Below are 72,089 nucleotides of genomic sequence, written 5' to 3' on the forward strand. Positions count from 1 at the left end.
TATTCTTCAAAAATCTCCTCTCCTCAGTATAAAAATGCACAGATGAGATGTGGCCCTAAAGTTCCACTCCATAGAGAGGTGCCTGGGCCCTGAGTCCCAATATAGTGGGTAAAACTGCCTTGCTCCCATATCTATGTTCAAGCAATAAAGTTGCCTCCACTTGATATTTGAACACAGAATGCATAGTTGTGAGGTAATTCTTCCAGGCACCATTAGCTGAAAGTCTTAATCCCTGGTAGTCAAACTGGGAAACTTTATGAATTACAGTCCAGGTGAGTTTAAGATGCACCTGCACTGGTTTGGATTGGTGGCAAGGCATCTAAACTGTTTTGCCTAAATTGACAATAAGTAGGCGAGCTGCACAAAATAGTTGAAGGACTTCTACCTTCTTCTTTTGGCCCCCTAACAATTTAGAAATTAAAACACCATAGAGGAGCATCCATATTTTTGAGCCCCCAAGCATTAGTTCCTCACATGTTGTTACTTCGACAGCCAAGGCAAGATCATTAATATATAATGGAAAAAGTAACACAGCAAGCACTCATCCGTGCTGTACGCCTGCAGTTGCCTGGAAGGCTTTAGTGCATTCACCTCCTGGACCATTACGGACAAAAGCATGGTTATTGCCATATAGTAACCAGACCATGGACAGGAGGAAACAAGGGTTGTTCATTTTCTTTGAGACCTCCCACAATCTCGGGTCTTAACATTTTGGGCCTCATTACGAGGTTGGAGGTAGTCATGGCACTATTAGCGCCATGACTACCTCCAATATCGGTACAGTGTCCGGTCCCGTTCAATGGCGACTTACCGGTCTATTCCGACCTTTGCGGGACCGGTAACTCCCCATTGAAAAATCCATTCCCCATTCCCATTGCGGTAAATTGCGGTACCGTTATTAGCTCTGAAGTCCCTTAGCGTGTCCCTTCCCTAACGCCTGGTAAAATCAGGCGTTAGGGGAGGGACCCGCTAAGGGACCTCGTAGGTGGGCGATAAGGGATTACCGGCAACGGTGCCGGTAATCCCTTACCGGCCACCTCGTAATGAGGCCCTTTGTCAAAGGCTGTTTTAAAGTCAACAAAACGTTTTTTAAAAAAAATCCTATGCACTTCAAATGTCTGAATAATGGTAGGAACTAAAACACATTGATCAATCATATTCCTGTTCTTTGTAAATCCGTCCAGAAATTGTGAAATTAAATTATTATTTTCTACCAAATTCTCAAGTCTACACAGAAAGACTTTTCTGAAGACTTTATCTAAGCCATCTATTAATGAAATCTAAGTTAATTGGAAACGTATTAGCCCCTTTTTAAAAGTTGGTACTTCTTCTGCAAAGGTCCTGGTTTTTGCATAATGTTCAGATGATAAATATAATTCACCACAAACAACCACTGTTGGTTCTGTAAGGTTGAAACAACCCTGGAAACTCTATTTCACCTGGTGATGGAATGCCAGTCACTTTCAAGCCAAAGCAAATAATTTGGGGCCTTCTTTGAACTCTCATCACAGCAAATGGACACAGAAGAACAGAAGAAAGATGAGCCGCCTACTCAGTGGGCAAAACAACAAATACACATACACAATCACTCTCTTTGTCAGCACCATACTAGAACTCAGCAAAAGAACTCCCTGAGACACACTTCACTCATTACCCTATCATACTCTAACACACAGATGAAAAACTAAACCATCTATAAAATAAAAAAATAAAACATATATATGTATATATGATTAAAAATTGAGATTAAAATAGGTAAACATACAGTAGGTTCACATCTAAACAGGTCAATTGATACTTTGATAGTCCCATAAGCCTTCCCGCGTTTCTGTGAAGCCAACACAACATCAACCTCCTTTTTTTCTACGAATTAGATTTAGCCCCTAATGCTATGACCAAATTAGAATAATTGCTTCCTGATTAAAGCAACCCTGTGTGGGGATGGCTACTTTAAATTTGACGGCAGCCAAACTTGGTTTCCAAGTCAATACACGTGAAGCTCTGCTCATCATTAACCCTTGTTGCTTTCATTAATGCCTTACACAATTGGTCTTGGGCATTGATTCTTTTTCTTTTTATCAACACTTTATAATGCAACCTCAATTTATTTATGCATTCACAAGTATGTCCATTAAACTCCCTTTAAATTCAGTTAGAAGAAGTCTTCAGCCATCCTGCATTCCTCATCAAAGCACTTGTTACAGTGCTCTTCAAAGTGGTAACAGAAGCAATAATGCCTTCAGATAAAGATGGAAATAGCTGCTCTATGTCCACCCAATTGCAGTTCCAGTTCAGAATATATGACTTTAATACTGGGAATTGCCAACATCTTGTGTATCCCTTTTACCTCCTTCTAACAATGGATACCAACTGATCATTATTGGAACTGCAAGAAGAGGGATGCCAATCAAATTGATTTCCATGGATGGGCAAAGAGTTTCATAATTGCTAGCTAGCAACCCAGTTTCTGGTCGCTTGCTGTTATCTTTCATTTATTTCAAAGTGGTTGGTTGAAGAGCCAAGTCTTGAGCTGTTTCCTGAATGTGATGTGGTTCACCTCCAGGTAGAGATGTTTAGGTAGGATGTTCCAGGGCTTTGTGGTCATACTGAGAAGGAGAATCCTCCTTGTCATTTTATGTTGAATTTAGAAACTAGCAATGGTGCAGCATTGCTGCACTCAAGTGTTCTGGAGGGAGTGTAGTGTTGAAACTTATTTGTTAAGAAGGAAGCTGCACTTCCATCATATGGACAATGGGCAATGCACTTGGTGTCAAAAATTACCCTTTTTCATGGAAAGCCTATAGAGAAGACATAATGCTAGCGTGACATTTTTCAAATCGCTCCATTTTCAAATGCAGTCTTGATGCTACATTTTGGACTATCGGAAGTTTCCTCATTAGATAATTTGAGAGTCTGAGATAGAGGCTGTTTGTGTAGTCTAGTTTGGATAGTATTATAGAAATTCTGGCCATGGCCCTGTTAGTGAATATTACGTATGTCCTAAAGGATGCATGCTCATTTTGCACCAGGTTAAATAATCAGCAAGCTACGTTATTAGGATTGTATCCTTCAACCCTCTGGTTACACAAAGGTTCCTCCATTAGACACCTAAACTCCTAGACATATAGCAGGACTACGATCTGTGACAAAAGGATTACACTCAGGTCTCTACAACAGTCACAATAACTCACCAAACTAGCACTAACAATGGCAAGAGGAAGTCATGTGTGAGAGTATAGTCCATGTGTTTGTACAATTTAGATCCATAAGCACACAGAATGGTGGCATGAAAAAGTGTTAGGGCAGGGGTAGCCACACTCACATGCCTAATGTCAATGTATTGTTTCTAGCTAGATGCAAGGTCATGTGGTTGGTGCATTAGGTTGGCCTCTTTCTCAGACATATTCACATTTCAAGGGCACTAATGGAATATCTCTATTTTACAAAACTCTCTTCAATTATACTTCATTATGATATTTTATGATATTTTATTTATATTGCGCCCATACACAAGTGTTTCAGAGCGCGATGAGGCAAGGGAGGAAAACAAGGGAGGACAAAACAACGATCTTAGTAGATCCAGTGGCAATGAGAACACGCAAGTGTAGGGGTGAAGAAAGGGGGAAAGTGCAAGGGACAGGGGAGAAATAGAAAGTGCTGAACATGTGATCAAAACAACAACAGGTAGTCCGGCCAGCAGGTGGTAAGTGCAAGAATAAGGCGCAGAAAACGTGCAAGTTGTGCAAATTAGTTGACCTGTATTATGGCTTCCACTTTCAGACAATTAAATATCTCTAAATAAATAATGGAACCTTCCCAGTGGCACCAAAATAGAGATCTCTAAATAGAGAAAGTCTCTTTCTGACATATCTCATAAGTGACTGATTCTGAGAGAGCTTTGGTCACCTTTCACAATCGATGGTATGTATTGAAACCAGTTGCTATTTTAAGGCCTGCCAACCTTCACAATGTCCATTCTATTTCCGACTGAAGAATGATAAACGGATTGGTCTGGTATGTATTCCATTGATCACGTTCTGGCCTCTACCCCAGCTCAATCAGCCTCTAGAATGCCTTTAAAGAGAAAGAATGAGTTTGCCGACCGCAGAGGTACTCACTGCATCAGTGTCAGACAGATAAAAGGCTGAGGCAGTTATGCTTTTCCCCACATATATTCACCTTGCATGGCAACTGGTCTGTAGATAACTCTCCACATTGTTCCCCCCAACCGAAAAGAACTCATCTTATTCACCTTCAAATGATAAAAGTCTGACTTATCAATAAAAAAAAGGAATTATGATAGCAAGGCAGCCTTCTTTTTTGTTAAAGGGGGGCTTGACTCAAAAAGGCGTTTTGACATGAAAAGGAACAGAAGAGTCAACAGCTACCCCTTGTCAACCGCGTAAGGGAAGTACGCTTAAAGGAGGCAGGTAGCTAGTTTATACACATCCTAGCTATTGAGGGTCACAAACTGGTTAGGAAGGAGTTTTATAATGATTCAATTTATTTGTAAATTCAGACACACATCTAAAATCTGTAGGTCCACAACAGGAAAAACAAAAGAACCTTAAAAGATCACATATGAGCCCTATTGGGCTTTACAAGAAAAAGTTGTAAACTGTTGTTATATCACAGTTGGGTAAGTGAGGGTTAGTAACATAAATATATAGTGTGAATTTCAAATAGTACTGTTAGACTGGTAGTATGTTATTGTGGTTGACACATGTTTATGTTTCTGGTTAGGGGTGTAGTCAGCTTTCACTGGGATGAAATTGTTTGCAGATGAAGGGTCCAAACTTTCATCAGGACGTAGTTCAGGGTGGTTAGTTGTATCAGCAGTTGAACAGGAAGTTATTTTGTGACTGCACCAGTGAATGGCACGGAGTCCGCAGCAATAGTCTTATGGTGTTGGTATGTTCAGTCCAGCGTATTATGTAATTGCCATATTTCAAGATGTGGCTTTAAGATTACACAAAGAACTTTGAAGAGGTAGCATTAACCCACTGAGCTATTTAACATCACATCTTACTGCACGTTTTCATTAGATGTGTGTATCTTCCACATGGACATTCCCTCACGCTTATCCCACACGCACTTATCACCCCATCCCTCCACCACAATTTCTATTGCTCCTGCCAGCCTGTTATTTGTTTCTTCACTCATTTCAGTCGATAATTCTCACACTGCCTTTAATGTTAGGGGTTGTGAACATGATTCTGCATTATCACCAATAATGAGAATGAGTCAGGTTTATACTTATTCCTGAGAGCCCACATGTTACTCGCATTTTAAACTTGGTTGCAACTCCATAACTAACATGTAGTGGTGTCGTACAGAAGACAGCCTCCAGGTAAGGTACCTTTAAGGTGTAGCTTTCTTGCTAGTTAGTTCGCCAGCACATAACCTCAATTTCCCCATACACTTCCTATACAGAAATTCACACAACCACTCCTCTGCACAGCAATCTGCCCCAACAACAGACAAACAACACATAACCCCGACCATCAGCACATGGGGACTTGCACTGACCCGATAACTGCACTTAAGCAAGCGAACGGTGCAAACCGAACTGAACCTGCCAACAGGATATCACAGCTCTCACTCTCCTATTTCCTCTACACCCTACTAGCCCCCCATCCCCTCCTTTTTCAGATCCGCAGTGGGCCTGGGGACAACTCCGGTGGTGAATGTGTGTGCTCCAAATACCATTAACATTAACATAAAGAATGGGCATGCAAATGACACCAACCAGAGTAGAAAACAAGGGACAGGGAACATAGCACTGGTAACCCCCACACCCTTAAGCCAGCAGATCTCCACCCAGCTCAACTCCAAATGCCAGACTGGCCGTTTCCTCAGAACACCACAAACTCTCACACTTCACCAGCATTCCAGCTGTGATGTCACTAAATTTGACATCATCTACACTGACAGGGCCACCGCAACAAGAAGATCACTACTAAACACTTCACTTAGCTCTTTCGTTCATCAAAAAATGACTATGTGCGTAGATGCATTTATTCCCAGAAATGTATTGTCATACATGATATGAAATGTTAACCGTTGGGTAAATATCTGCCCCATATTTATAGAGGCCAATCCGCACCAATACTCATTGGCTCAGCACTTGGGAAGCATGTGTCCCCAGGCTCTTTCATTGGATGAAACTGAGCGCAAACAGAAAAGCTAATACTTCTAGTCAATCAAGTGCACAAAGGTGTTGGCCAATCAGAAGGCTTTATTGTTCAATACACTCTGATTGGCAGCTGAAGACATGCAAGATTTCACCGGCTTCTCTGATTTTCTGAAAGCCCATCAGTCCAGACACTCAGAGCCCATTTATGCTGGTGTACATAGCTGCATACCAGGAATTCAGTGCAAGAGATATTTTTAGGTCATAGTGGGAAGTGATGCCAGGTGTCAACAAAAGAAAGGTAGGTTGATCTTTTCACACTGCATATGTGGATGCTTATGGCCTGATTCACAGAAGCGTTTTAAAATGGCACAATTGCATTGAAAAACGCTCTGTGAATCAGGTGCTTCGTGTCTTAGTTATCTCCAGAAGTGGAATGACACATTAGCTCAATCATGAGCTATATCTCAATTAAATGCAGACAGGCTTTGAGAAACCATAATATGTCAGGGAAGCTCATATGCCCATGTTCAGCCTCAATTAATCCATGTCACATGCCTGCACGCTGCCTCAAATACTGGGAGCAGTTTCACATGCCCAAGTTCAACTTCAGAAGCACATCTACACAGTCACAGGCACAGGGAACCAGCGTCTGACTAGGGCATACAATTGTCTTGGGCACCAACGAAAAAGTGGCCCACAATTGCAAATGGGAATTCATTTCTCTTGTGACGCTGTTTGAATAGTACCCAAGGGTAAGATTTTTGAATAAATGTGATGCAAATTGTACATTTTGGAGAATATTTATTCATCAACACCGGTCAAAACTATTAGCCACATAGTGAAGTAACTCCTCAAACTGGCCCACATTGGTCAAAAAAGCACCCCACTTTGACCCAAGAAACTGTCCCACACAAACATTTTGCGTTATTGGTTCGGCCATTGGTCTATTGTCCTATAAGCCAGACCGAGCCTGCAGGCAACCATGCCCATGCCCATGTTCAGGCATGCATTATGAACAAAGTTTCATGCGGCATGCACGTGAGGCATTGTCAGCAGTCACTGCAGATCATGTTGGATTGTGGAGGATAGAAACCAGGTAAAAACGGGTACCCGTGGGGAAACACACCCACAAAAGTGACAGAGACATGAGACAAGAGATATGGAATAGCACCAGTGCCAGAGACTTGAAGTCTGACCCGAGTTAACTACAGCACCATTAGGAGCTAACCTTGGGTACCTGAGGGCACAGTCAATGAAACGACGAAGAAGGAGGTCATGCTGTATTTCTATTTACTCCTTCTATAGCACTCGTTGCTTGCCTGAGTTCACAGGTCCTCTTGACTGTCAAGTGTTGTGGTCACTGCCTGACTTATACCCGACTGGAGTTTTTCTTCTTTATTAAGTAAGGGTTGTAATTGTGGTTTTGTTTCACCTGGAGCAGAGTGATTTGGAACACCTTTATACAAGTGCAAAGGAGTCAAGGAATAAACTTGTAAAAAACGAGAAACAGCCTTCTCAAGAAACAGAAAACTTGAAGAGTGCGTCCTTGAGTAAAAATATATTTATGAAGAGGGACTACAATTTCTCAAATGCTATTAAATCGAGCAGTGAGGCACTGGAGCTGCCACCTACATGGTGAGAAACGCAGCCTGCTTTGGTAAAGCAGTCAATATTTCCACAACAGCAACCTTATTGATTCACTTGATGCAATTACTAACTCACTCATGTAAGGTCTTAACTAAAGCGGACGGAAGTGGGACAGAAGTGGTCTGCCGTGGTTGAGAGAGGAGGAGAGTCTTTTTTCATTGTCCATAGCACCTTGGAGGTGTGCCTTACCAGGAAGAAACTGCGCAGAGCACAGCACAGATAGAAGTGGGATAGAAGTGGTCTGTCATGGTTGAGAGAGAAAGAGAGTCTTTTTTCATTGTCCCTAGCACCTTGGAGGCGTGCCATGCCAGGAAGAAACTGTTCAAAGCCTCATTCGCTGAGCGGAGTGAGGAACGGACGGAAGTGGGACATAAGTGGTTTGTCATGGTCTGTCGCGGGTGAGGAACTGCACCCACCTCTGTGCTAAAGGTATTTTCCAGTGTACCTCAGGGGACTTGCATGCTTTGCAGACCACCCCTAAGCACTGAAATTAAACAGATATAGCAAGGTCCATGCAGTGACTGTTGGGGTCATACCCTTTGAGCCATAGCTTCTGCCTTCTCCTCTCCTCTCGTCTCCTCTTTTCCTCCTCTCTCCTCCTCCCCCTCGTTCTTCACCGACTCACACCCATGCACAAAAATGTGTCTCAAATGTGTCTCTTTATTCCTGCTATTATACAAAGGTTGTGCAAGAAATACTGTTCACATACTTTCCTACTCCTCTTGCATCCTGTGCCATCAATCCCAATCTGACTATGGTCGATAGCGAGAGTTTCGGAGTCAGCCAGCTGAAGATGAGGTTATGCATGGCTCTTCGGAGAGCAGCCAGTCTGGAAACCTAGGAGAAGACCAATAGTTGCCTCACTGATGACAAATTTGGGTGTGACCGACCAGAAAGCAAAAGGCTGAAATCAATATACAAGTAATTTATGAAGTTACAAGCCAACAGCTCCTCCCCGCACCCACAAACCTGCCCAATTGCGGGCCAAACCATCAAAGACTATTTCAAAGTTTCAAACCCGAATACCATAATAAAACCGAGACGTATAATTTCTTTGGCACCCCTTGATAGTTCGCATATTTACGACTTCAAGGAAGGCAATTGCATTAATGATCTTAGTCTAATCGAACACACCAACTCCTTTGCCTTTGAAGTAAGGCATCATCGGGGGGAGAGTGTGATACGTCTGACCTGCGATCCCTCTGTATATGGATCTCCAACCGACCTATCAAACTTTATCTATAGGGAGAGGCTGACAAATCTTGACCCTGGCTCAGGATTACAGAACACTGGCTCTGAAGAAAATACCATCCACCATACCCTGAGAGAAGTAGATGAGCTTATTCGTCTGACATCACCAACCTTATCCGCTCGAAATATGGTACAGAGCTCATTTGTTACCCTCTATGACAACATTTGGGATGAGGTGAGGGCACATAAAAATATGTTAGTGGATCTAAATCTAACAATAGAGGACTTGGCATTTACAAAGTGTTTGAGAAATGGGGGAGGTCCACCAAGAACCCCTGTTGAAGGACAAAAGGGTAAAGTAACCCTTCATCTGCCTATTGTAATCGTAAATGACTGAGAGGGGGACATACGATACCCAGAAATTCAAGAGATAAGTGAAATCCCCACATCTAACACATTAAATACAGTTGCCACAATCCAAAATTCTTATGGTCACCATGACTCACTACAGTTGAAGAGAATAAGAAACCACTCCAGTAGTGACCAGATTCTGTGCCCTCAATGAGGACATAAATACTAGTGGAGAAACAAGGAACAGCACAGAATTGTACGATCGGACCGGAAAAAAGGTCAGACCGTACAAAAAGTCTGAAAAATGCTACCACCAAAGGTTCGAACACCAAAAGTTCGAACCTTTGGTGGTAGCATTGTAGGTAAGTATTAAAAAAAGACTGCAGGGGCTGCGGGGGTGTCCCACGCAACACCTCGCTCACTATACTGTGTGGCATAGTGAGCGTGGTGCTGCGGCGGACACCACTGCAGCACACCTGAAAAACCCCCAAAAAAAAGAAACAGGGGCTGTGTGGCTGTCCCCCGCAACACCCCGCTCATTATACTGTGTTCTATAGTGAGCGGAGGCTGCGGGGGACATCCCGCAGTTCCCGAAAAAAAAAAGGAAAAGGGCACTGCGGCACTGGTTCCCGATCACGGAAGTGAAAGGGAACTGGCGCTGCAGGAACTCAGTGTGTAATAAAGGTAAGTAGGGTTTGTTTATGTTGGGGGTGTGGGTGGGGGCGTGTTGAGGGTGTGGGCTTGGGAGTATTGTGGATATGTTGTGCGCGTGGGTGGGGGTGTGGTATGTAGGGGTTTTAAATGCGTGTTCACATGGGAAAAGTGCAAACCTTTTGTGGTTCGCACATTTCTCATGCAAAGGTTTCCATCGCGGACCTTTCTGCGATGGAAAAATCACGCAGATCCAACAGCACAAGCTGAGAACACAGAGCAACATAATTTCCCCATCATGGGACTCCCTGGCTGCTGTTGCCATAAATCTGGGATTACACTACCCCCCCAATGATACAACAGATGCAATGACCACTTCAAATTTGACTTACAGAACACACATGTTGAAGCCCCTACTGTTGTTAGTAGTATCGTGCCAAAAGGAAGGTGAACTTACAAGGAGAATGCTCCGGGACCACTGAATCCCAAATTAAAAGTAAAGCCATAAGAGAGCAATTAACGGTCCAGAATGTACACAATCAAAACAAATGCTGTGCACATATGGCAACAGACACAAACAAAACACTATCTAGTTTGATGATAGTGGTTGGTGCCCAGCTCTTGAATGCTTGTGAGAAACCAAAGGGAGCCTTTCTGCTGGAGCTAGTTCCCTATGAAGCAGCAAATCCCACTACCAGGAAGGTTATTTTGGGAGACTTGCTAAAAAATGTTAAAACCACACACAGATGGGCACAGGGGAAAGTTTATCACTGGGTGTCAAGAATAACATTGAGGAATGATAACAGCAAAAGTTCTCCTCCACCTCACGGCACACATAACTTCAGGATTAATGGTTGGATTAATGGGGATCAGGAAAAGAAAGCACCCCAGGGACAGTCAAAACATGATCTGACTCATTGCACAAGTTATGGGTGAAAAATGATGCTTACACACTCCCTGGGCCAAGACTATACACTCTGTCTCAATAGAATGAATGTTATTCTAATTCTTAATGAAATACCCAACCTAAAAGCACTAGTATCTGCCGATATATATAGATTGGAATTTCCATACAAAAGCGACAAAAATTGCTGTATACTACTTTAGCTCAAAAATTGTGTTTGAACTTAACCTGCTGAAGAGAAGGAATCTGTGTGATCTAGTCTTTATCATAGGCCCCATAGATGAAGTAGATGTGACGGAAGCTAGGAATAGAAGTACAACAGCAAAAGAAGTATCAATGCACATGAATGATCGAGAACATTCTGTTCCTAAAAAGGTTCTGACCAATACAGATTTTGCAGCCGTTATCTCCACCTTGTAGTGAAAATAATGTTGTTAATTGGGAAAATTGAGAAACCAACACTGATGCAGAAAATCTTAGTACCCAGAGACTGTGTTGCCTGCTACTCCTGGTGTCATCACACAACCAATTGACAATTCTAAGCGTATTGTGGGTTCTTGGAATATAAGATGCTTTGGTAAACTATCAGGAAAACATGTTATTAACAATGCTAAAGGCTTAGCCCATTTTGTGTTTTCAAGAGACCTGTGTCCTGGACAATCTTCTATGGGATGGGCATGTGATCTTTCAACAGGCAGCAACTAAGGACAATGATGGGCGACCCTCAGGTGGTTTATGTACTTTGATTAAGAATGGCCATGGAATAATTGTGAGTGTATTTGCAGATGAATGCAAAGGAGTACTAACAGAAAATTAGAATTACATCTAGAGAAAACAGTATCTCATATTCTCCTGGTGAAATTTTACTGGCACCCTGCTGACTGTGAACTCACAACTATGATCAGTTAGAGAAGATCCTTGAGCGTTACAGAAACACCTTCCTAGTCTGTGGCATGATTATGGTAGGAGACTTGAACGCACATGCTTCCCTGAGGACACAGAGCTAGGGAAACAGGTAGATTTTACCAACCCACATACCACACTATTGACTGAATATGGTTCTCAATGGAGAGACTTTTGGGAAGGTTGGGGACTGCTAGTTTCTAATGGACAAATAGCTGGAGACATCACCCGACCCCACTTGGCATAGAGATAGCCAAAGCTCTTGGCTTGATTATATTTCCACCTGCTTGAAGTCATACATCTCTCCTACAGCGAACATGATCTAGTGACACTCCACTTAAATTTAATGCTCAGGGCACCCAAAATAAAATGTAAAAACAATATCACTGATCAGAAAAAAACAGACTCACCTGGAATGAGAAAAGTCTTGCTAACTTTAACTGACCAGTTGAGAATTTCTGGCGTACCACAACCAACGGCTAAAAAGTAAAAGATATGTCACTTGAACATGAACATGAACATTTCTGTCCACTTGTGAAGGCAAAGGCCAGCACCCTTACAGGTAATAATGTCATTATGAAGGGATCCAATCACCTATATGTTTATACTAAAGAAGTTCAAGAAAGGAAATCACTTATGCGCAAAGAGATTACAAATTTAAGACTTAGTTCCCGTAATAAAGAGGAGACACATGAACAGATTCAGAAACAGAGACAGTCCTATTGAAACTCAATTAAGAACCATAGGTTCCTTCTTAAACAAAGAGATAGGGAAAGGATGCTGTCTGCGGTTGTGCAGAAAAATAGTAGACATTTTTGGGATATTATAAACTCGCAAACAGGTTCCAAATCCCTTAGAAATATGAATCACATTCCAGCAGAAACATGGTGCAAGCATTTTGGGGGAACTGTATAAAAATGTGGGTAATACAATGCCAAATCCAAATCTCACTGATACCTTGGATCCTAAATATTTCTATTGAACATCTAGCAGAAATCATAAAGTCTGGCTCGAATTCACAATGGACTTTGGAATCTTGTGTTGAAAACACATCCAGAAATGTGGGCCGGAGTATTGCATATGCTGTTTCAGGACATCTTGCTTAGTAAGGCTTTCTCCTCATCTTGGCATGCCTCGGTAATCGTGGCAATATTTAAGAAAGGTGATTGTATGAATCTGGTGAGCTACCGCCCTATTGCTCTCCTCGATCTAGAGAGCAAAATATTTGCACCATGTGTTCTGAGCTGTTTAAAGGAATAGATCTCCTCCCTAAATAGATTATCAACATTTTAAAGGGGCTTTAGGAGGGGAATGGGAACTGATGCAAGTGGTCTGCTTGTCCAGACTATGATTGATCAAGCATTTAAAGAAAGAAATCCCCCTCTGCATGTGGCCAGCATTGATCTAAGTCTCGTCTTTGATAAGGTCGACAGAACAAGGCTATGGTCGAAGCTACGGGCCTGGGGAATTCCAACACATCTACTGGACATTTTGATACTATTACATAGCAAAATAGTGGTGAGAGTGCAACTTGGAGCCAATGGAGAGGTGGCTAAACCAATAGAAACTGACCGAAGTGCGAGACAAGGGTGTAGGCCGCATGTCTCTTCAACTTGTATTTGTCTGATGTCGGAAAGTGTCTTGGCGAAGCCTCTTTTATTTTCCCATGGGTAGGTTGTGAGAGTTGCTTTTGGGTTGCATATGCTGATGACCTGTTGCTCCAAGACAGAACTCCTATAGGCATGCAAAGGCTACTTAAATGTTTCACAGACTACATTACAATAAGTCTTTCAATAAACCCAACTAAGTCCAGCATTTCATGCTTTAATTCAAGGACATTAAAATTAACAGAATTTAGATGACATCTTAGCTCCATACCAGTTAGTGTAACCCTGCATGTAAAATACCTGGGGTTTACCTTATTAAGACCAAAGGAGCACAAGATAGGAAAAACAGCATTGTGGGCACAAGGTAATCAACATGTCGGCAAATTAAATATATCCCAAAACATCCTGTCTTTTTACACTTACCCCGTTGGTTTCATTCTGTACAGGCAAAGTTATACCTTCACTTATTTATCTAGTCAATGGGAAAAAGATGAATTGAACAAACTTGAAGGAATGATATAGAGGAAGTTACTACTTATTCCAACGTGTGTACCACTCTCTATTCTTCATTTTGAGTTGGGAGTTAATTTCTTGTCCTCGTTAGTCCAGCTGAAGATGCTGTTACCACTTCAGAAAATAATGATATGTTCTCAGGACTCATTGGGTCACATTACGAGTTTGGAGGTAGCCATGCCCTTAATAAGGGCATGGCTATCCCCAATCTCGGGTCTGGCACCGGGTCCTGTGAAAGGGGAATTACCAGGCCATTCCGACCTTTGCGGGTCCGGTAATTTCCCTTGCGCGGGACCTGGAGCCGGTACGTCCCCATTCCCATTTGAGCCCCCATAGGGCTCAATGGGAATGGGGAGGATGGTAGCAGCGGTACTGTTCATACCGGTACCGTTACTACCATCCTGTTCAGTTCGCTGGTGCCGCTCTGCATGCCTGGTCAGACCAGGCATGCAGAGCGGCACCTGCGAGCAGAACTCGTAATGTGGCGGCAAGGTAACAACGGCGCCGGTAGCACTACAGGCTTACTGTCACTGATGTAATGGGATGTAATGAGAACTGTTCTGGACCAATTCAAGAAGATCCAATACAAATCAAAGAACCAAGGAAACTTTACAGCTATGGATCGACAAACCCTGAAAAGACTCCTAGATAATAAAGACATTATCTTCAAACCAGCCGACAAGGGAGGGGCTCTAGTTCTAATGGATAAAATCAAATACATCAGGGAAGTGGAGCGACAACTTGCGGATCAGGACACCTACAAAGAAATAAATCACAATCCAACGGAGGAATTGATGAAGATAATCAAACAAGTACTTGATGAGGCAGAAGACAGAGAGGTTATCTCTGAAAAAACTCGCAAATTTCTGGAAAAAACACACCCCATCACACCAGTGATATATATTCTTCCCAAGATTCACAAGAGATTACTAGACCCACCGGGGAGACCGATTATAGCAGCCACAGACAGTCTACTGGAACCATTGGCTAAATATCTGGACAAGATTTTGCAACCTCTTGTACAAGAAACTCCGACGTACATTAAGGACACCACACACTTCCTCCAGAAACTTAAGGAAGTACTCTTTGTTGATGGAAGAGATACCCTGTTTACGATGGATGTCACCTCGCTCTATACCAATATAGTACATGAGGCGGGACTTGAGGCAGTCGAATGGCTCCTTCTGAGGTCGGACGACTGCCAAGGGGACAAGATCTTTGTCCTAACACTGCTGAAATTAGTTCTTATGAATAACTTTTTCAGATTTGAAGATAGGTACTACTTACAACTCTCAGGTACCAGCATGGGGGCGGCTATGGCCCCTGCTTATGCCAATACATATATGTATTATCTGGAAAATGAACATGTTCTCACTTCAGCAAGATGGCTGCGCCACCTCACCATCTTCGTAAGGTATATTGACGATGTGTTTGGCATATGGTCTGGCCCGGAGGACGAACTGGTGGAGTTCTTCCATATGATGAACAACATGCACCCACGTATTCAATTCACCACCCAAACCAGTAAATTCAAGATCAACTTCCTGGACGTGGAAATCTATGTGAAAAATGCTAAACTCGAAACCAGGATATTCACGAAGACAACTGACAGGAACAGCCTCTTGCTAGCTACGAGTTTCCATCCGCAAAGGACAATTGAAAGCGTTCCACTGAGTCAGTTCCTACGTTATGGCAGGAACATTTCAGAGGAATCGGAATATGCAAGACAATCAGTGGCCCTACGTCACAAATTCAGGGAGAGGGGATACAAATCGGCCTCGATCGCCATGATTGAAGAGAAGGTGTTAAATGTACAGAGAGACACTCTGCTCACGACTAAAGTCAAGAGCAAAGAGGAGAAATTAGTGTACGTGACTACACATTCTAATCAGAGCAGAAAAATCAGGAACATTATCCACAAGAACTGCCCAATCTTACAAATGGACCCAGAAACTCAATCCCTTTTTCAAGAGCCCCCGATATTTGCATATAGAAACAGCAGGGCTCTCAGGAACAGCCTGATTCGAGCCGAGACAGGATCTGACCATCCAACAACTACACAATACAAAGGTACACAACCCTGCTACAATTGCCAGCACTGTAGTAATCTTCTTTTGGGCAACACAATCTCACATCCCCACACGGGCAAATCCATCTTTCTTAAACATTCCTGTATGTGCGACTCAACGAATGTTGTATATGCACTTAAATGCCCCTGTGGTCTATATTACGTGGGGATCACCATGAGGAAAGCAAAGCTGAGATGGACCGAACATAAATCAAACATTAGAACCAAAAATTTGAGATCTCCAGTGTCAATACACTTTTTAGAAGCTAGGCACTCAATTGCCCAATTAAGATGCATTATTTTGGAACAAGTACAAGCAGGCCCAAGAGGGGGTGATGTACACAGACGATTATTGCAAAGGGAAAATTTTTGGATTGATCTGCTGGATTGTTTAACCCCAAGGGGCATGAACTGTGAGTTCGATCTGATGTGCTTTGTCTAATATTATGTGATGCCTATGTTTGTTTTTAATGCATAAATGCCAATCATGGTTGTTGTTTGTATACATGCAACCATCTTAGTCGCTCTGTTATGTTTCAGAGGTATGTTTCCTACGTTACACCGATTGGTTTCACCTTAGCCACCAAAGATGCTAATAACATTAACTCACTTTAACCAGCCATCCAGACGGACTGAACGCGGGTTTGTCCTGCTTTGTTCTGTTACCGGTCTGGCTGAGCATCACTATTCCAGGGTGTGAGGGGGGACACCACGCAGCCTCTTTTTAGGCTGCGGTGGTGTCCCTCCTCGCACTCCACACACACAGCAGTATGGCCATCTATAACACCCAGATTGCTCACTTGTTAGGCCCCCGGGCCGTTATTGAGATCTTCAATTCAGGAGGTCATTGCTATAGTTAGGTTACACAGTGTCCAAATGATTCACCTATCAGCATTAGATCCCCCGTGATCTGCCTTCTCACAGCCAGACGCAGCACCCTGCAGTGCCTTGGCTGTTCATGTTGTCACCATAGCAACTCACTCGAGGTATGAGTTTTGTGTCGGAACCTATAGTTTCTAACACTAGATGCGGCGATAGCTCTATAACATTCTTTACAACAACAGGCATTTCAGATGTGATACAAGCCCGTGGATTAACAATTTTGATTGTTAGTTAGCCTGCATGCCCCTACCAACATGGCGTCATCCGCAGCATCGAGCATGCGCGTGGCTGCCATGGCGACCATTTATAAACCCGCAATCGCGAGCCGAGCGTCTAACTAGTGGACATCTCGTACTCTGCGACCGCACTGTTATTATAGGTAAGACTGTCGGAACCCTTGAGCAGCTGTAGGGGCTGTATAATCGATTATTTTGCAAAATGCATACATTCCAAATCGTTAATATGCATCTCATACGAATTCTGAGCCCAATTCTTGGTAGTCACGGATCCCGCCATTCATTTATTTTGGCTTGTTGCCTTTTCTCTCTTTACTTTAATAAGTTTACCAGACTCTGTTAACTCTACTGGGTTATTTTCCATACGTTCCTTAGGAGACTCTTCACCATCTTTACCCTTGTGGTTTCCTCAGTAATTTCTTTTCGTTTTTTTGATTAATTACAGTACACGCACCGTGCGATTGACCTCCTAACAACCCTCTCACATCCGGGGTGATCCAAATTCGCCTTTGGACGTGGTGAGTGTTACTCCTTTGCTTTTTGCTTTTTGCTTTCTGACTCTGTGAACAAAAATTTAAATTTTCACAAGCTGACATTGATTTTTTTCACTCATTACACAGATTGTAAGAATCTTGATTTTTAAACGTCAATACTAAGGTTAGTGCATACCTTTGGGTATTCAACACTTATTTTTTCATTTATAATTCCCAAATAGCTAACTAGTTTATTTATATTTCCCTAGGAATACACATTTAAATTTGAAGGAACTTCATATTTCCTGCCCTGAAGATGGATTCATCCGAATCCGAAACGCGTTGGCACTTAATTACATCTAGGAGTGTTTAGGACTGAAAAATACTTTTGTTATCTGCAAATACGTTTGTTTTCTGCAAATATGAATTATTGTATGTTTAGTTACAGAAATCCTATGTCTCTCGATACTCTACACTTTGCTAGTTTACTTTGAAGTTGAACGACTATATGTATTATATTGTACAATTGCACCAAATGATAAGGTCTTTTGATGCTGCCTGTTAAACACTGAGTTTGATATCTGATCCAATGGTATATTTGAGACTTGAATTGGAATCTAATTTCATTTCACTTAATGTTTTTTGTAATATGTCTAATTACCTTGTGACATATAAAATACATGTGTTATGCACTTGTAGTGTGTAGGTTCTTGGTGGCTCCAGAACAGACTCTACCAGGTGGACATTTGTTTATTTTCTTTAAATACACAGTTCATGACTGTTATGTACACATATGAGTACTAGATTACCCAAGTCTATCGGAGAGCTCTATGTACACCTTTGGGAGGGCGCCTTCCGGTAAATGGGAGATCCCCTCTCTTGATAGATCATTAAATCACATAGGGGTTTTTACCCCATTAGGAGTGCAACACAGGGCTATCGGTTGGCAACACCCGATGTTTGTTTGATGTCCTTTCTATGTTTTGATCTCAAGTGGCCTCGGGATCTGCCCTGCTGCACCTGAAATCCATTTATTTAACTAATTGATTGCTCGAAATCTGTATGTAAAAAGCATCTATGTTTAGGTTTATTCTTCATTTCTGATTATATGAACTTGCAGTAGTGCCTCCCACACCATACCCCTTTTTCGTCACAGATGTAATGAGGCCCATTGTACTCTATTAAGGGAGCCCAAATTAGAAAAGGGACAGGAAAGCCATTTCAAACATGATATAAGCAATGCCAGCAAATAATGACAAAATGGGATGTTTCTTTGGAGATGTTATTATCTAACCCTGTTAAGGCAACAAGAAAAATGCTGGACTCACACTGGGCAATTACATGCGATAATAGAACACACTATGGATTAACCGAAGACATCAGCCTAGATTCTAAATAGAGGGGGAGCCTTACGCCCTACTTGCAACACTGTCCAGATATACGTTTTAGTGAAACTTTTATGAGATTTCGTTTAACTTGTTATATACAGGATAGGTTTTGTACTTAAGAGGCCAACGAGAAAGTGCAATATGAGGTTTTATCAAGACTGTGATGTGCTCTTTTACATATATTGAAATTGCAACGTGGCACAAATAATGCCAATGTATGCCAATGATTTCTACTTGCATATTTCATACATGTACAATATTCTATTAGAATATCTAGTGGATAATGTTTTGAAAATCAAAATGCAGTCCATATTTTAATTTTAAGGACTTTAATAATTAGGACACCCTTGCGGCTGTTTGGCATTTCTGATTAGTCAATCTGTGGGCTATATGCACTGATAGAGCCCACAGGATGATTACAGCCCGTAGTTCGGGCTGCAAGGAGTTATGATATCCAGCAGAGCTGCATACAGCAGTGAACGCGTTGGTCAGCGTGTGTATTCCGGAATGGAAAGAGTTCACTTTCCATTCTGACGGACAGGAAAAATGGAAAGCAAAGCAATGGGTACGCTTTCCCAGCATCACCCTCACATACATGACGTTATGAAATAAAAAAGCAAAGGAAACGCTTTTGCAGCTTTTCAAATGAAAAAGGGGCTGATATGAGCTGCACTGCAGCATAATGGGGAAGAAATGGATACGTTTATATTTAGCAATGAAATCAGAGGAAACGTTGCATACATTTGTGGACCTTGCACAGAAAGGTAAGTAAATGAATTGGCTGTTAAGTAAATATATGTACAAGTGGAGCTTGTAGAAGTCTATTAACTTGCATGTTTGTGAGGAGTAAGTGGTGCCTAACATTTGTGTAGTGAGGGGGAAATAAAGCACACCTAAAGTAAACATAATTAGAGCAGGGGGCAGGCATACCCACACCTGATTCCACTTTAGTATGATACTCCTCCCACCCAAGCACCTTCCACCACCCTATATAAAAATGAAACATGTTTAATTGAAGTACAAAAAATGTCTGCAACATTTATTTACCATTTTGCAATTTTTTGTACTTCCACTAAACATGTCTCATTTGTTCAACTTTACTTAAACAGTGAGGGTGTTCTAACTAGGTCTTCGTGCCCATGACACTGGTACGGCCCTCGCTGCAAGTCTGTAAAGCTATATTATGTCAGAGTGCACTAAATATGTGAAAAATTGTTATTTACTTTTGGCACTATATAGTGTTAATTGTTGTATATTCAATTTCTGTTAATAGTGGAACTTCCATACACGGTAGCACATTTCAACACTTTCACTCAGAACTGTGGACTATAACTGCAAGCATTACAGGCTACTATTATAATTCCAGCCATTCCCAGTGTAACATAACTGTTCTAGCATATCTGAAAGGACAATATCAGTCGGTAATTCATATGGTCACTTCTGTTCCTCTTCTTAAATATCAGAATTACCACCAAACGCTTCCAGGAATTTCCTTTGACTTATTAATGGTCATTGAAAAGGCTAAATGTATAGGTAATTGTCTTCTTTTGAGTTTGAAAGGCATATTTGTATTAGATGGAAAGAGAGGTATGTGTGGAATAAGAACAGTATTGAAGTTCCATCAATTACACAGCACTCTATGATGTGTCTTTGTAGATGTGTAATTGTCAACCTTGTTCGACTGCAGAGTGCCTGGGATGGCATCAGATTGCATAGTAGCATAAGTACAGCGCCTACTTTCAGTCTTTGCTCGTGAGGAGGCCTTCGTCCTACTGCATTTCGCTCCTTAGACTGAAACGCTGAGCTGGTTATTAACTGTCAATTGACACTGGAACTGCCGTGCCCTGTGTGAAGGGAAGTGCGGGTGGAAAGAATGCTCATTCTGTTAAAATGATAGCTGTTGGTGAATTAGAAGGGCACATAGAGGTGCACTTTGTCATTCGATCAGGAACGGGCAACCTAGCGCTGATAAATTGCATCAGCTGAGTACGGAAACATACCTAAGTGTTTCATATATATATATATATTCAAAGAAAAACTTTGTTAAAGGGACGTTATGGTTAAGTTGCACTAATAAAAACCTATGAAATTCAATGAAAAAACTTTCTTAAAGAGACGTTGTGGTTACAATTAACAGAAAACCCCCAGAAATTCACCAGTTAGGGATGGATAATCAACATAACTTGCACCACCAGGGTGCACTGCTAAGACTAACACCCTTGACATCAAAGATGACATCACAAATGTCATTGATGACATCACTGGTGACATCACATATATATTTACTTTTCATGAAAAGCCTCCACAAGGGATTGTCATTATAATTTTTAGCAGAAAACTATCAGCGATCATTGCGAGAACTATCATGAGATACATAGTTCATCAAGCAATGCATTACTGTAAACACCATTGCATTACAGAGGTCTTTTCAGTACATGAACATACTCATGTACAAACGTAGGCATAGAGGTGCAATATTCAAAATGTTGCTATGTTGGATATTGAAATGATGAGTGCTTTTGTTTCAGAGTTTTGCGCACTGTGTGTAATACATATTTAACAATGCTTCAATTACTACATAATTGCACTACTACACACAAAACATAAAGAGACCACAACGCGTACAAATATGAGCATACACAGGAAAAGTAAAGTAAAAAAAAAAAAGCAGCAGTATTACCAGAAAGTGTTTATAACCTAACTGATTATCTTCATGTACAGAAATGATTGCTGTATTTCAGGCTTGCTTCTTCTCCTATGTATATGTATCATATGATGTGGCTGAACCCTAAGAAAAGTAGTGTAAGAACATATGAGAAGGGTAAGGTCTACAAATATAATACATTTTCAATTTTTTATTCTTAACCGTCAGTGAATAAAAACCACCTAGTCTAGATATGCCAGTGAACAAAAAAAAGAGAGAGCCAGATATGTGATGTCAAAAGTGATGTCATCAATGACATTTGTAATGTCATCTTTGGTGTTATGGGTGTTAGTCCTAGCAGTGCGTGGTGGTTATGGTTGCCTAGTTGACCATTACTGGTGAATTTCTGGGGTTTTTCGGTTTTACTTGTAATCATAACATCTGTTTAACAGAGTTTTTTCATTGAATTTCATAGGTGTTTTATAAGTGCAACTTAACCATAACATCCCTTTGACAAAGTTTTTTCATAGAATATCGGAGTCCTACGAATATTGCGCCTGTCCGGAACTGCCCGCTGCACGTGTGTCGCACTTTGAATTAGTTCGAGTACATGAACCCTGTCCTTGGAACAGCTATGCACCTATGTAGAACCAATCCTGCACAATTGCTGTCCCATGGACACCTGTCCCATCCACGAACGTGTCCACAATGTCATCATGTGAGCAACCCACGGGCCCCCGGACACTTGAGCAATCCAAGGTGTTTTACTGTAAAACCTCACCCTTGCATATGTCCCAGACCATGCCCCTGGCGATCTAGATACATTTTGGAATTTCTTTTAGCCCTTTTTGGTGTTCGAAGTGGCCGCGGAGTGCTCCCCAGCACCCCTATAAAAGGCCACACCCTAGTGCAGCTCTTGATTCTGTTTTTGTCTACCAGAGAGAGCATTGCTAAATATTGCTGGTATCCTATATTGGATTGGCTGCTGACCTCTGCCTCCTGTGCTGTGTGTGCTTTGCCACATTTTAAGAAGAACATTCCTCTGCCTGCTGTGCTTTCCTGTGCTACATTCCATATGGCAAACATGCCTTCAACTTCTTCAGCTGCCTCGGCTTCAGCACCACCCCCATCCCCTCCACTACCACCACCTTCCCAAGGATCTGGAGAGGGGAACAGGCGTGGATATGTAGAGAGAGAAGAAGAGGAAGACGAGGATGAGGTAGTGGAAGTCCTTACTACTGCTGTCCAGTGTGAGTCTTGGGTGTGGAGGCTCTTTACCACCGTTGGAAGGGTAACCAAGGCACATGCAGACAAGGTGTGATGCACTGAGTGCAACATGGTGCTCAGTCGTGGCAAACAGGGTCTGTATAGCTACAGGACCACTTTCATGCAGCAAAACCTAAGGTAATTTCACAGGGCAGCAGTTAGGAGGGTCGTCCCCTTCGATCAAAGTAGTAGGTTGAGTTCCTCTACAACATGCTCCATATCTGCTCCTGCTACCACAAGAGACACTCCTGTGGGGCAGCGCATCCCTGAACCAGCCTCACAGGCCATACATCACGCAGTAGACCCTTAAATTTCGATGGTCACTGTACTGTGTATGTACTGCGATGCAGTACTCTTCAGGGGGGAGACACTTCAATGTGCTTTCGAGGCTACGGTCCGGGAGCATGAGAAAGTCTGCCACCTACCTAAGTAAGGCCCACCCAACATCGTCCTCTCTCCACCTGCCCTTTCTTATCCCCGTGGTTGGTGCCCCTTCACTATCCTACCTTCCCTTCCTTTCCTAGTGTGTTGTGTATAAAAACACCAAAAAAAACAAAACAACAAAAACAAATCAAAAAGACTCTTTTCAGAATCATCTTTCACAGTTTAAAAATAGAAGTGCCAATCAAATGATTCAGGCCCCTGTGCAAATTGTAAAGTATGTGGACTGTCCACGGACATTTAAAAAAATTATGGGTGGTGGCGCTAAGAAAAACATTGGACTGTTCTCCAGGAGAAGTGGTGGCTCTGAAAGAGCTTCTTGTGGTGTTTGTTTGTTTTTGGAAGGCTTTAAGTGGCCAACACCTACTAGAAAAATGCTTGCTTTACTTGCAAAAAGGGATGCAATGCATTTTAAATATTTCGCAGAATAAGCTGATTGCTAGCATCAGTAAGATGGACTCAATTTCTGCGAAAAATGTTTGTGCTATGAAACATAATATTTTCATTGTGGAAAGAGGACATGCCAACATCTCTCAAAAAGGCGCTCTCTCAAAAAGGCGCAAACAGCCTTGTTGACATTGCATCTCGCTTTCTCCATTTTCGGACCGAATAAAGAAGAGCGCAGCCACATTTGTCTCAGTGCAATATGAGAACAAATTATTTTGGAGTTTGGAAACATGTCCATGACTTTCCCAAGTGCCTCTTTCATCGCAAACTGCAATGAGATTCCAGTAACATGCTCTCAACTGTTCCCTCCACAATGAAGAATAATGTCTGGATGACGGTGTGTCACCAAAGTGGCACACAGAGAAACCAAATCCAGCCACTTCATTTTGCGCACTCCATACCAGTGCACATCCACATGATGGAATCCAAGATCTGCAGTCACCCCTTATTTAAACCAATGTATCCACGAGTCTCCCAAAATCCAGACACTCTGCTCCTAAAAGACCCAGCCATAGTCATAGACATCTGCTCTCGTCTCAGCAAATAGATCTTCTGCCAGAGTTTCTCCTTACACACCACACCCAGAAACCTTATTAACCAATCCCCTAGCCTGTATACTCCCATTTCCATGCCTGCCAGCCTCAAAAGCCCCAAATGTGGCATGCATGCTCCGTCAACTACCACAATGTCTGCGAACATATCATGCAAATCGTAAGGGTGGGGACAGAAATTACAACCAAAATAGCACATTTCCTCTATGATGGTGGCTCTGAAAAGAGCCTTTTTTGGGGGTTGGCTTTTTTCAGATTATTTCTGCTACATGACTTCAAAACAACCTACTGATTGAGTTCTGAATATTACTAAGAAATATTGTATTACCACAATCTGTGAAGGTAATTCCATCACAAAAATAACTTGTACCATCTTCCAAAAGGTTCTAATTTTGGAATGATGACATTCCTACAGAATACATAAAATAAGATATACCTTCAGTAACGAGACATCTTGCTATGGCTTGTTGAGGATTAAAAGACACCACAAGACATCCATGCAGTCCTAGGTGGTATCTGGGAAAATAATTATCTTTGCAGGTGTAAATAGGTACATCAGTTCATTTAGCAACTGCTTCAGTGCACCCTGCACACTTACTGCACTTAGACACCCCAAAAACATTCCTCCATAATTACTGGAGTTTTCAAAACAGCCATATCTTTAAAAAGTGTAAATTTTCCTTCCAAATGTCTCCCTGGCACATTATACCACATAGCCTCCACTCCTTGCAATCCAAGATTGGCAGAAATGCCATACATCTTTGCATACCACTGCAGATTAGTGAAGAGACCATCTCCCACTATCCACACACTAACTGTGTCCATCTCTGCAACCACATCCATCTGCACTACACACAGCAATGAGAAACATGATTTCCTTCTCTGCCTATGAATGACACCCTCAGCACCTGATTGGCTAATCCTATCAGTCCAATTTCCATGCCATGCATGATCAGAAGCCCCGGGTGTGGCACGCCCTGTCCATGGATTACCGCGGTGTCTGCAGACCCTGTAACAAGGAGGAATCCCTTTGGTTCCAATTAGCTCTCTACCTTTTAGCAGAAAACAAATATGAAATTATCAACCCCACAATACTGCACAGCAAAACTGCAAAACTAGACAGTAACGAAATGCCTTCATGAGCAATCAGTAATAACTCAGAAATATTCCACTGCAAAAAACCACTCCAACAGCTTAACTTATATGAAAGCATTATAACCCAAACAGTACACCCATTTCAAGCAATTATACGCCTTCAACCAAAAACAGCAAAGTTGCCTCCCTCTGAATAACTAAAAGGCATTTGTGGCAAAGTAATCTATTTGCCATTAGATCTCAAAGAAAATGTAGATTCTCTATGAGTACAACGGTCAATAGATCAATCTTTGATCATCCTAGTGAATGGTGTACCTACAAAAGACAAAAACAAATCTTAAAGACAACAATGAATAATACAAGAAAAAAATTGAAGACAACCTAAGAGAAACCACCAAAATCATTCAGGATTCCTCAGAAACTGGACAATTTGAACTTTTAGATCCTACTGCAGCCTCCAATATTTTAGACCACTATACAATTCACCCATTGCACTCCAAGGACACCATAGACGATGTTATGGACACATATCAAATGTGACAAGCTAAAGTATCTCCAAACAGCAGATGGGAAAAAAGTGCAGAAGCACTAGCCTTGACTCTTCTTTTTCCTACTGGAAAAGGTGGAAGCTACGATGAAAGGTGCACACAGATAACTGTATCCGAATACCGATCTTTACAAATGTATTCTGAGGACCCCAGATTCTGAAAAAATGTTGAATATATATTCCACCTCCTGTTTGAAAGTGAACTAGCAACTCATGTTACAGAGTTACACACAGTCAAAACAGGTTACAATTTTCAAAATATGTCTGCTATACAACTACTGCAAAAGGTTCAAGAGAAAGATGAAGTTTTACAATCCAGTATTACAAATATTGGCAAACATGCATGGAACAAAAGAGTACTGGTTCCGACGTCACAGAGATGTACGGTGTATGCTTCGCAACCTTGGCCCACCCACATGGTTTGTCACTTTAAGTTACGCAAAGTATGCATGAGAAGACTTGAACGACTTCCTACGCATAGCAAACAAAAACGAAGCAGGTATTGACATAAAAACACCAGTACATTTCTGTTCTCTGAATCCAGTAAACGTATCAAGGTACTTTTCCATCATCGCTTTATAGCCATGCTGCACTTTATTTGCAATAAAACAGTTACTCCCCTCAGAGAAGTAGAACACTTCTTTTGGAGAAAAGAATATCTAGCCAGAGGAGCACCACACATCCACATGCTTTTGTGGACTAGGAATGCACACATTTGGTCAAGACAGTGATGCCACTGTTATGGACTTCATTCACAAAGATATCACATGCGAAATCCTTTCAGAAACTTCACAGAGTAACCTACATGCCCACATTTTACTATTTCAAAGACACAACTGTGGCAAGTATTGTCGGCACAAATATAAAAACAAAGAGAAATATTACACCAAATGCTGCTTTGTTTTCCATAGACCAGTTTCAGCAAAAGGCCAAGTGAACAGCTTCATGGCTTCAGTTAGACACAGTGTGAAAGGTAAATCACCTAAGAACACATACTGAATAAAAAGAACTGACCCATCAACGTACATCAAAATGATTACAATACAATCATTGCCCTCCTATGGAATGCAAATATAGATGTGCAGTACATTGCAGACAATTCCACTGCAGCTGAACGTTATGTCACGCCCTACTTAACCAAAGCAGAGAAAACAGAGCTGAATGATCTCTGGGATGACATATCATCTGACAAAACACTGGCACAAAAATGGTACAGCTTCAGTATAAAAATGCTCTTCCATAGAGAATGTGGCTGCTACAAAACCGCAGACTGTATAACCGGCACTGCCTTGTATGGGAAATCTGAAAACATAGTCTGGCTTAGCCTTGGTCCTGCTGCATCCAGAAAAAGAGTTCTCAAATCATACCAAGAGAAACAATAGCCAAAAACAACTCCAACAGCCAGAACATTGTGAAAACCAACTTATTAGACACATACTACCGAAACAGAAGTACTGCTTTGGAAACCATGTGCCTATACCATGTAGCCCAAAACTTCTCATACAAAAATTATATTAAACCAGATGAAAAAAAAGGTAAATACATAGTGAATGTTTGTGAGGGCAGCCTAGTTAAACTTACCAAAGTCAACCTCATTTATCATATAAAGCTATCTTTAAAAACTCTTCAATATAAGGAACTATATAATACAAGTCCCTACTCCAGCTTTTTAAACCATGGAGAAAAGAAGAAGATTTATTAGACACTCGTGTCTCCTATGAAGATGCTTTCAATGCAAGTGAAGACACTATAACAGACATACATTTAACAGTACAAAAACATGTTGGACAATGAACGCCAACAAGAGGATACATTTCAAAAACAAATAAATATAGACACCCCTGAGAGCAATCAACCTTCTCTAACAGGAAGCCAAAAACCACTTGGACAACCACTCATAGCAAATGAGGCAGAATTAGCCATGACTGAAGTAGAAAAAGCCATGTGTCAGTATGAGCAATCTACAAACCACTTTGCTGTACTGAAATCACAGTTGAGCAGCGTAGCATTTTCCTAGAAGTAACTGAAGCAATTGAACATGGTGTACAACACGAAAGTAAAATTTTTACCTATCAAGACTATATACCTATACTGCTTTATATAAGTGGCCAAGCTGGTTCAGGCAAAACATTCTTAATAACAATCATCAGCAAGTTTCTCCAACAATTAACAAACAACAAGCTTTCAGCTGTTGTAATTGCCACCTCAGGTTTAGCAGCCTACAACATAGGTGGTGTCAATTTACACCAATTGCTACTCCTTCCAGTAGAGCACAAAACAAATTAGACTACTACAAACTTTCAGCAGAAGCTACTGTGTAGCTACGCAGAGTTTTAAAACAAATAAAAATACTCCTAATAGATGAGGTGAGCATGGTCTCCAACCTAATGTTGTCTTTGATTCACCTCAGATTTCAAGAAGTCCTTAAAACAGACTACGAATAACTCTTTGGTGGAAAACATGTTATTGTTTTTGGAGATCTTCTTCAATTAACACCAGTGAAAGGAGAAGCTATGTTTAAAACCTTAGGACTCAAACTGTGCCGTAAAACTCTAGGCAGCATAGGAAATGTTAATCTCTGGCCACATTTCCAATACAAAGAACTAACAGAAAATATATGTCAGTCTGCAGTCCTCACATATGCCAACATTTTGAAAAGTATTTGCCTTGGTGTACTATCTAAGGAAGCACCATCAATCTTAAAAAACAGACGTATCCATGACCTACAAGGCCATAACACATGTGCTACTGATGTCATGGAACAATAAGCACACAACAATATAAAATGTATGTCCTTAATGCCAACGCTTGCATGTTGCGCACAATTCAATGAAACAATGCTGAAAAAGGAAAGGCAACCACTGGTACAAATTGACTCCGTAGACAAACTGGATGTACACGGTATGACACTACCTGTGTCAACAAGCCACAGCACGACTAAATACCTTAGAAAACTCTATGTCTAACACAGCTGGTTTATAGAAAATGTTAACATTGTGATTAAACAGTGGAGTGATACTGAAGCGTAACCTTGATGTGGAGCAAGGTTTAGTTAATGGAGCACTGGGTACAGTCGTGGGCTTCCAAACAAACCCACGTGACAACAGCATTCAGTTTGTCAATGTTCACTTTGACAAACTTTCAGAAGTAAAAAGGATAGGATACTCAACAGCCCAATTCCTTCTTTTCAAATACATGTATGTACTCGGAGAACAGTTTGCTCTGACTCTAGCATACGCAGTCACCATTCATAAATCACAATGGGCCTCATTACGACCCTGGCGGAAATCGTGGTGCAATATGCACCATGGAGCACGGCGGAAAGCTGCCGATACCGCCATGGGGGTTGGCGGATTTACCGCCCCATTCCGACCTTGGCGGGGCGGTAAATCCCCATTCCCCATTTTACCCTTCCCCATTCCCATTCTTGCCCCATAGGGCATAATGGGAGTGGGGAAGGCGTTAATTACGCCACCGTAAAATACGGTGGCGTAATTAACAACAAGGTCCCGTAGCGCCATGGATTTCTCCGCCCGGAAAAACCAGGCGGAAAACGCTCCATGGCGCTACGGGAACTCGTAGTAGGGCGGACGGGTCCGCCGCGAATACCGCTGGCGTAAACCCACTCCACCAGGGTCGTAATGAGGCCCAATGTCTGACCCTAGATCAAGCATTGATTGATATTGGCAGCACAGTTTTTAAAGAAGACATGAGTTACGTAGCACAATCACATCTACGTACACTTGAAGGACTATTTCTAGTCAATTTTGATGCAAGTTCAGTCAACACTGACATTCCTTGTATCATAGAGTACACTAGACTACGTACACTCAACACACCCCATCTGAAAATGTGCCACGTTCCTCAAAAACACAAATTTTGTAAAAGAAAACAAATGCAAGCAGAACTTATACAGAATCTCCCAATAGAACCACCCAATAAATTGCAATCAGCTCATACTCCATCAACTACCAAACCACAAAAGGATGGACTGAAAAGTCAAATGCATACCCAACTCCTCAAACAAAGGCCACTACCTCTACAAACAAACCTCATGGACTTCCATCAAGTGACTCAGACACAGAACTGTCTGGTCCATTCAATACAACTGGTGTAAATTGCTATGCAAACGTAGCAATCAATGTTCTATTCCAATGGCCACCAATACTTGAAAACATTTACTTAAATGGCGCAGACCAGTTGTGTTTGCAAATACTACTCCTTCATAGAAATGCAACAAACAATCCTGAGAACACTTGCAGTGTTTCTGGAATGATATAGGAATTGGACTACTGTGCAGGAATGGTGAGATTCACTCTATATACCCAAGAGGATCCACAATCATTGCTAATGTACCTACTGCAAGTACTGGAAAGCAAAAACATACCTATACATGAAATATTCCAGATTTCATACAAGTGGAAACATACATGCACTCTCTGCAACCATATAGTGCAGGAACAAGACCCTAACGAGCACTTTATGTATGTATCCATACCTAACTGTGAATCCATTCCATTTCAACAGCTGGTACAAAATGCAAACCATGGCACATGATGGACTACTTGCAATTCCGATAAACGTTCCACTTTACAAATACAATCGCATAGCCAATACGTAATAATAATGCTTTTATGATACAATGCAGATGGAACCAAAAACAACTGCAAGCGTACTAGCTTCACATATGGACAAGTATCACTTGGCAAGAATACCTTCACACCGTAGGCATAATCTATTAAACATGCACCACAACCAGTGCGGGTCACTATACTGCATACAATAAAAAGAAATGTGGATGGTTTGAATTCAATGATACTTCCATTACTCTCAAACAAAGATTACTGACAAATCTTGCAAATGCCTACTTAATATTCTTAAAACCATAATGTACTCACTAATCTACAAAAGTAGAATAACCTACCCACATACTACTTACTATGAGCATCTACAAACCTCGAAAAGTGCAGTTTGGCATATTAAAAGTACCAGGGCAAAAATCGCTGTAGTGAAAAAAATATGCATTTTCACTACATTTTTGCACCAGGGCAAAGTTTGCCCTAGTGCTAATACCAAATGGTGCCCTGTGCTAATACCAAAAGGTATTAGCACCAGGGCGAACTTTGCCCTGATGCAAACATGCATCACAAATGTATTGTTTTAGCACTAGGTCAATTTTAGCCTTTGTGCTTTTAATATGTCAAACTGCACTTGTCGGGGTGCAATGGTTTTTTAATGTCTCCCAGTGTTTTTAAAAATAAGGCAAATTTTGCCCTACCTTGCAAATGTTGAACTTGCACCGGTGCAAAGTTTCTGTAATCTGGCCTTTGGTCTCTAAGTTATAAGTGTGAGTGAGTTAATGAATGGGTGAATCAGTGAATCAGTGATTCAATGAGTCACTGACTCAACCAGTCAGTCACTGAATGATCAAGTGAGTTAGGGATTACAGGTGTGAGGGAGGTTTTGAGGAAAATCAGAGGCAGTGGCTTGTTAGTACAATAACAGAATCAGCTCATATCTTGTAAAATGGCATTTACTGCACCTCAGTTGTACCTATAAAAAGAAAACAAATGTGTTGGCACAGTGCAAGCAGGGGACTAGAGTTTGAATTCGGTATGCAAGAAAAAGTGGATTAGAATACCAATCCAGCCATGCACGTGTGTGTTTGTGTGTGTTTGTGTGCATGTGAACATGTGCAAACATGCTCCGTTGCACCATCCCACTAGTCCTTGGTTTGAGGTGCGCTTTATTCTGGTGCTTTGAATTGACTATTATAAATGGAAATGCAGGACTGTATTTCATGTCCACACTGGCAACTCATCCCATACCAACATCTGGCACAGGTTGCTCCTCTACGCACACTCACAGGACTGTGTCCCAATCACCAAGCAAAGCACAAGTATTTATCAGCATCAACAATATTGATTATGCCTGCGCGCTAGTGCAAGGCATAGTTAAGGTTAAGACAAATATTAACGATTTAAGATTCATCTACATATGAGGCATGCACAATGACAACCAAGTTTTAAACTGAACAAATATGAAAAAAGTTCAAAATACATGGCAACCATACACACAGCAGCAGTTACCACATATGACATACGCACCCAGCCCCACTGTAAACACATTACAACATACACTAAAAGAAGAAAACATATACTTCAAGCAACAATATCTATATGTGACACATTCGCATTGGCAAACAAAGTACAAAATACACGCCAACCATGCACAACATAGGCACTCACCCCCACTGCGTACACATTACACCTACTGTGTACACATTACACACATACATGAAAGCAAGGAAATACATAATTCAAGCGACAATGTGCAAACATTACAATATGAAGCCAACATTATCATGACCACACACATCATACACACTCACCCCTATTACATACACATTACAACATACACTAAAACAAGGACAAACATAATTCTAGAAACAATGTGCAGCCAACATTATCATAACCACACAAAATATACACACTCACTCCTAACATGTGCGCCTACTGCACATCTGCCTACCACAAACAACATGTGGACATACAACACATTCTCTTACCAAACATCCAACCACACACAATCTTATAACTCACACTATTACGATGCACACTTAACAAACACTCTTACAACACATGATTATGACACACACTCCTACAACATGTTTTCCTATGACATGTGCATTTACTAAACATGCTCCTACTATGCACACATGCTGCTACTGCACATTCTCCTACGGCATGTGCTCCTATAACACACACTCTTACACCACATACTACTATCACATAGGCACTTCAACATGCGCTGCAATCACATACGCATAGCGGATGATTTTTGTAGTTATTACAGGACAAAATTAGCATCTCCTGAAAACTTACATAAAAGGCAAGTCATACAATCTGTACACAGAGCGTATGAGTTTTACAGTTCGTACATTATACAATTTTCATCTCCTAAAAATTCACATCAAAGGCAATTCACAGCTGACTCTCATGTTAGTATTAAAGTGATGGAATAAATGGATACTTGTTTGAGTTTTACAGTTTGTACATTACACAATTGACATAATATATGGACATATAATGCATGCTCTCACATACACCTACGACACATGCTCCTTATTCCACAATAACCACACACACTTTAATGACACACACTCCCAAGACATGTGCTGCTATGACAAGCACTCCTACAATACACAATGCTATGATACATGTTCCTCTGACATGTGCACTTACTCCATACTCCTCTACTACACATAACATGCGGACATATGAGACAAGCTCTCACATGCACCTTGGAAAAATGCACTTAATGCACATGCACCTAGAACACATGCTCCTATGACACATGCTGCTATAACATGTGTGCGTACAATACACACTCCTATGAATCACTTTCCTATGACATGTGCACCTACTACACATGTGCCAACTACACATAATATGTGTACATATAAAACGTGTTGTTACGACACAAGGTCCAAGCACACACCCTCTTACGGCTCACACTTTTATGATGCACTTACCACACACAAGTTGTCAGGAACTGTAAATTACCTACACATACAAATTGCAGAAGTGAAAAATGCCTCTTATACGTATTGAAAACACACATTAAAGTTAACGTTCACTTTAAAGTGAGCTTTCATATGTATAGGTGACAAGCAATGCAAATGCAGAATGAACATAGAATGCGTATTAAAACGCTGCATATACATGTGTGAGATTAAAATCTCTCTCTATCTCTCTCTCTCTCTCTCTCTCTCTATATATATATATATATATATATATGTATATATATATATATATTACATGGCCTGCGGTAGCGGCCATGTAGTTATGGTTAATTTTCTAAACCCATAAGAAGAGCACTTTTGGGTGGCTTATAACTTCGCTCCCCATGGACGAATCCTCACTAAACTTTGCAGTATATGGCCGGCTCTTAATTTGTTTGCCAAGTTTGGCGAAGTTTCGTCAAGGGGGGGCAAGGTTATAGGGGAAGTCCCAAACTTTTTTTTTTTCCTTAGACATAATGGGAAAAAAGTTTGCTCACGTCTACAGCCCGAACAGCTAGACGGATTTTCACCAAATTTTTGGCAGGAGTGGCAGCTTAGTCCCAAATGCGTGCTTTTATCACTTTGGTGTAAATCCGTCCAGTAGTTTCTTTTTTAAACAACCAAAAAGTAAGTTAAAAAAATGTGTGATATCTGTGCCGGTCCTCTGACACATTTCCCTGTTCTCTCCGCAGACAGCCTTCTGATTGGTTTAGCGATTCCGTCATGTCTGTGGACACCCGATGCATCCGCTGATTGGCTGGAGCGAAGCGCAAGGAGCGTCATCATTTTGAGAAACACCTGCCATCGTGTGTCCGTGGATAACCGTGGACAGCGCAGCAGTGAAAGTACCTTGAAAACATGTTTTCGGGCATTTGGTGGTGGCAAGTAGGGCTGGAAAGGGTGGGGGAGTGAAAGGTGGGTAGTAAGATGCATTTGTTTAGGTGCAAGATCCCATTGTTGTGTCTGCGGTGTCCGCAGAGACCATGGCTGCCCGCGGACGGTTCCTCTGGCAGACAGTTATTTTAGTGACTGCAAGCAGGCTTTATTAGCATATGGGAGTGCATTGCAGATGATATGAGGATGTTTGTATTGTGCTGTGGTGGTTTTATGTCTTGGAGTATTATGTGTACAGAAGTGGATAGGGTTTGAAGTATATGCTGTATGTGTTTGTGTTGTGGAAAGTGATTATGCCTACTGTTGTGAAGGTTTTCTTGCCAAGTGATACTTGCCCATGTGTGAAGCTAGTAAACTTGCAGTTGTTTTTGGTTCTCAGTGTTTTTAAAAATATAGTAAACTTTGCCCTAGTGCCAAATCCGTGCAAACTTTGCACTTGCACCGGTGCATATTTTCTGTAATCTGTACCCTCAATGTAAAGCAAATTAATAAAGACGACATGCTGTTAATACACGCACATTGATTTCCGATCAGATGTTATTTCCCCATATAAAGCTTTATTAAATTAAAGGTTTTTTTGTGAGGAGCATTCTGCGGGATTGATGCACAGACTCCAATTTCATGTACTTGAGACTCTAGGGACTGTCTGAGCTTCATTGTAATATAGTTACCATATGGATGATTAATGTAGGATTTCAGGATAAAAATATGATATTTATTCAGTGCCTAAGTAATAAATGCGTTTTGCTGTGTTACTATGCATTTGGTGCTATTGTATTGCATTAGGTATGTGTCTATTGGGGGCATACTTTGGTTACACTTTCCTAACGCTGATAATGTTATAAGGCCTGAGTTGTTTGGCAATGAATTACTAAATAATAATTGAATCTCAAGATGATGCAAATTCCGACTGGAGCCGAAACTGGCAATAGGTTTGCTCTGCACAGGAAAAGAGTGTTGGGCGGTCCCTGGTATGATATGTAGAGCCATCTCAAGCACTTTTGGGGCCCTGGGCACGGACATCTTTGGGGCCCACTCCACCAAACCAAAGGAATTAAGTGATAAAGAATATCAGTAACCCCCCCCATAGGTTGATATGCTGCTCACAGCATTAAAAATAAGGATGTTTACTCCCTTTAAATCCCCTTACCCTCTTCATTCTTGCTCTAATCAGAATGATGAAAAAGTAGCATTTGAAGGCCAACATTATTAGTCTACGAAGAGGTTACCTCTGTTCTAGTATAGATAAAGGAGACTTTTTATCAATAGAATCCAGGAAGGTATGCAGCCTGTAGTACTAATGCAGGACTATATTTATAAGGTACATGTAACCCAGAATAGACACAGAACTCACATTTGCTGCCTCACAGAACGCAAACCTGCTCAAGCATGGATAGGGAGACCAATTGGAAGGAAGGCGAAAGCTACACATAACATAGCATGGATATTGGATGTGGATTAGCAGCTACCAGAAAGGTGTCTGTATCGAGACAGACTGAGATTATAAGTGTGACATGATTTTAAAATAGTGTTGCCATTAGAGATCAAAAGAATAAAGTGCCTGTGGTTTGTAATAGATCAATGCTCATTGTTATAGTGGAAGCAACACTACAGCCGGTGAAACCATGAGTGAGGCTGTTCTGAAGATCATCCCCTGAGAAGGAAATCTCCCTGAAGGGATGACCATTTTGAAAAGTTTAGGGACTGGCAATTTCGAGAGGCTAGGCAATACAAGATTAAATTAGATGCCCAGCATTACACACGCTAGTTAAGGGGTGAATCTGGGATTTGTGCATTTGAACACTTTCATTACCAGTTCTTACCATGAATTAAAATAATCTAATTTTATAAAAAACTGACTTGGAAAGTACACCAAGCACATTACCAAACATGACAATTTTTCAAAAACAAAATATCATAGAAGGGTGTAATACAAAATGCTTCTAGCTTCATACTCTCCATCATCAAGGGAAGTATATAAGTACCAGCATAACAATCAGTGTGATTTAACCGATTTAATCTGGGATGGTCTTTTGTATTTTAGAGCTTTACATAGTTCCAAAACATTGGCTTGTGAAATGGTTTATAAATGTGCAGAAAAACCATTGACTTTTACAAAAATGCAAAGTGTTTTTTTGGGTCAAACGAGCAGACTTTAGAATATGCTTGTCTGAGTCCTGCACCATCTGGTCCGCTCCCTTCCACTCAAATGGCCTACATAAGAAGAAAGATCAAGTAATGGGCTAACCGATGCCACCAGCATGCGAGGAGGCAAACTTCACAGAAGACATTACAGTAATGTACGAGATATTAGATGATTTGACCAGGATCACTGTATTGCCTGCTGCCAAAGCCAGGATACAAGCATAAATGATTTGGTTCCAAATTTGGATACTTATTCATCTCTTGGACTAACAGTTTATGCTCATCATTGGAGGTGATTGCCTGGGTTTTACAACACCCCGTCTGAACAAACCAATGTCTAGGTCTTCACCATAAGGATGACATGGTTGTTTTTATGGTAACCCCTATCTGGTACAGGTACATTGCTGATAATAACACATGTTGTGCTGCTAGACCAACGACATATGCAGGCAGGTTTATAAACTTCAGACATAGGAAAGGTTCAGCCAGCCTTACAGGAATATGCTATTCTAATCTTGCATAGGAACACATATCTCTGCAATGAGTGCTTAACACACTGAGCTAACTTCTGAACCATTGTGGCACTCAATTTACCAATATGCATTTCAAATTTGGCTATTGCACACAATCAACTTAATTCCCACAGGAAGGAAAGAATGCTACAGGAGTTGTGCCGGAAGGAACACACAAACTATATCTACCACAGTGAACGCAGAAAGCATTACATGATGAATTTATCAAGGCGGAATGTACTTGCCAAAACAGACAGGCAATAGGTTTAGATGTCCTGATGTGTGCTATTTAAGTCTGGTGAACAAAGGAATCTTACTTCTTTAGATCAGACAGCCTTTTGGTGCCCCTTCCAAGGTGGGGGCCCTGGGCAAGTGCCCCTTTTGCCCTCCCATAAAAACGTAAGTGTTTGAAGAGCTTGCTTCTGGCTACAGGCTGCTAGTTGCTTTAGGTGTGATCCTTGCTGTGGCATCTACACACTGGGGTTGGCAAGGTAAGTCTGTGTCTGGGCTTAGAGAACGATGATTCCTGACTGTTTTTTTTTTTCCCAAGAAATCAAAGTAGTCCTTTGAAAACATCATAGAATTTCCCTGTCATGTCTGGCATTTTAACAAGGACAGAAACGTGGAACTATACCCAAGCACCTTTCCTTCTCTTCGTGGTCCTGTGGGTCGACATTTTCAGTCCATTTTGTTATGTTTGTGTTTTCATTTCTTTTGCATTACTGAAACTTGGATTCTTCCACATAATTCAACTGTTGCTGCTTCCCTCACTTCTTCTTTGTCTTCTTTTGCCCATGTCCCCCGAGCCAATGGTTGCGGTGGCGGCACTGGTCTACTCTTTTGTTCCACTTACCTATCTATTCCTTCTTGTGTACCTATACTGGATTATTCTTCCTTTGAGTTTATTTATAAGATTTGTACTGCCCCACATGGCATTTCATTTCCTATTGTCTACGTCCACCTGGTCCACTTGGGCCATTCTGTGAGGACATCGATCACCTTCTTTATCACATTCTACCTAGTCCTACTCCACTTGTTTTACTTGGAGATTTTAATCTTCACCTTTCTTCATTTAGCCTCTCCCTTTCTTTCTATTCTCCTCTCACAACTACTATCCCCACTCTCTACTCCTCCTACTCATACATCTGGCTCTACTCTTGATTTGATCTTTATCTCGACTTTCACTGCTTCATCTGTATCTGCTTTACCTGTTTACTTATCGGATCATTCTCTACTCTCTGCATCTCTTCTCCCGCTTACATCTCCTAGTTGCCCCACTTCTTCCTCACCCAATAAGTTCTTCAGGCGCGATCGATACAACTTTAATTCCTAGCTCTTCTATGATGCTTGCATATATTCTCTTCCATCTCGTACAAATGTTTCTACTCTGACAGCGGACGAAGCCACGTCCACCCTTTCATCATCTCTTCTCTCAAGTCTTGATCACCTCTATCCTCTCTTTCTTTTTCAGCCTACCTGGAAACCAGCTCAACCTTGGCTTTCCTCTCATCTCTGTTCTATGCGCTGTCTCCTTCGTCGTCTAGAAAAGCGCTGGTGCAAACGCTGATCTCTTGCTAATCACTCTACTTATTTTGCCTATCATACTCTTTATGATGACTGTATGAACTCTGCCAAACACACATATTTCTCTGACCTTCTTCAGAGTCAATCTGCACATCCCTGGCAGCTTTTTCAAACTTTAACCCCTGCTTCTCTCCCCCCTATCCCTGATCCTTCTACTAACTCACCTCTATCAGCATATTATTTTGCACATGTCTTCTCTTCTAAAGTTCATTCTTTATATCAAGATATTCAATCCTGCCCCTCCTATAACTCTTCTCCGTTACTTTTTCCTATTCATTCTAACTTAATCTCTAATTTTGTTCCTGTCTCTGACTCTGATGTGGCACTCATGCTGGCCAAAGCTCACCCTACTGCCACCCCCACTGATTCTATTCCTTCTTTGCTTATTCCTAAAATCTACCCGCTCTTTGTACCATTTCTTGTTTCTTTTTTCAACATCTGTCTTTCTACCTCCACTTTTCCTTCTGCTTTCAAACATGCAATTATAATTCCTATTCTAAAAAAACCTACGGCCAATCCTCTTATTGCCTCAAACTTCCATCCTATATCTCTCTTACCTTTTCTATCTAAGCTTCTGGAGTGCCTTGTTTATTCACAAATCTCTACATTTGTTTCTGGTCTATCTCTTCTTACCCCAACTCAGTCTGGCTTTCACCCCCGTCATTCCACTGAGACAGCCTCAATTTGTGTGCTTAACCCCCCCCCCACAGCCCGCTATTCTAGACACTCTTCTGTACTTATTCTTCTTGACTTATCTGCAGCTTTTGACACTATGGATCACTCTTTGCTTCTTAACTTGCTCTCTTCTCTGCACCTTCTTCTCTTGATCACGGTGTCCCCCAAGGATCATTCCTGGGTCCTTTTCCTTTTCCTTATATACCTCATTTCTGGCTCCTATGATCTCTTCCTTTGGACTATTGCATCACTTCTATGCTGATGATACTCAGCTCTTTCTATCTTTCTCGTCCTTCACTCCTGATATTTATCTCAATCTTTGAACATGTCTTTCTGCCATCACATTTTGGATGGCCTCCCATGTCCTCACTTTAAATGCAGGGAAGACTGATGTCTTATTCTTTCCTGCTAACACTCCCGCCAAATCCTCCTCCTCTGTCTATTTCTTTTCCTCCCTCCATTTCATCAATTTCTCCTACTGCACGTAACCTTGGTCTTCATTCTGATTTTAACATTTCCTTTCCCTATCATATTTTTCTCACTTCACGCTCCTGTCGCTTTCATCTCTGTAATATCCGCAGAGTTCGTCCCTTTCTCACCTTTCATGCAACGAAACTTCTCATCTCTTCACTAATCTTTTCTCGCTTATTGTATTGTTCTGTCATGCTTTTTCCTTGTTCACATCTCGCTCCTCTCAAATCAATCTATCACTCTTCTATTCGCTTAATTTGTTTTCTTTCCTATCCTGACTTAATCTCTCCATCTCTTGTTTCTCTTGATTGGTTACCCTACCATTCTCAACTTAGGTTTCATTTTCTTTGTTTAGTTTTTAAATCTCTCTACGGGCTTGTCCCTGACTATCTTGCTTCTCTCCTTTCCTTCTATTCTCCTTCTCGCTCTCTTCGCTCTTCCTGTCTTTTCAGGCTCAATGTCCCGTTCTTTCTTTTCAGCTCCTTGCTCCTCTTCATTGGAACATGCTTCCCCTGTTTCTCCGCTCCATTACTATTTACTCTCTGTTCCGTTGTTGCCTGAAAACTAACCTGCTTCATTGTCCTTGATTGCCTGTTACCAGAAGTGTCTGAATGTTGCCATGCACTACTGATCATTACTCTGTACCGTTATTCCTTCCTATGTAAAGCACTTTGGACAAAAGCACTATATAAAGTACAATAAAAAATACAAAATACAAATGACTTGGCCTGTTTTACCCAAATTCTGAAACGTCCTCTCAAGAATTTATTATCAAAAGGTTCTTAGAGTCAGTATTATGGCTCAAGTCGAGGGAACACGTGGGTGGATGGAGTCCCTCCACTTTTTACAGAGGGCACCTTGATATGCTCATTTCTGGTGGGTGTAGCCACATTTAATAGATATGTTAATGAGTCCCCCCACTTTTTATTTATGACTTGGCCCCATTTCCAACTAACGGGACAACATCTTGTCATTCAAAAGCAAAACACTAAGAGCCTTATTCATGGAATATTTTGCACAGTGCAAAGTGACTTTGCACTGCCAACAAACACCCTGATTCGATGAACAGTGCAACATATTCCATGAATCAGGCCCTAAAAATATGCTTCATTTTGGGACCCTAAACATTGAAGTTATTCTAATTGGGCCATCCATGTTTACTACATAGTGAAATATCTTGCATTTTGCTTTACTGCTCTCAAAATACTGTACTCTATTTGGTGTCCGAAGGTACGTCTCTCCCAAGCATGGGGTCTCCTTGAGAGCCTCAAAAGACGGAATACATATCAATGAGTCTAATACAGAATCCATGCCAAAGTTTATTGTGGTGCTTGCAGTAATCTTCTTCCAAAGCCCACAATTCAAATTTGACACTGATTTTACAGTGCAGAGGAGCACCCCAGAGTTGTTCCCCACCATTATCCCATTGCAAGATGTTACAAAGTCAAAATGAGTGATCATCACTTTTAAGGAACAAGTGAGCTCGGGGGTTGGAGAGAGATGGGGAGCATTGCGATTGTTTCTGTTACACAGTCGCCTGATTTGGACTAAGTTAGGTAGAGTGATCGATTTAATACATAATTCAATACACTGTATAGCGGTGCTCTGAGCGTGTATTTCCTCATTCATTCTGACATATAACTTTAATAACATTTTTGTGGCAAATTCTAAGGTGGAAATAGCCTTTTGTATCTCAAGTAAATACTCACTTCCAGGGGAAGACTCCTCAGCCTTCTTATTATCTGCATAAAGTGCCAGACTCATACTGAACAACCTGACATTTGTATCAGGCTCAGGAGAGGAAGGAGGGATTATTTGAATAAGTTGATCAAGGACAGAAGGGGCCATAGGCTCTAACTTCCCATGATCGACCAAAACAACTTTTGTTGCTATTTCAGATTGTCGAGAATAGTATTACTTGAGAAGAGACTTGTTGTCAATCATGGAGGTATAAGAATGATTCAATGAACTTGAACTGGCACCCTTATCGTTCCGAGACAAATGTTCCTTGACTTGCAGGCTTACCGGCCTGAAAGTAGGATGTGATTTTGCAATTCGCTGCAGCGACTAGATTCTGCATGTTTTCACCAGTAGGGTGATGAGGGTCATGATTAATGGATTGAACACTGGTGTTGGGAGCTGGTGTAATCCCAACCATTGAAGGCAGAGAGCTTTTGTTTCTCAAATTGTATTTGCTTTTTTTAAGCTCAGCTTTGTTCGTCATGGTTTGCGAAAGAGAGTGCAATAATCAAATATAATACGGGAAAATCATTTATTGCTGATAAAACTCTGTTAATTGCTGTGCCCTGCCAAGGCTTCACAAACCTATTTTCCCAATTTACAAGTGAGACGCGACCAACGAAAATAGCTTTCAAAGCAGCAAAACAGACAAACCGCTATTGCACTCACTAGAGCAATCTCTGACAGCGCATGCACAGGAGCGTGCTCTGGTTAGATTTTGTAGTTATTCAGGTGTCGTAGGATGGGACAGCAGTTAGCGCCAAAGGGTGATAATTAACCAGCAACATTCAGGAGTTGCAGAATGGTCTGCCAAACTGCCGTTGCACTCACTAGAGCACTCTCTGGGAGCGCACGGGCAGGAGAGTGCTGCAGTGAGTTTTTGTGTAGTTTCCTAGATGTAAAAGGAGGAGGGGTCAGCAGCTCTAGACAAAGAGTAATAATTAATCAGCAAATACCAAAAGTAGCAGAATGCACCACCAATCCGCTGTTGCACTCACTAGAGGACTCTCTGGGAGTGCACTGGCAGGAGCGTACTGCAGTGACTTTTTGTGAAGTTTCCTAGATGTAAAAGGAGGAGGGGTCAGCAGCTCTAGACAAAGAGTAATAATTAATCAGAAAAATCCAAAAGTAGCAGAATGCACCACCAAGCAGCTGTTGCACTCATTAGATCACTCTCTGGGAGCATGTGTGCAGAAGTGCACTCCATTGAGTTTTTGTATAATTAACCAACAACATCGAAGAGTAGCAGAATGGTCCATCAAACTACAGTTGCACTCACTAGAGCACACTCTGGGAGTGCATGCAAAGGTGCACGCTGCTGTGGGATTTTGTAGTTTCCCAGGTGTAGAAATAGGGGTCAGCATTGCGAGCCAAAGGGTAATCAAAAATTAGCAAAATCTAAGAATAGCAGAATGCTCCGCCAAACCGCAGTTGTACTCACTAGAGCACTCACTGATATTTGAACACAATTCAAAACAATCGCTGGACCCCACTATTCCCACTAACTACAGGCCGATTACAACTGTCCCGTTCCCACTAAAGATACTAGACAAGGTAGCATACCTTCAAATCCAGAAATACTTTGAGACCAACCACCTCTTAGGGGTTTGTCAATCTGGCTTTAGGTCTCAGCATGGCACAGAACGGTGCTGATTGATCTAAAGACCCAGACTGATTAACCTAAAGACAAGAGGAAAACTGCACTGCTATTAGTATTGGATCTGTCTGCCGCTTTCGATTTGGTAGACCACAACGTGCTATTCAATCACCTTGCCTCTGCAGCCCATTTCTCCAAGGAGGCGATAGCATGGATCCAATCATTCCTAAACAATAGGACTATGAGAGTCTTCTCCCCTTTGGCAGTTGTGGACCCTATCCCAATAACATGCAGAGTGACACACAAGGCTCTTGTGTGTCACTGACAATGTATAACATTTTCACAAAGCCTCTGTTTGACGATCTTGATCATCTGGTTGTCACCTACACTAATTATGCAGATGGCACCCAGATCCTCATACCTCTTACTGGAAACTATGAGACTGACATGGCCCTAGTGAATAAAATGTATTTAATCATACAGGCAGGGATGGCCTCCCATGCCTTTGCCTGAATGATGATAAAACGGAGCTCTTGATACTAGGTTCCTCCACCAACCTCACAAATTTAGCAACAAATATGCCTCTTTCAACATTGACAGGATTAACATTAAAGTGGTAAATGAGGTAAAAACTCTATGCTTTTACCTTGATTCAGCTCTCATTTTACGTAAACAAGTCAATGCCACAGCCTCGGCAACAGCATATACGTGTAAGTTGATACGGGCCTGCAAACAATTTCTCTCTAAAGAGAGTTGACTTATCTTAGCCAGAGCCCTCATCCTGTCAAAATTGGATTATGGCAATGCACTCTACTTAGGTGCAAGTACGGACATTGTCAATAAACTCCAAATTCTTCAAAATAATGCTCTTAGGACTGCTTTGAGCATATCAAGGAGAGAACATATCTCAGAGTCAAGGAGACAGAATACATGGCTTTCCATCAAGGACAACATTCAGCTTAAAACAGTATCTCTAACTCACAAATGTCTTAATCATGCTGCCCCACTTTACTTAACTGAGAAATTTGTCCTAAAATCCTCATCACACCTCACCAGGTCAACAAACTCTTTTTGCCTGGTATTTCCCAGGTTCATACTAAAAGCAGGGGGGGACAGCTTCCGTTCCTGGCGGCTCAGCTTTGGAACACACTCCCACCCTCTCTAAGATCGAACCATTCCTTCCCCACCTTTAGGAGAACTTCTAAAAGCTGGTTGTTTGAAAAGGACCAATAAAATGCCTAGGATAGCTCATCACCTACTGTCAATTGCTTTACAATGTTTTTTTTTGTCTAACCCTACCCTAAAACTGTGATAAATGCCATTCTGGTTTACACTATATTAGCTCTGTATCTTGTGTACACTTGTTTCTTGTGATTAGTTTGTACATTTTGTATGCATTGCCTGTAACCTCATCTATGCTAAGTCATAACCTTTCTGTAATGCGCCCAGATACCCCCAGGTTCGGTGCTCTATATAAATCAATAAACAAACATAAACAAATAAACATACGTAAAAAAGAGGTCATATGTTTAATATTGCATGATAATAGCAGATGCCAAAGTCCAATGCATTTCAGCCCAGCCGGTCCTGCCACAGCGCAATATCCAAACTCTGATCACTCACTTCAGAAACAATCCAAATTGCATCAACCAAGATCTACGTAATTGCTAAAAAGCAGAATTTGGCTAAGGTTCAGTTAACTACACGCCTTACGCATAGGAGGACAGCTACTGATTTCAGTATCAGACCATGGAGAAAGTAGGATTTTCCTGGCTCAATTGTCTATACCGTCTCCTCCTGTGCGGACTCGATACCAGTTTTCACCAATTGCTCTTCTTTTTAAGAAGGATGCCCCCTTCTCCCAAAATTATAGGTATTTCTCCCATAGTGCTTTGCAGCAAAAAGGCTTTCAGAAATGAAAAATCCACCATCTTTTTTTTTCCCCAATGCGAGAGATATTCACAGATATTTGGGATATCTGAGGTTATCTAAAAATGAAAAGTTGAAAAATGCCATTTGGAGGAAAAAGGATAAAATATCAACAGGCTAGCAGTGGGGAGTGGGAAAGAGGAAACCACGTGAAATTGGGGAATTGGGGGGCTGTGAACAAAGTTCAGAGTTTGAATGTTTTCACATATTTGAGGTTATATTTTCATATTCAAGGTTATTTCCAAAAGTGTCACACATGGTAAATGTCCACAAATATTTTGGAAATATTCTGGATTATTTGTAGTTCGTTGCTGAAATAACTGTTCTTATGATATGATATGATATGATATGGCATTTCAAAGCGTGACGAGGCACAGGAGTGGAAGACAGAGACAATTATCCTACTAGGCTAGGTGACATTGAGATCGTTCAAGTGCAGGGATGGGAGCAAGGGGGAATATGCAGGAGGAAGTGAAGGGGGCAGTGCAGTACACAGGATAACAGTAAAATAAATAAAGACAATAAATAAAACTGCGGCCAGCTTGTGGCAATTGTGAGGGTAAGTGCAGACATCAGGTGTTGTCTAGTCCTATTAGGGACTGTAGGGATACAGAAACAGTCTCCGAGTGGCAGGGTTGAAAGGGTCGCAGTGCAGGTGTGCAACTTGTGGGGTGGGGACCTGGGCCTGAGATCAGATGGTAGCCAGGTAACCAGTGCAGTTTCAGATTCAGCCAGGGGATAAACAGGGGGGAGGGGGAGAGAAAGCAGAAGCAAAGAGGAAGGTCTTGAGGTGCTCCCAAAACCAAAGATGGTTCTCCTCAAGTTGCAGACTGTTCCAGAGGAAGACCGCAGCAGAAGCGACTAACTCTGCGGGAGTTGGAAGCAGATGAGTGAAGAGCTCGAGAAGGAAGATATTTAGGAAGAGAGAGTTGGAGGTATTGAGGTCCCAGGCCTCAGAAGGCCTTGTAGACAATGCAGAGGGTTTTGAGCGTAATCCTCGCTGCCACTGGGAGCCAGTGCAGAGATTTCAGTCCTGGAGAGATATGATCCCTGGGCTTGAGGCCAAGGACAAGTCTCACAGTCCTGTTTTGGTTGAGTTGCAGAAGGAAGAGAATAGAATCAGGCAGATTTAGAAAGAGGCTGTTGCAGTAGTCCAGCCTGGAGAGAACCAGAGCTCTGGAGACAGTGAGCTTCTGGGGGAAGGAGAGGAAAGGAAGAATACCTCTCAGGAATGGCGCTGTTATGTGACTTCTTAGAGAAGTCAGAGATGTGGGGGGAGAAGGAAAGTGTGGAGTCGAAGATGACCCCGAGGTATTTAGCCTCACAGGTGGGAGCAGGAAGAGGGCAAAAGAGACCAGCCAGAGAGTGACAGGGAAGGAGTGAGCAGGTGTGTCAACGAGGAGAATCTCGGTCTGACTGGCATTAAGGTAGAGGTCATTAGTGGCACACCACTCCTGGATGGTGGACAGACAGTCAGAGATGCGAGAAGGAGAAGAGGTGGCATAGAGGAGCCTGAAAATGAGTTGAGTGCCATCCACATAGCACTGAAAGTTGTGGCAGAGAGCGGCAATGCAGTGGGCAAGAAGTGCCAGGTATTGGTTTTACAGCCAGGGAGAGAGGTTAGACCCCTGGGGAACACCATAGGTAGAGATAGAACTAGAGGAGTGGAAGGACTAAAGTTGGACTTGGGAGGGTCTATCGGAGAGGAAGGAGGTCAGCCATGCCTGTGCTTGATTGGTGATACCCAGGTTATCACCGAGATAGTTGAGCAGAATGGCATGGTTGACCATGTCAAAGGCAAAAGAGAGATCAAGTAAGATGAGGACACAGGGGGTATTGGAATCGAGGTTGGAGAGCAGATCTTCGCAGATGTTCAGGACAGCAGTTTCCATGCTTCTGCCAGCTTTGAAGCCAGACTGAAGGTCATGGAGACAGCCAACAGATTCAGAGTGAAGATTAAGCTGGGAGGTGACCAGTTTTTCCAGGAGTTTTCCCAGGAAAGGAGTGATGGAGCATGGATGATAGTTAGCCGGGCAGGTGGGGTCGGCAGAGGGTTTCTTAAGAAGAGGGTGCACAAGGGAGTGCTTCATGGGGGAGTGGAAGACTCCAGTGGCAAATGAGCGGTTGCAGAAATCAGACAGAGCAGGAGACAGGGTGTCAATGTGGTCCTTGATGGTTTTGGAGGAACAGGGGTGAACCTGTTTTGATGAGACTTTCATAGATTGGAATTGTCTAGAAACCTCATCTGAGGAGAACAGGGGAATGGCAGAGAAAGGAGAGGGAGGAGAGGTGGACAAAGAAGGGCCAGAGGAAGAGCAGGTAGTATAGGGAGGAGGGGGAGAGGAAGGGAGAAATGACAGGATGTCTTGAGTTTTATAATAATAAATTTATTGTGAATTAGTTCAAATTTGAACTTTACATAAGCAGTACAAAATACCAATATATCCAATAACTTAATACATACAATCTACATATACATAGAATAAGATTTAACATATAAATCTAAATGCAATACATAAATACATAAATAGTGTATGCCGAGCATCATATACGTCATATGCAACCCAAAAACACAAAACACAAAACACGTAACACTAAGCACTAGGCGCCAAACACAATGGCCATTTCCTAGGAGGCCAAATAGCTTGGGACCTAGAAAGTATGGCACAAACAACGCATTCAGTGAGTGGAATTTTTGGGGAGAGCTCAACCATTTACACTTACATCCTTCAGATTAGTATCAATTTCATGTAATGAAGGGATTGTCTCCTGCTCCAATTCCACTCTAACTTCAGCTACAGCTGGCTGATTTGGTAATGCACTTTTAACTCTAACCCAAACCCTGTATAATGCCAACTGCGTCCCAATTGAGTCTGAGTTTAGACAGTAATCCCAGAAAGACTCTCCCTTGATGGTATCATAGTTACTTACCAACTTTCCCAACATGCACATGTACGGTGGGCCCAAATGAGGGCACAGTGGTAAAATGTGCCTGGTTGTTTCTAGTTGTTCTCCCATCTCACAGATACGATAACACCTATCCTTTGGTAAAATGCCCAGCCGTGGTCCACCAACCGCCAATACTTAGAGCTGATTTGTCCGCAGCTTTAGCATAAATTGACATACCTCCGGATCTGGGCATAGTATCAAGTATTGTTGGCTCTTTCTGTATCTATGGATTACCTGCGTTACAGCCTCATATCCCTTCAGGGTGGACAAATGGGTATAATTCTGGGTCCAGTCCCATCTGTTCATTTTTTGTATGAACGATTTTTTTAAATGTATAAATGGCATTGTTCGCTTCTTGTCATAAAACCAATCTATATCAGCAAAAAGGGACTCGTTTAACTGTTTGTAACTGTTACCCTTGAGGTGACTTTTCGTTACCAAAGTTGTTACCAGCCAAGCTAAGCAATTTGCATGAGAGAGTGGAAATAGCTTTCAGGATGAACACACCTCATGCTCGCATGGCCATGCCTTTAAAGGCATGGTCTAGTAAAAAATGTTATTGTCCCTACGGGTCGGCCATGTTTTTTTAAGCCTATTTGGCTCGATTTTAGAAAACCTTCCTATGGACCTTACCTGAGTTTTCGTCCATTAAACGCACGCGAAAACAAGCAACAGGGAGCTGCCATTTTCTGATAATCCTATCTTTTCCCCCATCGCCCTGGCTGACCTGCTTTTGCGGCACTAAATCAATTCCCCCGCCCCTGAGCCTGTCATCAGCAGACTCGTACTGCCCATTTCCCAACGCCAAAGCACGTCTCGTGTCAACATTCGCTGCGCTTCAGCTAATGACGTGTCGCCATGGAAATGGCAGGACGCCTCTTTCCTCAATAAGTATAAACAGACCGTTTCACAACACACAGCAGCAGATTTTCGATTCCATTCCTCTCTCTGTGTTACTTTGAGTATTCTGTGACTCTTTTGAGTGCTCTGGTCAGCTACCTTCGCCCCTTGTAGCCCGTGTGAACACCTGTACCATCTCGGTAAATTATTTTACTCTGTTTACCACACAATGGCTACAATAATGCCCTACATGTACGACCCCGGGTATACCGAGGAGGAACTACTGGAAAGGGAAGCACGCGAAAACGATGGGGATTCGGACGGCAGTTGGCAGGACGGATCAACAGATGAAGAGCCTGGGCCTAGTCGAATGGACGGCGTCTCCACCTGGTGCACATGCAATCGGTGCAAGCTAATGCCAACTGAGGACGAGAACTGCTGCTGCCGAGAAAACTCGGGATGCCTGGCCTACATTTCGGAAGGCGAGCCACGACCGCAATGCATCACCGAGCTGTCAGACTTCAGGGCAGCCTGCCTCACACGGGCCGTGTTGAGAATAATGATGGTGCTTATGCACGAACTTTGCGCAACTGTTCGTCCTTGTAATCCGAGTAACGAGTAAGTATACTCTGCTTGTCATGCCACTCCTATTTCATGTTCAACTACTATATCCAAAATTACATCTACATATCATTGTAACGCATGTAAGTCGTTCAATAGTGTGCATTGTCTAGATAGCATTTGTCCGTGTAGAATGCCATTAGTTACAAAAATTGTCATTGACAACAAACGTTTATTAAACTTATCTTGGTCATTTAAAAACAGTTTGTTTCATTCCTTTTCACAGGTGGTACAGGCTGGTGGCCTATCGTTCCTTTACATGGTGGCTCCACGGGAGGCTTGGATACCGCGTTCGAAGAGTGATAGCCGCCTGTACCGTTTGTGCCATTAGAGAAACGTTCCCGAGTGACAGCGGTCAGTACAGGGGATTTTCTCTCGCTGTGCTGCAACCTGACTTGTATAATCTTTAAAGTCTTGTATTTTTGTGTCATGAAAATAAGATACAAAATAAAACACCACATATATTTTAACGTTTGTTTCGATTTTTTAAATGAATCGAGTGTGTCTCCATTCAAGGATGGACGTCAGACATCTGTACTCCGAATGGGTGAAGGTCTGGTCGCTGTGAAGCAGGGTGGTCACTATCTATCTAAGCTAACATAACATATTCTCGATAATGCATGCACTAAATAACACTTGTTCAAAGTCTTTCAGTAGGTTATGTCTCTATAAAAGTCACACATATATCTATACTAACAATTATAATCGGATTATACAGGCCTTAGGGTCTTGACCACTATAATACACCGGTTGAAGTGTGGGTCTGTGCTCACAAGAATCTCCGGATGTGGCATTTGTTATTGATAAGCAACGATATACTATCATTGATATAAAGGCGATATACTACATATTGATATAAAGGCGGTTCGCGCCAGTGGATGAGCGCTGGCATGGGGGGCTGTCAGGGGCGCGAAAGGCCAAGGTGCCAAACTACATGTACACTTCAAAAGGTGTCCCACGCCAAGGGGCCATCGGTCACATGGCCTCCTCAGACCCCGTGTCTCCAGCCACGCCTCCCCTTGAAGCAGGCCGCCCCCCTGCAATCCACGTAAGTGTGTCTCCATTCAGCAGTCTTCCTGTGCCTTATCTGCACGCCCCAGGGCCATCCATCCCACCCCCCTGTATCAAAGGCGGTTTGTGCCGGTGGATGCGCGCTGGCATGGGGGGCTGTCAGGGGCGCGAAAGGCCAAGGTGCCAAACTACATGTACACTTCAAAAGGTGTCCCACGCCAAGGGGCCATCGGTCACATGGCCTCCTCAGACCCTGTGTCTCCATGCAGGCCTCCCCTTCAAGCAGGCTGCCCCCCTAATACCACGACATACATACGTCATTCATTCACAAACACACCCCAGTTTCTAATACTTTAAAAACCACTCGATATGTCTCATGAGAACATCTTTGTGCTTTGCAAGTCAACTCCTGAACGTGCTACCTGGGAACCACTGAGATCTATGCTAATCTGCTCGTCGTTGTGCTATCCGTGAACTTCTGTGACCGCTTCGAGCATACCCATCAGTGCGCTACCTGTGGCCATCCACCTATTCTCCCGCAACATACTGCTCTGCTTGCTGAATCCAACTGTTTGTTGGTCAAGGTAAGGCCATGTATCCTGGTCATATTTCGCAGATTTTTAAATTTCCATCTATTTGCGAGTAGAGTACCCAATAGTGCTATGTTCATTGGTCTCATTGCTATTGACTTGAATTTCCATTGCTATGCTATCACCCGAAGCACAGCTGATTGTGAAGTACAAATCCCGGTTTAAATAATTGCAATACGATTGTCTTTTTGTAAATAAATGTTATTGTACAGTGTACCTGTAAACCTAACCCCTACCTTCACCATCATGGGTGGCGAACAACCTGGGTGTCATCTTTGAATTCTCTCTATTCACCTCACATATGTGTATGTATATATTTTTCTCATGTCTCATCTCATGTAAATGTAAATGCTGTGCGCTGTTAACGGAGGGGAGGCTTGCGTATTGCAAATAATAAAACAAACAAACAAACAATAAATCTCACTTTTAACTCAACTCCTGTGGTACTTTATACTTTCCCTGACCATCCGCAAAAAATTCAATGTCTCAATTTGGGCTGCAAAGCTTGCAGACAACGGGGACAAAATTGGGGCACTTAGAACGCGCCAGCCAAGCGGGCCGTGGCATTTGGGAGAGAAGCCAGTTCGCATTTGCACATTGAGGCGCACTACATAGACGGTTTCTAAACTTCAAGTTCTCACAGATGCCTATACTACGTGATGTTGCAAATAAAGAATGCGAAGGACAGCGCCCAGATGAGGCCCACAAGTCGCACTGGAAGTATAAGGGTCTATTGTTTTTTGACCTTGAGATGGGGCTAAGCCGTAAGAACTACATTTAAAGGGAGTGCGCAATAACGTAAGAGACGATAAGGCAGAAAATTCAGAAACTAGACCGAGTTTCATTTTAGTTCAGTATACGAAAAATCGTTGTCAAGAGCACGGTCCTTTTTACAGACTGCATTACGAAGAAACACAATGGAAATTTCAAATATAATGTAAGTAAATCTTTACACGCTTTTATACCGGAATGAAGATTTAATGAATGGATGCATGAATAAATGAATGAATGAAGAGCTAGGAAAAGCAAGTAAAACGTGTTCGTAGTGGGCACATGGGCATGCAGGTCCACTGGTCTCACCGATCTCGGTCCTTGGCCCACCCACTTTTCCCTGCACTGCCTACCTGCACTACCGGACTGTCTCTGTATCCTTCAGCCCCTTCTCCCGGCATTTACCTTGCACTTGCCACCAACTGGCCCTAATATTTAATTTGTATTCAACTAACCATGTACATCCCTTCCCCATGCGCGATCAGAAAGACACCTGGCCTAGTAGGATCATTGTCTGTCTGCCCTTGTTCCCCACCTGCCTTGTCACGCCTAGAAACACTTGAGTATAGGCGCGTTACAAATGCCATATCATATATCATATCATTCCTCACGCATGTAGACTAACTGTTGTTTATCATTGTGTGTTTGTCTCGATTTATCTCGTTACTCTTCGCATTGATTTTAGAGACGAACATACTCCATTGAACTATCCTTGCAAGCAAATAGTTTCTGATCGGCCATAATAAATAAAATGAGTAATATTAATGAAGTTCGGCTAGCGAGACTAATTATAATTTTTTTGTTTTCATAACAGGTATTTGATCCCATTATGCCACTGCCATCTGTTTGAGACACCGGCGGATGGATTCTTCAGCAGACACCTGCAGCTTCGTGTCAACAACTGGAGCACGATCACCATATTATGGGACGATCGTCAAGGGCCCACATGCCCTTACGCTGCACTAGTGGCTAGAAGCAACATATCAACCTTTAGGCTGGACTAGTGCCTAGTTGATGGAACAGCCTTGTGGTTCACCGTGCTTCCAAAGTGATTCTTTTTACGAAAATGAACACCCTGTGTACCATAAAGGAACAGCGCGTGACTCAAGATGAAACGGAACAGTTATTGCGGATACAGATAAAAGAAAATAAATGGCTTTCGGAGTTCATATGGCAATTGCTGAATATTCTCTAAATATTGAATGTCAAATAAATGTACTTTACCGAATGTACCGTGTTGCTGTTTCATTTTAAAGTACAGTTTCATATTCCGAATTGTAGCGCGCTGTGTTGTGAGTTGATCTGTGTTGGTTTCCGGGTTCTGTGTGGAGTCGCGCAGAAGACGACTGGGCGCGTTTGCCTACGCAGCACAGTAACGTCACGGAGAGAGGCGGGGAATATGAATGTTTTGATAATGTCAGGCTCAGGGGCGGGGGAATTGATTTAGTGCCGCAAAAGCAGGTCAGCCAGGGCGATGGGGGAAAAGATAGGATTGTCAGAAAATGGCGGCTCCCTGGTGCTTGTTTTCGCGTGCGTTTAATGGACGAAAACTCGGGTAAGGTCCACAGGAAAGTTTTCTGAAATCGAGCCACTTAGGCTTAAAAAAACATGGCCGACCCATAGGGACAATAACATTTTTTACTAGACCATGCCTTTAAGTGATGTTAGACCCAATTCCAACCTTAAATACTGAACAGAGCAAGTGGGCCCATACCCAGTACTGCATGCAAGAACTGACCCTCTAATATATTGAGCCAGTTCAAATCTTGTATCACTAATGCCTCCAGGCCATACAAGATGGCCGGGGCGAAGCACTGTTGGTAGAGTTTGATATCCCCACAATGCTATACCCTGCTGTTCCTTTAGCGAATTTACAGGCCTGCAATATGAAGAGTTTAGCCTGTCTCTTTTTTTGGGAAATTATCAGGTTATAATTAGGTTGGACATATGGGTATATGGGTAAGATTGATTGCTACTTATTCTACCCAAGCTTGTTTCGACCCCTGAACGACAGGGGCCATTTTTAGCAATTGCCAGAATTTTAGTTTTCCTCAAGTAAGACCCAGTTGAGCCGAATAGAGGGCCAACCGCTCTAGCATGCTTTTAACTCCCGAAAACGTTAGATCAAATAATATTAAGTCATCAGCATAGAACATGCCTACAATGGGAGTATCCCCTAACTTTGGAGAGCAATTTGCTTTAGTAGCCATCTGAGGTAACAAGTCAGCTATATATAGATTGCAGCACATAGGTTCCCCCACACAGCCATGTTTAACTCACATGTTAATCGGAATACGATTAATGGCCTCTCCCTCGTTATTAAGTCTGACTCTGGCACTGTTGTTACTGTGTAAATTCAGCAATACATGTAGTATCCAGCCAGGGCACTTCAGGCCACTTAGCTTGTCCCACAGCATCTCCCATTTAACTTGGTCGAAGGCACTGAAAAAGTCAACGAAGACTATATACAGGGTGGCATTTTTATTGCTCAGTGTGTTGTTAATCAGTAGATCCAGGACCCTGATGTTATGTGCTGTCCTAGAGCCAGGTCTAAACCCCGTCTGAGCATAATTCAAGATTTTATTTGTTACAACCCAATTTTCAAGTTCCCTAAGAACAAGTGTCATGAATATTTTGCTGGTTACGTCAAGCATGGAGGGAAGTCGGTAATTACCAGCGTTACATCGATCTCCCTTTTTATGCACTGGTATAAGTACCAACCTTCTCCATGATGACGGAATCACAGCAGACCTGCAGACATGCGAAAAGAGTGTCAAAAGTACATGTGCCCAATTGTCCGGATCGTTTTTTAATACTGTGTTTGATAACCCATTTGGGCCTGGGGCATTAGAGGGTTTAAGTGCTAAATGGCCTCCTTTATCATTGTATGACTTAAAGGTAGAGGCCATATGTTTGTTCTTGGCACAATGGAGGGGGCAGGTATGTTTATATCAAAGAACTTGTTCTTAATGTGTTCTACCCACTGCTCCTCACCAATGGGATTCACTATTCTTAATATCAATTCCCCTCCTGCCTCTCCTAATGTTTGCCAGATTCTTTGTGTGTTTCTGCTCAAGAGAGTCTGTATGAAATGTTCCAATTTTTCACGTTGTTGGGACTTACGATAGTGGTATAGCCATGAATGATACTGCCGCTTGATATACTTAATCTTGATCGCCCTCTCCTCTTGGCTCGTTTTATTAGTATAAGCCGATCTACAGACTCAAATTTCTCACTGCATTAACCATTTGGGATCCCGGATCTTACTGTCAAACTTGCCCCTTTCAACTGCTTTCCATTTGATTTTGGGAACCTCGGGTCGCTTAGAAAGAGTGAGAGATTGTATCCATACCTCTATCTCCTGAGGAGATTTCCCCCTTAATAAGCTCTTCATACAACATCCCTCACGGAAAGTCAAGATGCTCATTCTTTCAATATTGACCTGTGTATACCGTATCCGGTTACCTGAATTGTTCGGGATCACATTACTACATACATTCCCAGATCCCTTTCCCCCTCCACCACTCAGGGTCAGGGTAACTGGCGCATGATCACTAAAAATGTTAGGAGCAACATGTAAGCCAATAACATTGCCCAATAGGCATTCAGAAACCACCACATAGTCCAAAACCGTCCTCTTGGTTCCCACTACCCATGTTGTTATCACCAGTTGTACGGCCTTTCAAGATTGTGCACCTCCATTCATTTAGATAGTCTAGCCATACCTTGCCTTTTGTGTTAGAGGTAATTTGTGGCATACGGCAATAGTCAGTTACATTGATATAATTACCACAACCTTCTAAGTCTACACATCTCGTATAATATGATCGGGTTACTTTTATTATCTGTAACCCAGTTCATTAATATGGTGTCCAATTGCTCACAAATAGGCTCAGACATCAAAGAACCTGGTGGATCATATACATCAATGATTAACAGTTCTTGTTGCTTTCCTCCTCTCTCCGGTATGGTCACAGCCACGGCTAACACATTGCCACCAGGTTTAGGATCATTTACCAGTCTTGGGTTATATGTCGACTTTATTCCCATTAATAGGCCTCCCTTATTTCGTCTGAGCTCCTCCTTGGTGGCCAATGCTTGAAAGATCACAAAGCCATCAGATTCCACCTTAAATGTGATCCAAGTCTCTTGCAACACAAAAACTTTGTGGGAAAACAAGACTTCCTGGGCACCACCCCCATTTAGCGAGTGGCTGAAACCCCTAGTGTTCCAGCTCACAACTGACCAATTTAAATCTGAGCACGTTTGTATAGCAATCATGTTCTTTAGCCATTCCCAGCCTTGGTTATCATTGTTATCATTGTATTTAACTACTGCCTTCAGTTCACCTTTAGATACAGCTGGTTTAGGTTTTGAACAATTGCATTTGACACATCTTTCTGTGGGAATATCCATCCTTACCGGTATATCCAGGCCATACCAGTATATCCGGTATATCCAGCCGGTCAAGTGGCACAGCGAGTAGAACGCTTGCTTTGACATCCATGCAGAGCTTGCTAACAGGTTCCAATCTGGGCCGGGCCAAACTCAGCCTTTCCTCCTTCTGAGGTCAATAAATGAGCACCACACACCGTGGGTAATAATAAGCAGCACTCAGATACCTGAGGGTTCGTAGCGCTATTTAAATGCTAAACTATTATTATTATTATTATTATTATTATTATTATACCCTTGGTATCCCAGAGATGAAGAGTGTGATCTAATAAGAGCTATAGTCTCAGGCAGGCTACAATGGACTTTGGTAGTCATGGTATTCAATGTGCGAAGTGGTTCCACAAAGTCAAAGTCTCCAGTATTAAGTATCCTGAGAGAGGGTACCTTATTGAACAGCGACAAAAGTGAAGCACAATTCAACTGCTGCCCATTTGCAACTACCTTACGTGCAATAGTCAAAGTTCTCTGTGGTAATACCAAGGTGGGAGGGGGAGGAGAGTGTACAAAGGAGGAGTCAGAAGAGGAAGCATCAGCATTACTAGGGGCCGTAATGGTAACAGCCGGTGGGCACAGAGCCCCTGTAGAGGGGTGTTTGATCCAACTACATGATTACAGGCTATATGAGCCTGTTTAGTAGCTTTATCCTCCTCCCAGGTGGATAGTGTACAGGCCGGTCCCTCCTTTACGAACCAGCTGATAATGTGCCCACAGTCTGTGCCGATCGTCTTTTGCGTCTCGCTGCTCTTTTCCGTTATTTATTTGACATGTTAGCGCTGCAGGGGCGCAATGTTGAGTTTAGTGGAGGACGATTCACTTCATGTTTATCACTTAGAGTCGGCAGGTCAGTGAGTGTCTTTGTTTGTGGCATCAGTGTTTTCTGCTTTGCCTGTCTCCCCTGGTGATTAGTTGCAGACACCAAGTCCAATGAACCCTTTATCAGATCTGCAAGGGACGGTGATGGTGCCAAATCCAGGTTCACTACCGGGAGCTCCACAATGGCACAATCTTGAGACATCCCTTTTGCAGCAGATAGTTTTTGAGGGGCATGCCCTTTCTTTGGGTTGATGTAAAGTTGTTAGGTGTTCATGTATACTTGTTATTGCAACCCCCTGAAGTTTCAGGTCTTCAAGTATTGTGCCACACAATTTTAATAAAATTTTAACCACAAAGTTTAAAATCCCATTATTATGGTTTGCAGAGGTCTCATGGGAACTATACCCCTCCTCTGTAAGTGTGCTTGATGGCAGTACAGTTCCATAAAACATGTTTGGGCTGGCAGATAACCTAGCTGCCCCCCATGTGTCAGGCTGAGGAGTATCCTTTATTTCAGTAACCAGTGGGGTACCCCCCACCACCTGTAAGAGGATTCAATTCAACACTACAGCTAAGTCAATGCCTAGTCTGGGATACTGAATGGAAACCCTTATTGATATATCTTTACGTCCAGTTCATGCATTCTGGATGACTACCCCTATATAACACCCCTCTCTTGGAATCCCTCTGACCCCACTGAGCCAATAAGTAGTTCTGTTTTGCAAGTTTAAAAGGTTTATTTGATAATTTAAACAATAGATATATATATCACACTTTATGATAAATTAATAATTGAATATCACACTTAATCTGAGCAGTAATCAATAATGGATAGTCCGGCACTAGCACACTTCTATATAATCAATGATGAGTGGTTATAGGATGGATAAGATAGCAACAATACTTTTATGGTTTCAATGGATGCAATGTGGAATGAAATGCAGTACAGAAAATAACTTGATAGGATTTCAGCAAAAGACAATGTAATCACTTTCTTGGACAATTCACCCACCCTTTTATGCACTGTAAGGAGATGAAGATGACACAGTTCTTAGCAATGCAATCAAATAGAATTCAGTTCAATTCCCCCCCAGCAGCTTATACAACAGATAGGAGTTTTGAAACACAGGCAAAATGCTTTGAATATGGTGACAATGCAGTGAGAAATATGCTGAAAATGCTTTTAATTCCCTTCAGGAGGTTCAGGGTGAGTGAAATATACTTGGGATGAGTTCAGGCTCACTTTAGCAAGGATCTAGGAGTAACTAGCAGGTTAAACGAATTTTTGGCAAAGGAAAGCAATGAAGCTGCTGTTTTCACACGTGGCTGGATTTTTAACCAAATTGCAAATCGCGGTAAAATTCGCGAGTGCGAGAATCGTGATTACGGCAACAGTATGAGGAGTAGGTTCTAGGCTTGTCGAACAGCTGAGATTCTAAGCTTTCAGAGGAAAGTTAAACCAAGTTCCTAGCCCAAACGGTTCCAGAGATACGGACGATTAAATAAAGGTAGTTTTTCGGATTTGAAATTTTAAAAGTTCAAAGCGACAGGTTACAGCTTGCAGCTAGAAAATGACAAGTGACAGCTTTGCAAATGACAGGTGACAGTTAGGAGGCAGTTCTGGTTAGATTAAAATATATTGAATTATATTATTTTAACTAAGAGATTGGTTCTGCACAGTTCTGCTAGGTACTCACAATATAATTTTAAAAGGAATGGGCCTCGCCACGGATCTGGTCAACAGGCATTCTTCACTCGGCGGATGGATTCTTCAGCAGACACCTGCAGCTTTGTGTCAACAACTGGAGCACGATCACCATATTATGGGACGATCATCAAGGGCCCACATGCCCTTACGCTGTACTAGTGGCTAGAAGCAACATATCAACCTTTAGGCTGGACTAGTGCCTAGTTGATGGAACAGCCTTGTGGTTCACCGTGCTTCCAAAGTGATTCTTTTTACGAAAATGAACACCCTGTGTACCATAAAGGAACAGCGCGTGACTCAAGATGAAACGGAACAGTTATTGCGGATACAGATAAAAGAAAATAAATGGCTTTCGGAGTTCATATGGCAATTGCTGAATATTCTCTAAATATTGAATGTCAAATAAATGTACTTTACCGAATGTACCGTGTTGCTGTTTCATTTTAAAGTACAGTTTCATATTCCGAATTGTAGCGCGCTGTGTTGTGAGTTGATCTGTGTTGGTTTCCGGGTTCTGTGTGGAGTCGCGCAGAAGACGACTGGGCGCGTTTGCCTACGCAGCACAGTAACGTCACGGAGAGAGGCGGGGAATATGAATGTTTTGATAATGTCAGGCTCAGGGGCGGGGGAATTGATTTAGTGCCGCAAAAGCAGGTCAGCCAGGGCGATGGGGGAAAAGATAGGATTATCAGAAAATGGCGGCTCCCTGGTGCTTGTTTTCGCGTGCGTTTAATGGACGAAAACTCGGGTAAGGTCCACAGGAAAGTTTTCTGAAATCGAGCCACTTAGGCTTAAAAAAACATGGCCGACCCGTAGGGACAATAACATTTTTTACTAGACCATGCCTTTAAGTGATGTTAGACCCAATTCCAACCTTAAATACTGAACAGAGCAAGTGGGCCCATACCCAGTACTGCATGCAAGAACTGACCCTCTAATATATTGAGCCAGTTCAAATCTTGTATCACTAATGCCTCCAGGCCATACAAGATGGCCGGGGCGAAGCACTGTTGGTAGAGTTTGATATCCCCACAATGCTATACCCTGCTGTTCCTTTAGCGAATTTACAGGCCTGCAATATGAAGAGTTTAGCCTGTCTCTTTTTTTGGGAAATTATCAGGTTATAATTAGGTTGGACATATGGGTATATGGGTAAGATTGATTGCTCCTTATTCTACCCAAGCTTGTTTCGACCCCTGAACGACAGGGGCCACTTTTAGCAATTGCCAGAATTTTAGTTTTCCTCAAGTAAGACCCAGTTGAGCCGAGTAGAGGGCCAACCGCTCTAGCATGCTTTTAACTCCCGAAAACGTTAGATCAAATAATATTAAGTCATCAGCATAGAACATGCCTACAATGGGAGTATCCCCTAACTTTGGAGAGCAATTTGCTTTAGTAGCCATCTGAGGTAACAAGTCAGCTATATATAGATTGAAGCACATAGGTTCCCCCACACAGCCATGTTTAACTCACATGTTAATCGGAATACGATTAATGGCCTCTCCCTCGTTATTAAGTCTGACTCTGGCACTGTTGTTACTGTGTAAATTCAGCAATACATGTAGTATCCAGCCAGGGCACTTCAGGCCACTTAGCTTGTCCCACAGCATCTCCCATTTAACTTGGTCGAAGGCACTGAAAAAGTAAACGAAGACTATATACAGGGTGGCATTTTTATTGCTCAGTGTGTTGTTAATCAGTAGATCCAGGACCCTGATGTTATGTGCTGTCCCAGAGCCAGGTCTAAACCCCGTCTGAGCATAATTCAAGATTTTATTTGTTACAACCCAATTTTCAAGTTCCCTAAGAACAAGTGTCATGAATATTTTGCTGGTTACGTCAAGCATGGAGGGAAGTCGGTAATTACCAGCGTTACATCGATCTCCCTTTTTATGCACTGGTATAAGTACCAACCTTCTCCATGATGACGGAATCACAGCAGACCTGCAGACATGCGAAAAGAGTGTCAAAAGTACATGTGCCCAATTGTCCGGATCGTTCTTTAATACTGTGTTTGATAACCCATTTGGGCCTGGGGCATTAGAGGGTTTAAGTGCTAAATGGCCTCCTTTATCATTGTATGACTTAAAGGTAGAGGCCATATGTTTGTTCTTGGCACAATGGAGGGGGCAGGTATGTTTATATCAAAGAACTTGTTCTTAATGTGTTCTACCCACTGCTCCTCACCAATGGGATTCACTATTCTTAATATCAATTCCCCTCCTGCCTCTCCTAATGTTTGCCAGATTCTTTGTGTGTTTCTGCTCAAGAGAGTCTGTATGAAATGTTCCAATTTTTCACGTTGTTGGGACTTACGATAGTGGTATAGCCATGAATGATACTGCCGCTTGATATACTTAATCTTGATCGCCCTCTCCTCTTGGCTCGTTTTATTAGTATAAGCCGATCTACAGACTCAAATTTCTCACTGCATTAACCATTTGGGATCCCGGATCTTACTGTCAAACTTGCCCCTTTCAACTGCTTTCCATTTGATTTTGGGAACCTCGGGTCGCTTAGAAAGAGTGAGAGATTGTATCCATACCTCTATCTCCTGAGGAGATTTCCCCCTTAATAAGCTCTTCATACAACATCCCTCACGGAAAGTCAAGATGCTCATTCTTTCAATATTGACCTGTGTATACCGTATCCGGTTACCTGAATTGTTCGGGATCACATTACTACATACATTCCCAGATCCCTTTCCCCCTCCACCACTCAGGGTCAGGGTAACTGGCGCATGATCACTAAAAATGTTAGGAGCAACATGTAAGCCAATAACATTGCCCAATAGGCATTCAGAAACCACCACATAGTCCAAAACCGTCCTCTTGGTTCCCACTACCCATGTTGTTATCACCAGTTGTACGGCCTTTCAAGATTGTGCACCTCCATTCATTTAGATAGTCTAGCCATACCTTGCCTTTTGTGTTAGAGGTAATTTGTGGCATACGGCAATAGTCAGTTACATTGATATAATTACCACAACCTTCTAAGTCTACACATCTCGTATAATATGATCGGGTTACTTTTATTATCTGTAACCCAGTTCATTAATATGGTGTCCAATTGCTCACAAATAGGCTCAGACATCAAAGAACCTGGTGGATCATATACATCAATGATTAACAGTTCTTGTTGCTTTCCTCCTCTCTCCGGTATGGTCACAGCCACGGCTAACACATTGCCACCAGGTTTAGGATCATTTACCAGTCTTGGGTTATATGTCGACTTTATTCCCATTAATAGGCCTCCCTTATTTCGTCTGAGCTCCTCCTTGGTGGCCAATGCTTGAAAGATCACAAAGCCATCAGATTCCACCTTAAATGTGATCCAAGTCTCTTGCAACACAAAAACTTTGTGGGAAAACAAGACTTCCTGGGCACCACCCCCATTTAGCGAGTGGCTGAAACCCCTAGTGTTCCAGCTCACAACTGACCAATTTAAATCTGAGCACGTTTGTATAGCAATCATGTTCTTTAGCCATTCCCAGCCTTGCTCATCATTGTTATCATTGTATTTAACTACTGCCTTCAGTTCACCTTTAGATACAGCTGGTTTAGGTTTTGAACAATTGCATTTGACACATCTTTCTGTGGGAATATCCATCCTTACCGGTATATCCAGGCCATACCAGTATATCCGGTATATCCAGCCGGTCAAGTGGCACAGCGAGTAGAACGCTTGCTTTGACATCCATGCAGAGCTTGCTAACTGGTTCCAATCCGGGCCGGGCCAAACTCAGCCTTTCCTCCTTCTGAGGTCAATAAATGAGCACCACACACCGTGGGTAATAATAAGCAGCACTCAGATACCTGAGGGTTCGTAGCGCTATTTAAATGCTAAACTATTATTATTATTATTATTATTATTATTATACCCTTGGTATCCCAGAGATGAAGAGTGTGATCTAATAAGAGCTATAGTCTCAGGCAGGCTACAATGGACTTTGGTAGTCATGGTATTCAATGTGCGAAGTGGTTCCACAAAGTCAAAGTCTCCAGTATTAAGTATCCTGAGAGAGGGTACCTTATTGAACAGCGACAAAAGTGAAGCACAATTCAACTGCTGCCCATTTGCAACTACCTTACGTGCAATAGTCAAAGTTCTCTGTGGTAATACCAAGGTGGGAGGGGGAGGAGAGTGTTCAAAGGAGGAGTCAGAAGAGGAAGCATCAGCATTACTAGGGGCCGTAATGGTAACAGCCGGTGGGCACAGAGCCCCTGTAGAGGGGTGTTTGATCCAACTACATGATTACAGGCTATATGAGCCTGTTTAGTAGCTTTATCCTCCTCCCAGGTGGATAGTGTACAGGCCGGTCCCTCCTTTACGAACCAGCTGATAATGTGCCCACAGTCTGTGCCGATCGTCTTTTGCGTCTCGCTGCTCTTTTCCGTTATTTATTTGACATGTTAGCGCTGCAGGGGCGCAATGTTGAGTTTAGTGGAGGACGATTCACTTCATGTTTATCACTTAGAGTCGGCAGGTCAGTGAGTGTCTTTGTTTGTGGCATCAGTGTTTTCTGCTTTGCCTGTCTCCCCTGGTGATTAGTTGCAGACACCAAGTCCAATGAACCCTTTATCAGATCTGCAAGGGACGGTGATGGTCCCAAATCCAGGTTCACTACCGGGAGCTCCACAATGGCACAATCTTGAGACATCCCTTTTGCAGCAGATAGTTTTTGAGGGGCATGCCCTTTCTTTGGGTTGATGTAAAGTTGTTAGGTGTTCATGTATACTTGTTATTGCAACCCCCTGAAGTTTCAGGTCTTCAAGTATTGTGCCACACAATTTTAATAAAATTTTAACCACAAAGTTTAAAATCCCATTATTATGGTTTGCAGAGGTCTCATGGGAACTATACCCCTCCTCTGTAAGTGTGATTGATGGCAGTACAGTTCCATAAAACATGTTTGGGCTGGCAGATAACCTAGCTGCCCCCCATGTGTCAGGCTGAGGAGTATCCTTTATTTCAGTAACCAGTGGGGTACCCCCCACCACCTGTAAGAGGATTCAATTCAACACTACAGCTAAGTCAATGCCTAGTCTGGGATACTGAATGGAAACCCTTATTGATATATCTTTACGTCCAGTTCATGCATTCTGGATGACTACCCCTATATAACACCCCTCTCTTGGAATCCCTCTGACCCCACTGAGCCAAGAAGTAGTTCTGTTTTGCAAGTTTAAAAGGTTTATTTGATAATTTAAACAATAGATATATATATCACACTTTATGATAAATTAATAATTGAATATCACACTTAATCTGAGCAGTAATCAATAATGGATAGTCCGGCACTAGCACACTTCTATATAATCAATGATGAGTGGTTATAGGATGGATAAGATAGCAACAATACTTTTATGGTTTCAATGGATGCAATGTGGAATGAAATGCAGTACAGAAAATAACTTGATAGGATTTCAGCAAAAGACAATGTAATCACTTTCTTGGACAATTCACCCCCCCTTTTATGCACTGTAAGGAGATGAAGATGACACAGTTCTTAGGAATGCAATCAAATAGAATTCAGTTCAATTCCCCCCCAGCAGCTTATACAACAGATAGGAGTTTTGAAACACAGGCAAAATGCTTTGAATATGGTGACAATGCAGTGAGAAATATGCTGAAAATGCTTTTAATTCCCTTCAGGAGGTTCAGGGTGAGTGAAATATACTTGGGATGAGTTCAGGCTCACTTTAGCAAGGATCTAGGAGTAACTAGCAGGTTAAACGAATTTTTGGCAAAGGAAAGCAATGAAGCTGCTGTTTTCACACGTGGCTGGATTTTTAACCAAATTGCAAATCGCGGTAAAATTCGCGAGTGCGAGAATCGTGATTACGGCAACAGTATGAGGAGTAGGAAGTCGGTTCTAGGCTTGTCGAACAGCTGAGATTCTAAGCTTTCAGAGGAAAGTTAAACCAAGTTCCTAGCCCAAACGGTTCCAGAGATACGGACGATTAAATAAAGGTAGTTTTTCGGATTTGAAATTATAAAAGTTCAAAGCGACAGGTTACAGCTTGCAGCTAGAAAATGACAAGTGACAGCTTTGCAAATGACAGGTGACAGTTAGGAGGCAGTTCTGGTTAGATTAAAATATATTGAATTATATTATTTTAACTAAGAGATTGGTTCTGCACAGTTCTGCTAGGTACTCACAATATAATTTTAAAAGGAATGGGCCTCGCCACGGATCTGGTCAACAGGCATTCTTCACTCGCCACGGACGGTTTCTGCGCACAGCGTCTGGGTCAGCTCTACTCTGCTGGTCTGGTCTGGGTCTCTGGTTCTGATCAGGTCTGTGGGTCCGGATACAGCGGTCTCCGGTTCAGCTGGTCTCTCTCTGGATACAACACTGCTCTCGGGCAAATGGCAAGAGTTCTTGCAAATAATTCAAACAGCTCGCCTGGCTGTGAATAGTGGCAATGATTTGAGGCCTGCTAAATAGGGATTTAGCTTGTAGTTGACCTCTCTGCTACAAATTCTGAAGTAAAGTCTTGGTCTCTGAAGGTGGATAGATTGAAGTCTCTATGTTGGCTCTCTGGAGGTTGATGGAGGTAAAGTATGGATTTTCCCGGCAGAGCGTCCCGCAGCAGATGGAATAGAATGTCCTCTCTAGCATCCAGTGGCTCTTTTTATGTCTTTTGAAATGGGTGTGTGTGCAGCATCACTAGCCAGCCCCTCTCTCAACTGCCCATTGGTCACCTTTCCTTTCTCTCTTGATTGGGGAAAAGAAGTGGAGTGTCAGAGAGATGTCATTTAATGGCTTGCAAATAGGACACTTCCCAGTCAAATTACACACAATCTATATTTGACCTAAAGACATATTTCATAGATACACAGTGGTTTGAAATTACATGCACCCATCACATATCACATGAGGTATACCCTGTTCAAACTCTGCTCTTCCTGGGGGCTTGGGTTCAAAAATGGCAACATATTTCACTTTTTGGTCGGGTTACCAATATTGGATTTGTCCCCGCATTTACACAAATGTTCGCAAAGCATGTGGGCATTAGGTGGTGGAGTGTCAGATTTTTAACATACATACATTTAGAGTAATATCCTCTTTTCCGCTAAAAACCCCCCTGAACATACCACCGAGTCCTAACACGTCTTCAAATGTGCACAGAAAAATCACAAGAATAATGATATCACTTATAAAATGTTCAGAAGTCCGCTCTATGAATGATCCATCTTTTTAGATTTATGTTCTGGCCCCAAAGGGGTGTGGTTTCCCAGGTCACATGGTGTAGAAACCAGTTTATCCAGTTTCTGCCAAGCTCAGAGACCCTGCCCCTCCCAGCTTCTGCCAAGAGGAAGCTATTTTACGGTCCCCCTAATAAACCATCTGCCTGGGCCCTGGAAGGCCCATTGTTCAAAAGGAAGCCATTTACGACTACCCTAATAAACCATCTGCCTGGGCCCAGGACAGGCCTTTGTTCAACTCCCTGTAGCTGCTCCACCCCTAATCTAATCAGAGAGGTGACAACTCCTTTTGGCAAGGGGAAGAGTGGCTGAGCAGCAGGTTTTAACTCCTGTGGGGGTAGATGTCAGGCAGAATTCAGTTCCTTAAGCCAGGCCCCAGCTAATGTCACTTCTAGTTACCCAGTTTTCTGCATTCAAATAAACTAACAATTTTTACACATGCAGCTAGAATGCTGATTCTAAGTTCAAAACTATGACATTTTAACAGTTACAAACTATGTGACACTCAAAAGCAGGTCACTCAGTTAATTTAAACATTTCGATTTTGGTGGTTTTAATCCAGTTTCAGTTAGGCTGCTGACATGCATAGCTCAGCCAGTTTTGTTATGTTATGAACATTGTTTTGGGCTCTTCATCTTCCCAGATTTAGTATGCACACATACTTCATTCTGCCAGATGGTGTTCAGTGAGATTTGTGGATGTGTTGCAATGTTTGAAAATAGGCATCTTGAGCTGGCATTCAGAGAAACAAAAGGTGATTTTAAAGTGCTTTCTAGCGAACAAGCACTGCTGTTTTTCTCTTTGGCACCCCATTTCACTCAAGGCTCTTCTGACCCAGCACACCCGCACCGGGGGGTGGCAAGTCAGGCGACCATTTTGGTGTGCGCACAAACTGCGCGGTTTTCATAGATTCTGGCGCACATGTGGGCTTTTTCGGCCATCTTGGATTTCCTAAGCCCACAGCACCAAATGTTGTAGCATAATAGTCCAAACGTGGGTCAGAACACCCAACAAACCCCCCCGCCCGACTGCACTTGGATTGAGTCGAGGGGATGTCGGGTGCTAAGGATGTTGTCCCACGTGCTGGGAGGTCCGCATCATCTTCTTCCAATTCCGCAGATGACAAAGTTCAGCATCCTTTCCTCCATCAGGGCGTGGATCAGTCGGTTCTCCTCGCCGGTCCTGATGGGAGTATTGGGCGGTACACTGGGCCGCTTGCGTCTCTGCTCCCGGTCTCCGGATCGTCCTCCTTGGCCAGTCTCCAGGTTTTCTTTCTCCTAGGACGACAAAGGAAGAGTGGCAATACCTATTCATGGACACTTCTCACCCACCATTGATATAGTGGGGTGGCATATATATTTTAGAACTCAACAGATATGAACATGCACATTTTTTTTAAATTAAGAGACAGGAACACATAAACTTGAGAAACACAGAATTTGATAGGCTATAGGTAGGATCTTTCAGAGTTGGAATTGAATTACTCTGGAGCGGTACCTTCTGGGATTACAGAGGACTCCTCCAGTTGCTGCAAAGTGTGCCTGGGATGGCAACACTTCAACTGGTTTATGTGGACCCACTTGTCTTCCCCCTCTGCCAAACCGCCTTTGGGGATGCGGATCTTGTAGGCCACAGGGGAGATCTTGTCTATAATCTCAAAGGGTCCTTTCCATGTAGGCAAAGATTTCCGCTGTTTGGCCTGGTTCCTTTGGAAATTGTATAGATAGACCCGGTCTCCCACCTGATATTCCTTCCTGGAAGTTTTCAGGTCATAGTGGGTCTTCATGCTATCAGCTGATCTTTCTAGATTCCGCTGCGCATAGGCAAAAGCATGTTGAAGGTGTTTCCTTAAATTCTCCACATACTCATGAGTTGTGGAGGCATTAATCAATGTCTGCTCTTGGGTCCTGCAGAGCAAATGCTGCGGAAGCACCATCTTGCGTCCAGTCATCAACTCAAATGGTGACATTTTGGTCGCAGATGAAGGGGTAGATCTGATGGCCATTAGGACCAGAGGTAATCGGATATCCCAACTTGGCCCAGAATCTGCCACAAACTTCTTTAATATGCTCACAATGGTTCGGTTATATCTCTCTACTGCCCCAGAAGAAGCTGGCCTGTAAGCAATGTGTAGATTTCTCTTGACCCCCAGTATCTCCCACATCTTTGTCATTACTTCACTGGTGAAGTGGCTACCTCTGTCAGACTCAATTCTGTGAGGTAGACCAAACCGAGAAAAGATGTGGTTAATCATCAGGGCAGCTGCAGTTTCTGCCTTGCAATTTGGGGCTGGGAGACATTCCACCCACTTGGTAAACAAGCATGTAACGGTAAACATGTACTTGTTTCCTCTAGTCGAGCGAATCACAGGGCCTACAAAGTCGATTTGTAAATCTGACCATGGCAGTGTCATCCCCCTCTTTTGGAGAGGTGCCCGGTGTGTGAGGGATGTTGGCTGAAATTGTGCACACACAAGACAACCCTTCAAGTATTGGTTGAGGTCCTGGCCCATGTGTGGCCAGTATGCAACCTCTCTTAAGATTTCCAGTGTTGTGTGAAACCCCCTATGACCGGCGGTGGCCGCATCATGGGCGTGACTTAACATCAGGCTTCGGAATGAGGTAGGAACCACCCACTGATCGTGGCCAGCTTTGGATTTCCTTACCAACAAACCGTCTTGGATCCGGAACATTTTTGGACATTTCATCAACACTCTAAGGTCCTCTTTCCCGTTATAATCGGTATCCGTCAGGGGAAAGTTCTCAGGGTCCTCAATGTGTTGGTAAAATTTACCAATTATTGGATCCCCCTTCTGAGCGGTAATCAAATCAGCATCAGGGGTCTCCTTACTCCATTGTGCAATTGAAAGGTCATTGTGAGCATTTGTCTGGGACCTACTGATAGCAGTGACCTGGATTTCCCCCAACAGGGACTAAATCTCAATTAGATCCCCTTGGATGGCCCCGGTTTTGGCCAGCTGATCAGCTAAGTCATTTCCAGTTTTGTCTGGTCCCTCTACTTTGGAATGACCCTTGATCTTTTTCCAATAGATGGTCATCTCATTCGAGGTGACCAGATCATCAATGTTTTGGATCAACTTCCCATGTTTCAAGGGTTTGTTATTAGCACATAACATGCCTCTGGTTTTCCAATTAACCAGGTGCTCCAGGAACCCGTTCCGTACATAATCCGAATCTGTGATTATGACCAGTTCGTGGAGTTGGTGCTGGACAGCAGTGAGGATGGCCTGATGCACAGCCATCAATTCTGCCACCTGACTACTTCGGGGACCAATTTGTATCCAGCGGAGGGTTCTGGGAACTCCTTCACCCATGCATTCCCTACGCCAGCCACCAGTTCTTTCTCCCAGTCGTTGTCAACATGGTACGAGCATCCATCCACATAGACAGTGGGCATTCCCTCACACTTGTCCTCTTCAAAGACTTTGTGTGGGGAATTAAGGTATGCCTCTGTGTTGTCCTTGATTTTTAGACTTTCGTCCTCGAGACAGTTTTCTCTGGCACAATCATGCAAGTCAGCCAGACCTTGCGCGAGGGGACTCTTCTTGTTTTGGCCATATCTGACCTCCACAGGAAAGCCTTGCATTGACAGAATCCAGGAAGTAATTCGGGAATTACTCACATTTCCGGCCCGGATTCTGTCACTTTGGAGATATTGCAGAGGCTGGTGTGGAGTCTCCACTATGATGTGTTCCCCATGGATAAACGGGCGGTAATTCTTCAATGCCCACACCGTTGCCAGGAGTGCCTTCTCACAATCGTTGAATTTTTCCTCCACAGAGGATAAAGTTTTGCTCGCATAGGAGATTACTTTATTGACCTTGTCATGCTTTTGGTATAATACTGCCGTCAAGCACGTATTAGAGAACCCCGTCTCCAGGAAGAACTCCTTGTTTCTGACAGGGTAAGCTAGGCAAGGCGCTTGTGAGAGGCTTCTCTTGAGTTGTTTTACCGCCTCGGCTTGTTCTGGACCCCATTCCCACTTGACCCCCCCCTTCAGGAGATGAATCAGGGGTCTGGTGATCTCTGCGTAGCCCTCAATGAACTTTCTGCTGTAATTAGTCAGTCCAAGGAGGCTCCTTAGTTCCCGCAGAGTTGCGGGGTCTTTCAGTTTCTGAAGTGCTTCCACTTTCTTTTCCTGGGGACAGAGACCCTGAGGAGTAATCTCATGCCCCAAGAAATTAACACAGGTTCTAAACCACTGTGCTTTCTGAAAGGAAAGTTTTGCTCCGGCGGCCCTCAACTGGGTCAGAACATAACGGATCTCCACTATGTGTTCCTCCACAGATGAACTTTTGATGAGGACATCATCTACATAAGCCAGGTTACCCCTCGCACCCAGGTCGGGCATGGCCTTATGTAGGAAAATGTTGAATTAATTGCCGGAGTTGAGGTATCCGAAGGGAGTCCGGGTCCATGTATACTGCTGGCCCCCAAAGGTAAAAGCCAGCTTGTATTGGTCCTCCCTACTGACCGGCACGGTCCAGTATCCATTGGTCAGGTCTATTGCAGTGAATACCTGTGACCCCTGAATCTGGGCTAGCCCTTGGTCAATGTAGGGAAGCGGCCATCGGGAAGTATGGACCCGTTTGTTGAGCTCCCTAAGGTCAGCGCAGAGTCTCCACTGGCCGTTTGGCTTTAATATTCCCAGCACCGGATTATTGAAGGTGCTGTGGACGGGACGGATTATTCCCCTGGACTCAAGGTTCTTAATTATTTCAGTAAGGGACTCCATTGATGCTAGAGGCAAGCGATATTGCTTCACAAACACTGGAGTCATGCCAGGGTCCGTGGGGATTGTTGTTGTGTGGATGTCGGTGCGACCACAGTCATATGAGTCTACCGCAAAGAGATCTTGGAAATCCAAGAAGACTTGTTTCAACTTTTGCTTCTGTTCCAGAGTCACACAGGCATCAGCTAGGTTGACTCTCTCTTCCACCATCTGCCTGAAGCCTGGAAAGACTTCTGGTTTGGCTATCTCAGCGGCCTCCTCCAGCTGGGTGGAGAAGTCCCTGGTCAGAGTGCTGATTTGGACTGGAGGCTTCAGGTGGGAAAGGCAGCCCTCATGGACCTGGAAAATCACCTCATCCCTCCTGAAATCACAAGTCACATCTTCCTTACCATAAGGGCAAGAAGTGTACACCAGGAAGTTCCCCCCATGGCGGGTAAAAATCCTGTCTGGTGTTGTATTGTCCTCACTGTCAAAACAGTCCTTGGGGACTAACAGTTCATTTCCTAAATCGATGGAAAAATGTCGGTCATCAACCGCCATTCCAATAATGGTGCCTGCGGCTAGAGTAATACTCTTTAAGTCGCTGTTATCCACCTCTATTAGAATGGTGTCATGTTCTATGTTGACTAATGGAGTTGGGTTTACCCCCAACCCTTGCTGTTGGAGAGAAGCATTTAGGTGTATATAAGCATCAGGGTTTTTCAAATGTTGTCCTCTTTTAACTTTCACTTCCAGGGAGAATTGTCGGGTCCTTTCTGGGATGGTGACTTCCTCTTTGATCTGAATCTCAACTGCATAAGGTAGCAATTGAGCTGACCTAAATGCTTTTTCTGGATCATCAAAGCCCATGGGATTATCCGCTAATCGGGACCAAGCTTTGAAGTTTATTAGGTCCAAACTAATGGCAAAGCGATTGAGAATGTCACTGCCTAAGTAAAAAGCGGCAGTGACATCTCGCATGACCCAACAATTGTGGACTATGCTCTTGTTGCCAATGGAGATTTTGAGCATACACCTGCTTGGCAGGAGATGTTTGGAATTGGGTGCTTCCAGGTCCATTTCCCATTTGTCTATCAGTTTGAATGTGGGAATGGCTGGATCTTTTGGGAGTTGGTGGAACATGGCTTCGCTGATGAAGCTCTTACCGTTGTTCACACACACTCGAGCGAGAACAGAGTCCTTCCCATCATTTAACTGAACAGGGATGAACAACTGCTCTCCAATTTGCTGAATATCAGCCAGGCTCTGAGCTGATTTCACATCTTTCTGGACTATAGGAGTGGGAGTTTCTGATTGTGGATTAGTAAAGAATTTC

The sequence above is a fragment of the Ambystoma mexicanum genome, chromosome 2p (assembly GCF_040938575.1).
Source record: "Ambystoma mexicanum isolate Mex_15411 chromosome 2p, UKY_AmexF1_1, whole genome shotgun sequence".
In the NCBI taxonomy this organism is placed as follows: Eukaryota; Metazoa; Chordata; class Amphibia; order Caudata; family Ambystomatidae; genus Ambystoma; species Ambystoma mexicanum.